The sequence below is a fragment of the Eubalaena glacialis genome, chromosome 2 (assembly GCF_028564815.1).
Source record: "Eubalaena glacialis isolate mEubGla1 chromosome 2, mEubGla1.1.hap2.+ XY, whole genome shotgun sequence".
Lineage (NCBI taxonomy): Eukaryota > Metazoa > Chordata > Mammalia > Artiodactyla > Balaenidae > Eubalaena > Eubalaena glacialis.
Genome location: NC_083717.1, coordinates 99,603,863 through 99,675,951, shown reverse-complemented (window position 1 = coordinate 99,675,951; position 72,089 = coordinate 99,603,863). Strand labels below are relative to the sequence as shown.

Genomic DNA, 72,089 nt, shown 5'->3' with positions numbered 1-72,089 from the left:
TCTGCATTCTTTTGTGTCTGGCTTCTTTCATTTAACATTCTGTTTGAGATTCATATTGAATGTAGTTGTAGTTTGTTCATCTCACTGCTGTATGAAAATGTAATTTATTTTCCAGTCTATGACTGATAGACATTTTGGTAGTTTCCAATTTATGATTCCAGCATACACCTTTTGGCTCACAGAGTTACTACTGCCATTATCTGGGAAAACAAGAACATCCAAAAATTGTTTTTTACTGAGCACACATACAGCATACACATTTATTCAGCCCCAGATAGAGCCTAAGGTAGGGCACCTGTGGTGAAGGACAAATTATTTTTCTTAATTTCAACCCATGATGGTCTGACACTTAAAAAATACAACAAAAATAAATTAGAAAATGAAATGAGAAACGCTCAAATCAGTCTCTGTCTCTTCACTGAGACAAGTCTTCTGCTCATGTACTTAAATAATGTGGCTGTGTCACATTGCTGTAAAATGTTTAAAAGCTGACTCTCCATATCTGTGTTTATCTCATCGTGAACTCCAGCTTGTAAATTCTTACTTCTGGATTCTATAGAGATAAAACTAATGTTCATAGTTACAATAGAGATTGGGCTTTTTAAGGAGTTTCTACAAGGTACAAAAGATGAAAATTCTTAGCACTTTATTTGTCAACATCACATTTACCAAAACACAGTCACAATAAATATGTTTGTTTATGCTGACAGCCAGGGAGCTCTGAGGAATGGTATTCAGCTCTCAGCATCACGAGAAGTATTGTTTTCCTACTTAAAGTAGAACATAGTTACAATATCAGAAAAATTGTCCAACTTTCTGTGTTCATGGCACACTTTGAACTATTAATGCTTTCGATGGCCCATCTAAAATAATCAAAGACTCCGAACACCACTAAGGATTTAAACACTGCTTAAGATTGTTACAATAAAATTACAAGGTACAGCAGTCTCGCCTTATCACAGGTTTTGCTTTCTGTAGGTTCAGGTACCTGCGGTCAGCCAGGGTCTGAAAATATTAAATGGACAATTCCAGAAGCAAACAATTCATAAGTTTTAAATTGAGTGTCATTCTGATTGCTTGATGAGATCTCGGGTTGTCTGGCTTGGTCCCTCCCGGCACATGAATCACCCCTTTGTCCAGCATATCCTGCCCCATTGATCACTTCACAGCTGCCTCAGTTTCCATCCACTGTCATGTTATCATGATACTTGTGTTAAAATCACCCTTATTTTAAAAGGGTTTAAAATCACCCTTAATAAAGTCCCCAAGTGCAAGAGTAGCAATGCTAGCAAATCGGATATACCAAAGAGAAGATGTAATGTGCTTCCTTCATATGAAAGTTTTCAAATTACGAAGTAAAGAAAAAAAAATGTATGCTGAAGTTTCTAAGATCTATGGTAAGAAAGAATCTTCTGTCTGTGAAATTGTGAGGAAGGAAAAAGAAATTCATGCTAGTTTTGCTGTCTGATCTCAAACTGCAAAAGTTACGGCCACAGGGCTTCCCTGGTGGGGCAGTGGTTAAGAATCCGCCTGCCAGTGCAGGGGACACGGGTTCGAGCCCTGGTCTGGGAAGATCCCACATGCCGCGGAGCAACTAAGCCCGTGCGCCACAACTACTGAGCCCATGTGCCACAACTACTAAAGCCCGTGTGCCTAGCCCATGCTCCGCAACAAGAGAAGCCACCGCAATGAGAAGCCCGCACACCACAACGAAGAGTAGCCCCCGCTCACTGCAACTAGAGAAAGCCCGTGCGCAGCAACAAAGACCCAACGCAGCCAAAAATAAAGAAACAAACAAAAAGTTACGGCCACAATGTGTGGTAAATGCTTATTAAATTGGAAAAGGCATAAAATTAGTGCAAGATATTTTGAGAGAGAGAGAAAAAGGCCACATTCACATAACTCATTACAGAATATTATCATATTTGTTCTATTTTATTATTAGTTACTGTTAATTTCTTACTGTGCCTGTGCCTAATTTATAAATTAATCTTTACCACACGTATGTATACATAAGAAAAAAGGATTGCACATATAGGGTTCAGTACTATCCGAGTTTTCAGGCATCCACTAGGGGGTGTGGATTGTTTCCCCAGGATAAGGGGGGAAGTAGTGTAGTGCACTGTAATTACAACTACATGGTGACGATGTTTCAGGAGGATTGTAAGTGCACGCTCAGTTGTGGCTTTGTTCACTTAGTCACCTGGGAAACATTTGAAAAGAATTTTTGATGCCCTGGTGGGGCTCATTTTTGTCAAAGAGGAAGTTTCCACACATCCCTGTGTCCTTGACACAGTCGCCCGGAGTTCCTGTCTTTTCCTCTCAGAAGTGATAGCCCCTTGGGCTACACTGAATCACACTCCTACTCAGCTCAGCATTCTGTCTGGCAAAATCACTGACATCATATGCAACAAAGACATTTCACACAAATGTGACTGCTCTGTGGTGAGGGATTTGAGGAACCAGAAGCTGCAGTACAGGATGGAGCAGCACTGGTCCCAGCATCCGTAGACGAGCCTCAGACAGGAACCTTCCTCAGCACAGCGTTAGGGGTACCTATTTCTTCATCATAAAGCACCAAATTCATAGATACCAGCCAAGTTTTAAAAGACTAACCACAATAGAGATATAATCTAGGTGCCACATCCAGCACCCTGGGAGGAAGTAATCAGCCTCCTGAAGGATGGAAGACCTGGTAGCTAGTGAGAACCCTTGGTCTTGATAGACATTAATAAATGTTTTCATTATATTGTCTAATAACTTGAGATTTAGGGAAATAATTCAAATGGAATCTTCTAGGAGAGCATTAACTGACAATATAATTTTAGGGTCACCCTCAGGCTATGTCAAATCAGGCAAAAGTAAGAGAATCACTTGAAAATTATATGGAACAAATAGTTGGAAAAATATATAAATTTTCAAAGTCTGTCCAAGGCTTCTGAGGATAACTGGGTTCCCAAATAATTCCATTTACTGTTTTATACTCGGTCAGTCCTGTGGTTTATGGTTTAACTTTCCTGTGCTTGTCCATTTCGTGCAGAAGTTGGGTCAGCACCAGGTCTCAGCACACTCTGCTTCTGAGGGTCCGGGATAACCACCTTTAGCCAGCACCTCCTGGTCCTTCCTCTTTCCCATCCCATCACCCACCCTGGTCCTCTCACCAGCCTCCCCATACTCAGTGTGTTCTCTAGGTTCTTCATCCCACACTCTCCATCTTCATAGGCTACTTTCTCCACTGTGGTCCTTCAACATCTTCTGCCCTGAGGCAAGTATTCAAATCAGACAGGTAAAGCCCTTACTAAGGAAGAAAAGCTGATGTTTTTGTTGGTTTTTCTTGAACTCTGTAGACCAGATACCAGCATTGAGAGAATTCCCCACCTGAGTCCCTTCTCTAGAAGGCCAAGTCTCTGAGCAGAGGCAGAAGAAGGAATCCAATAGAAGATTATGGATTAAAAGTGGAGTTTCAACCACCTCAGCTAATTAGAATGGCTACTATCAAAAAATGGGAATTAACAAGTGTTGATGAGGACATGTAGAAATTGGAACTTTGTACACTGCTGGTGGGAATGTAAGGTAGTGCAGCCACTATGGAAAATAGTATGGCTGTCCCTCCAAGAATTAAAAATAGAATTACCATATAATCCAGCTATTTCTCTTCTGCATATATAGCCAAAAAAATTGTAAGTAGGGACATGAAGAGACATTTAGACACCCACTTTTTTTTTATAAACATCTTTATTGGAGTATAATTGCTTTACAATGGTGTGTTATTTTCTGCTTTATAACAAAGTGAATCAGCTATACATATACATATATCCCCATATCTCCTCCCTCTTGCATCTCCCTCCCACCCTCCCTAGCCCACCCCTCTAGGTGGTCGCAAAGCACCGAGCTGATCTCCCTGTGCTATTACACCCACGTTTATAGCAACATATTCACGGTAGCCAAAAGGTGGAAGCAACCCAGGTGCCCATCAACAGATAAATGGATAAACAAAATATGGTATATTACAATGAAATATTATTGAACCTTAAAAAAGAAGGAAATGCTGACACATGCTGCAAAATGGATGAACATTGAAGACATTATGCCAAGTGAAATAAGCCAATCATAAAAGGACAAATACTGTATGATTCCACTAATATGAGGTATTAGATTCACAGGTACCAAAATCATTGAGACAGAAAGTAAAGCACCCAATCAAAAAATGGGCAGAAGACCTAAATAGACATTTCTCCAAAGAAGACATATAGATGGCCAAGAAGCACATGGAAAGATGCTCAACATCACTAATTATTAGTGAAATGCAAATCAAAACGACATTGAGGTATCACCTCACACCAGTCAGAATGACCATCATCAGAAAATCTACAAACAACAAATGCTGGAGAGTGTGTGGAGAAAAGCGAACCCTCTTGCACTGTTGGTGGGAATGTAAATTGATACAGCCACTATGGAGAACAGTATGGAGGTTCCTTAAAAAACTAAAAGTAGAATTACCATATGACCCAGCAATCCCACTACCGGGCACATACCCAGAGAAAACCATAATTCAAAAAGGCACATGCACCCCAGTGTTCATTGCAGCACTGTTTACAATAACCAGGTCATGGAAGCAATCTAAATGCCCATCGACAGACAAATGGATAAAGAAGATGTGGTAGATATATACAATAGAGTATTACTCAGCCATAAAAAGGAACGAAATTGGGTCATTTGTAGAGATGTGGATGAATCTAGAGACTGTCATACAGAGTGAAGTAAGTCAGAAGGAGAAAAACAAATATCGCATATTAACGCATATATGTGGAACCTAGAAAAATGGTACAGATGAACTGGTTTGCAGGGCAGAAATTGAGACACAGATGTAGAGAACAAATGTCTGGACACCAAGGGGGGAAAGTGGCAGGGGGTGGTGGTGGTGTGATGAATTGGGAGATTGGGACTGACACATATACACTAATATGTATAAAATGGTTAACTAATAAGAACCTGCTATATAAAAAAAAATAAAATTTTTAAAAAAAAGAAAAAAAAGAAAGTAAAGTAATGGCTGTCAGAGGCTGGGGGTGGTGGAGGAAATGGGAAGTCATTGTTAAATGAGTATGGAATTTCAGTTTTGTTAGATGAAAAGAGTTCAGGAGATAGATATTAGTGATGATTGCACTACAATGTGAATGTAATTAATATTTAATATCACTGAACTGTACAGTTAAAGATGATTAAGAATGTAAATTTTGTGTTAAGTGTATTTACCAGAGTAAAAAAATTTTTTTAAAGGAAAAGAAAAAAAAGGGAGGTTTAAGCTCGTGTCTCCACATCTGTGCATCTCATCAGTGTGTTATTACCACTAGCTTGATTCCAGTTCCTTAATAACACAAGGACGACTTGAAAACTTCATGTGCCAATTTATTTCCTCCAATTTCCCCTGTAATTAATAGAACCATAGTTCACGGGGAAAAGAATAACTAGAATATAGGCCAAGTAGACCAAGTCTGGCCCACATCCAGATGTTTTTGGAGTGAAGTGTTGAAGCAGTCAGCTGCATTCGTCAATGGGCAGAATGTCCTTTGCCATTTCTGCCTCACTTAGCACAGCCTTTCTGAGACACTGTCTTGCTTTACGCTTTAGAACCGGAGCACTGGGGTCAGGCTAGGAACAGAGGACAGGCAGATGACTCCAGGAAGTAAATGCAGTGCTGAACTGAAATTTAGACCCCCATCTCTGGGCTGGTAGTACCACCAGCGAACAGCGCGACATGCTGTGCAGAGTGTAGCCTGAGCTTTCTGGAGGGGAAAATGACAGTTGAGTGAGCATGTACTGGGCTGAGAACCAGGAGACTGAGTTCCTTCCTTGTCTTGGTGTCCATGAGTTGTGTGGCCTTAGGCAGAATTCTTAACCTCTAAGCCTTTAGGGTTTGTAGATGGTAGATCTTTTTGCTCCAGCAATAACATTCCTTAAGTCCATGAAAACAGTAAAAATCATGTAAAGAATTTCTCCTGAACCCCTGAGATATGATTAATTCCTGACAAGAAAACATGCAATTGTTTCATCCTAATGAACTTAAGTTACTTTTATTTCCATGGTCTATAATTGCAAGGTGTTTTGAAAGGGGTGGATTGATTAACTCTTTTTCTATTTCCTTTGTTTTCTTGTGATTAACAGAGGGAAGCTTCTTTGATTGCCTTTATGGCCACTTTTAAATTACCTGCATTTGTATCATTAACAGCTAGAAGCTTTGAGAAAGTATCAGCATTGAGGGTACATCTTCCTGAGACTGAGTAAAAAGCAGGTTGTTTTATAAGAGCTGTTTCTCCCCATGCTGTTGTTAAATGCTTTTAACCCAAGTGGCCTGACAGGGAACATGCTCATAAAGGCCTCAGAGAATGCCAATCAGAATGCATATCATTGGAAACATGAGTAGCCAACTGGAAAACCGAAAACGACTTGACAGGTTGTGATGAAGGGAATGTAAAAGCTGGGGCAGCATTGGACTCAGAAGGATTAAGGTGACCCTGTTTGTAGGTACCTGCATCCAGCAATTCTCTTGGAAATGTCCCATCTCTGGTCACGTAGACCAAGTCACAGATGATTCATCCAAGGAGGCAAACGAGGCCAAGAGGAGCAGGGCAAGGGCTGATCTATACAAAAGAAGCAGCCTAAGTTCAATCTTAGTGCTCTCCAGGGCAGGAGTAAGCAATGATAGTCCTAAGTTACAATTTTTTATTAATTTGCAGTTTGTAAAAGTTTCCTGCCATTGTCATTTATTATTGGTCTCACATGCAGTAAGAATAGCAGGACAGATTTCTGCATTCAGTGTCTCTCAGCCTTTCCATGTAGCAGAAACAACACTGGACAAGGAGCCAGCATCCCTTGTGCTCTTCCCCTACCCATCTGTCTATCATAGGGAAGCCATTAAGCTTCTTTAGGCCTCAGTTTCCACATTGAGTTTTGTTGGGGGTGGAGACAAGGCTTGAGCCATATGCTCTTGAAGGCCCTGGCTCTCCGAGGGTCTTTGAGGTTCCGATTCATTTGAGGGTCTCAATTGAGAAGCCTAACATTAATGGTCATATTTTATTGAAGTATAGTTGATTTATAATGTTGTGTTAGTTTCAGATGTATAGCAAAGTGTTTCAGTTACATATATGTTTTCAGATTATATCCCTTTTTAGGTTATTACAAGGTATTGAATATACTTACCCATGCTATACAGTAAATTCTTGTTGCTTATCTATTTTATGTCTAATAGTTTGTATCTGTTAATCCCATACTCCTAATTTGTCCCTCCTTCCCCCCCTCTCCCCTTTGGTAACCCTAAGTTTGTTTTCTATGTCTATGAGTCTGTTTCTGTTTTGTATATACATTCATTTGTATTATTTTTTAGAATCCACATATAAGTGATATCATATAGTATTTGTCTTTCTCTGTCTGATTTACTTCACTAAATATAATATTCTCTAGGTCCATTCATGTTACTGTAAATGTCAATATTTCATTCTTTTTTAATGGCTGAGTAATATTCCATTGTGTAGTCCATATTTTCTTAAGCCAATCTTCTGTTGATGGGCACTTGTTTGTTGCAATGTTTTGGCTATTATAAATAGTGCTGCTATGAACTATGGAGTGCATATACCTTCTTGAATTAGAGTTTTCGTTTTTCCAGATGTATACCCAGGAGTGGGATTGCTGGATCATATGGAAGCTCTATTTTTAGTTTTTAAAGGAAACTTGTAGTGTTCTCCATAGTGGCTGCACCAATTTACATTCTCAGCAACAGTGCAGGAGGGTTCTCTTTTCTCCACACCCTCTCCAGCATTTATTATTTGTAGACTTTTTGATGATGGCCATTCTGAGCAGTGTGAGGTGACACCACATTGTGGTTTTGATTTTTGCATTTATCTAATAATTACTGATGTTGAGTATCTTTTCATGTGTCTGTTGGCCATCTGTATGTCTTCTTTGGAAAAATGTCTGTTTGGGTCTTCTGCCCATTTTTTTGATTGGGTTGTTTGTTATTTTGATACTGAGTTGTATAAGCTGTTTGTATGTTTTGGATATTAACCCCTTTTTTTTATTTGCATCATTTGCAAATATTTTCTTCCATTCTATATGTTGTCTTTTCGTTTTGTTTATGGTTTCCTTTGCTGTGCAGAGGCTTTTTAGTTTGATTAGACTCATCTAAGAAAATACTGCTACAATTTATGTCAGAGAATGTTTTGCCTCTATTCTCTTCTAGGAGTTTTATGGTTTATATTTAGAGTTTTAATGTCTTATATTTAGGTCTTTAAGCCATTTTGAGTTTATTTTTGTATAAAGTGTGAGAGTGTTCTAATTTCATTGATTTACAAGTAGCTGTCCATCTTTCCTAACACCACTTGTTGAAGAGACTGTCTTTTCTCCATTGTATATTCATGCCTCCTTTGTCATAGATTAATTGACCTTAGGTGCATGGGTTTACTTCTGGGCTCTCTATCTGTTCCACTGATCTCTATATGTCTGTTTCTGTGCAAATACCACACTGTTTTGAATACTGTAGCTTTGTAATATAATCTGAAATCTGGAGGGGTTATGCTTCCAGCTTTGTTCTTTTTCCTCAGGATTGCTTTGGCAATTATTGGCCCTCTGTGGTTCTGTATAAATTTGAGAATCATTTGTTCTAATTCTGTGAAAAATATCATGGGTATTTTGATAGGGATCGCATTAAATCTGTAGATTGCTTTGGATGGTATGGCCATTTTAACAATATTAATTCTTTCAATCCAAGAGCAAGGGATATCTTTCCATTTCTTTTAATCATCTTTAGTTTCCTTTATCAATGTTTTATTGTTTTCAGCTTATTTGTCATTCATCTCCTTGGTTAAGTTTATTCCTAAGTATTTTGGGGGGGGGGCGTGATTTTAAATAGGATTTTTTTTTTTTAACTCTCTCTTTCTGACATTTCATCGTTAGTGTTAAAAAAATGGAACAGATTTCTGTATATAACCTTGTATCCTACTACCTTGCTGAATTCATTCATTAGTTCTAATTGTTTTTGTGTGAAGACTTTAGTTCTCTCTGTACAGTGTCATGTCATCTGCATACAGTGACAGTTTTACATTTTCCCTTCCTATTTGTGTACGTTTTATTTCTTTTTCTTGTCTGATTGCTGTGGCTAGGACATGTAACACTGTGTTAAATAGGACTGGTGAGAGTGGGCATACTTGTCTTGTTCCTGAATTTAGTAGGAATGCTTTCAGCTTTTCACTGTTGAGTATTATGTTGGCTGTGGGTTTATCATAAATAGCTTTTATTATGTTGAGGCATGTTTCCTCTGTTCCCACACTGTTGAGAGTTTTAATCATGAATGAGTGTTGAATTTTGTCAAATGCTTTTTCTGCATCTGTTGAGGTGATCATGTGGCTTTTGTCTTTTCTTTTGTTAATGCGGTGTGTCACATTGAGTTTTGTATGTTGAACCATAATTGCAACCCTAGAATGAATCCAACTTGATCATGGTCTATGATCCTTTTTATGTATTGTTGGATTCAGTTTGCTAATATTTCGTTGAGGATTTTTACATCTGTATTCATCAAAGATATTGGCCTGTAATTTTCTTTCTTTCCTTCTCCCTTCCTTTCTCCCTTCCTTTCTTTCTTTCTTTCTTTCTTTCTTCCTTCCTTCCTCCCTTCCTCCCTTCCTCCCTTCCTCCCTTTCTCCCTTTCTCCCTTTCTCCCTTTCTCCCTTTCTCCCTTTCTCCCTTTCTCTCTTTCTCTCTTTCTTGTTTTGGTATCAGGGTGATGGTGGCTTTATAGATGAATTTGGGAGTATTCCCTCCTCCTCAGGGTTTTGGAATATTTTGAGAAGGATTGGTACAAGTTCTTCTCTGTATGTTTGGTAGATTTCTCCAGTGAAGTCATCCAGTCCTGGCTTTTTGTTTGCAGGGAGTTGTTTTATTTTTTTTCTTTTTCTTTTTAAAGATTCCATTTCACTTCAGGTGATTGGCCTTATCAAATTATCTATTTCTTCTTGACTCAGTTTTGGCAGGCTGCATATCTCTAGAAACTTGTCCATTTCTTCTAGGTTGTCCAATTTGTTGGCATATAATTGTTCATAGTATTCTCTTATAATTATTTGTATTTCTGTGGTATCAGTTGTTATTTCTCCTCTTTCATTTCTTATTTTGTTTGTTTGGGTCCTCTCCCTTTTCTTCTTGGTGATCCTGGCTAGGGGTTTGTCAGTTTGTTTATCTTTTCAGAAAACTAGCTCTTATTTTTATTGATCTTTTCTATTTTTTAAATTTTAATTTTATTGGAGTATAGTTGATTTACAACATTGTGTTAGTTTCAAGTGTACAGCAAAGTGATTCAGTTATACATATACACATATTCATTCTTTTTTTAGATTCATTTCTCTTATAGGTTATCACAGAATATTAAGTAGAGTTCCCTGTGTAATACAGTATGTCCTTGTTGGTTATCTATCACATATATAATAGTGTGTGTATCTTCATCTCAAGCTCCTGATTTATCCCTCTCCCCATGTTTCCCTTTGGTAACCATAAGTTTGTTTTCTATATCTATAAGAATGTTTCTGTTTTGTAAATAAGTTCATTTGTATCATTTTAAAAATTAGATTCCACATATGAGTGATGTAATATTTGTCTTTCTCTGTCTGACTTATTTCACTGAGTATGATAATCTCTAGGTCCATTCATGTTGCTGCAAATGGCATTATTTCATTCTTTTTTTATGGCTAAGTAATATTCCATTGTATATATGTCCACATCTTCTTTATCCATTCCTCTGTTGATGGACATTTATTGGCTATTGTAAATAGTGCTGCAGTGAACATTGGTGGGCATGTATCTTTTCGAATTATGATTTTCTCCAGATATATGCCCAGGAATGGGATTGCTGGATCATATGGTAGTTCTATTTTTAGTTTTTTAAGGAACCTCCATACGGTTCTCCATAGTGACTGCACCAATTGACATTCCCACCAACAGCGCAGGAGGCTTCTCTTTTCTCCACACCATCTCCAGCATTTATCATTTGTAGACTTTTTGATGATGGTCATTCTGACTGTTATGAGGTGGTACCTCAGTGCAGTTTTGATTTGCATTTTCTAATAATTAGCAATGTTCAGCATCGTTTCATGTGCTTTTTGGTCATCTGTATGTCTTCTTTGGAGAAATACCTACTTAGATCTTCTGCCCAGTTTTTGATTGCATTGTTTATGTTTTTTAAGCTGCATGAGCTGTTTGTATATTTTGGAAATTAATCCCTTGTCAGTCACTTAGGTTGCAAATATTTCCTCCCATTCTGTGGGTTGCCTTTTTGTTTTGTTTATGGTTTCCTTTGCTGTGCAGAACTTTTAAGTTTACTTAGGTCCCATTTGTTTATTTTTGTTTTTATTTTCATTACTTTCGGAGGTGGATCGAAAAAGCTCTTGCTGCGATTTATGTCAAACAGTGTTCTGCCTATAATACTCTAAGAGTTCTATAGTGTCTGGCCTTACATTTAGGTCTTTAATCCATTTTGAGTTTATTTTTGTGTATGGTGTTAGGGAGTGTTCTAATTTCATTCTTTTACATGAAGCTGTCCCGTTTTCCCAGCACCACTTATTGAAGAGGCTGTCTTTTCTCCATTGTATATTCTTGCCTCCTTTGTCATAGATTAACTGACCATAGGTGTGTGTTTTATCTCTGGGCTTTCTATCCTGTTGCATTGATTTATATGTCTGTTTTTGTGCCGGTACCATACTGTTTTGATTACTTTAGCTTTGTAGTATAGTTTGAAGTTAGAAAGCCTGCTTCCTCCAGCTCTGTTTTTCTTTCTCAAGATTGCTTTGGCTAGAGTCTTTTGTGTTTCCACACAAATTTAAAAAATTTTTTGTTCTAGTTCTATGAAAAATGCCATTGGTAATTTGATAGAGATTGCATTGAATCTGTAGATTGTGGGTAGTACAGTCATTTTGACAATATTGATTTTTCCAATTCAAGAACATGCTATATCTTTCCATCTGTTTGTGTCATCTTCGATTTCTTTCATCAGTGTCTTATAGTTTTCAGAGTACAGGTCTTTTGCCTCCTTTCGTAGGTTTATTCCTAGGTATTTTATTCTTTTTGATGTGATGGTAAATGGGATTGTTTCCTTAATTTCTCTTTCTGATCTTTCATTGTTAGTATATAGAAATGCAACAGAGTTCTGTGTTTTAATTTTGTATCCTGTGACCGTACCGTATTCATAGATGAGCTCTAGTAGTTTTCTGGTAGCATCTTTAGGATTTTCTATGTCATGTCATCTGCAAACAGTGACAGTTTAACTTCCTTTCCAATTTGGATTCATTTTATTTCTTTTTTTTCTCTGATTGCTGGGTCTAGGACTTCCAAAACTATGTTTAATAAAAGTGGTAAGAGTGGACATCCTTGTCTTGCTCCTGATCTTAGAGGAAATGCTTTCAGCTTTTCACCATTGAGTATGATGTTAGCTGTGGGTTTGTCATAAATGGCCTTTATTATGTTGTGATATGTTCCCTTTTTGCCCACTTTCTGGAGAGTATTTATCATAAATTAGTGTTGAATTTTTGTTGAAAGATTTTTCTGCATCTATTGAGATGATCATATGGTTTTTATTCTTCAATTTGTTAATGTGGTGCGTAACACCGACTGAGTTGCAAATATTGAAAAATCTTGCATCCCTGGGTTAAATCCCACTTGATCATGATGTATGATCCTTTTAATGTATCGTTGGATTTGGATTGCTAGTATTTTCTTGAGGATTTTTGTGTCTGTTTATCAGTGATATTGGCCTCTAATTTTCTTTTTTTGTGATGTCTTTGTCTGGTTTTGGTAGCAGGGTGATGGTGGCTTCATACAATGAGTTTTGGACTATTCCTTCCTCTGCAATTTTTTGGAATAGTTTGAGAAGGATAAGTGTTAACTCTTCTCTAAATGTTTGATAGAATTCAGCTGTGAAGCCATCTGGTCCTGGACTTTTTGTTGTTGTTGTTGGAAGTTTTTAAATCACAGTTTCAGTTCAGCACTTGTGATTGGTCTGTTCGTATTTTCTGTTGCTTCCTGGTTAAGTCTTGGGAAACCGTACGTTTCTAAGAATTTGTCCATTTCTTCTAGGTTGTCCATTTTATTGGCATATTGTTGCTTTGTAGTAGTAGTAGTCTCTTATTGTAGTAGTCTCTTATGATCCTTTGTATTTCTGTGGTGTCTCCTGTAACTTCTCCTTTTTCATTTCTAATTTTATTGATTTGAGCCCTTTCCCTTTTTTTCTTGATGATCTTAATTATTTCCTTCCTTCTGCTGACTTTGGGTTTTGTTTGTTCTTTTTCTAAATCTTTTAGGTGACAGGGTTGTTGTTGTTGTTGTTTTTGAGATTTTTCATGTTTCTTGAGGAAGGCCTGTATTGCTATGAACTTCCCTCTTAGATCTGCTTTTGCTGTGTCCCATAGATTTTGTAAGTTTGGGTTTTCATTTTCATTTGTCTTGAGGTATTTTCTGAGTTCTTCTTTGATTTCACCATTGACCCACTGGTTTTTCACTGGCATGTTTAGTTTCCATGTGTTTGTTCTTTTCCCATTTTTCTTTTTGTGATTTATTTCTAGTTTCAGACTATTGTGGTCAGAAAAGATGCTTGAAATAATTTTTATCCTTTAAATTTGTTGAGGCTTGTTTTATGATCTAGTATGTTGTCTATCCTAGGGAACGTTCCATGTGCACTTGAAAAGAATATGTATTTTTTTGGATGTAGTGTCCTAGATAACAATTCAGTCCAACTGGTCTGTCGTGTCATTTAGGACCTCTGTTGCCTTATTAATATTCTGTCTGGATGATCTGTCCCTTGATGTCAATGGGTGTTAGTGTCTCCTACTATTATTGTATTCCTGTCAGTTTCTCCCATTGTCTCTGTTAGTATTTGTTTTACATATTTAGGTGCTCCTATACTGGGTGCATATATGTTAATGAGTGTAATATTCTCTACTTGTATTGATCCCTTTGTCATCATATAATGCCCTGCTTTCTCTTTCTTTATGGTCTTTGTTTTAAAGTCTATTTTGTCAGATATGAGTATTGCTTCCCCCTGCTTTCTTGTCATTTCCCTTTGAATGAAATATCTTTTTCTATCCCTTCACTTTCAGTCTGTGTGTGTCTTTCTCCCTCAAGTGAGTCTCTTGTAGGCAGCATATTATAGGTTCTTGGTGTGTTTTTTTTGAAAATCCAATCTGACACTTTAAGTCTTTTGATCAGAACATTTAGTCTATTGACCTTTAAAGTAATTATTGATAGGTATGTACTTTTAGCCATTTTAAATCTTGTTTTCCATTTGATTTTGTAGTTCTTCCTTGTTCATTTCTTTTTGTTTTTCCTTTTGTGGTTTGATGATTTTCTTTTGTAGTATGCTTGAGTTCCCTTCTTTTTTATTTTTGTGAGTCTGTTATATGTTTTTGATTTGTGGTTACCATGGAGTTCAAGTATGTTGACCCATAACTGTATCTGTTTGCTTTAAGCTGGTAGTCATTCAAGTTCAAACCCATTCTAAAAGAGGTACATTTTTATACTTCCCCTCCCATATTTTGTGATATTTATGTCCTATTTTACACATTTATGCTTATCCTTTTACTATTAATTGTAGTTATAATCGCTTTTACAATTTTTGTATTGTTCTTTAGTCTATGTATTGGCTTATTTAAGTGATTTTCCATCTTTTTATATGTTTACCTTTCCTATTGTGATTTTCCCTTTTCCATAGTTACTTGCTTCTTTTCTATTTAGAGAAGACCTTTAAATATTTCTTTTAGCATAGGTTTAATATTGCTGAATTGTTTCAGTGTTTATTTGTCTGAGAAATTCTTTATCTCTTTTTCTATTCTAGATGTTAATCTTACTGGGTAGTGTATTCTAGGTTCAGGTATTTCCCATTCAGGAGTTTTGAATACATCATGCCACTCCCTTCTGGCCTGCAAAGTTTCTGGAGAGAAATCAGCTGATAGCCTTATGGAGGTTCCCTTGTACCTGGCTTTGTTTTTCTCTTGCTGCCTTTAGAATCCTCTCTTTAACTTTTGCCATTTTACCTATGATATGTCTTGGTGTGGATCTGTTTGAGTCCATCTTGTTTGGGACCCTCTGTTTTTCCTGTACCTGGATATCTGTTTCCTCCTTTAGGTTTGTGAAGTTTTCACCCATAATTTCTTCAAATACATTTTTGATCCCCTTTTCTCTGTCTTCTCCTTCTGGAACCCCTATTATGTGTAGGTCAGCATGCTTTGTATTATCTCTTAAATCTCTTATGTTGCTTCTGTGAATGAAAAAATGTTTTCTGCCGTATCAGTAAACAAAGAATGTTGCAGCTATCAAGCTCCCCCACACCCCCACCCCTGACGGTGAGCCCTGAGGGAACTCAGGACGGAGACAAAAGGGATGCCCACTGCCAAGCCCTCAGCTACTGCAGCGACCCCCATCATTGCACCCTGAGGGGACTCAGGATTGGAAAGAACAGGATACTGGTCCTAGATAGCTAAGGAGCATATCAAAGAAATAGTTTCAATGAGCCCAGACTCTTGCATCTTCCCATACATAGAAAAGTCGTGAGTTTATTAACTTAAGGTATCTGTTTTTTTAAAAATTAATACTAATCTTTTGAAGTTCCGACTACCTGGTCTTTATTTCAAGAACTCCTATATATCCTGGCTCATCCCTTACTTCTTTGGAGCAGTCCCTTAGAGCTATCTGAGAGGCTGCATCCTGGGCCTAAGTCCTCAGTTTTGTCTGCCAAATAAAACACAAGTCTCAACTTTTAGGTTGCGCATCTTTTTTTCAGTTGACACTCATTTTCTTTCATCTGTCTTTCTGTCTGATGTTACAATTTGTGTGATTTTCATTATCCTATCTTTCAGATCACTTGTTCGTTCTTCTGTGTCATTTAGTCTGCTATTCATTGCTCCTAGATTGATTTTTAATCTTGGCAATTGAATCGCCTAATTTTCATTGGTTCATCTTTATAGTTTTTAGTTCCTTGTTACAGTGATCTACTTTTCTATTGATAATCTTTCTTAATTACTTTAACAATTTAATTACCTCTTTTTTGAACTCAGGGTCTAGTAGAATGGTGAGATCTGATTATTTGTTCTTCCAGGTGATTTCTCTTTTTCTTTTAATTGGGAGTAGTTCCTCTGTCTTTTCATTTTACTTAACTTTCTCTGTCTCTGTGAATTTAGGAGAAACAGTTATCTATTGTGGTCTTGAAGTGGTGTTTTTATGTGGGAGGATACCTGTGTAGACTGCGTGTATCTGATATTTTTGGTGTGAGGGCTGTTTTTGGTGCAGATGCCAGCCATGTCTTTCTTCAGAGTGTGCTGGCTGTTATCCCTTTGATAGGGTATGTGGTTGATATTGTAGTATCGAGAGGCTGTACGGGATGTGAGGTGGGTATTCCTCTTTGCTCCATGGTTGTCACCACCATGTCAGGAGCAGAGTCTGCTCAATAGTTGTTGGAGTAGAAGCCCTGAGGGTTGGGTTTGATCAGCCTCCATTGCCCTTGAGTGCTCCATTTGCCCTGCCCCAAACGAGATGATTGCTGAAGCAAGTGAGGCCCACGTGGTCACAGAGGACTTATGTGCCGCCTGTGTAGGCTTCTGTGGTTCCACTCAGAAGCTGCCCAAGGTCACGCCCCTTTTTGTTATGTTCATCCCAGATCTAGTACAAGGCTGTGGTGTGGAGTAAGCTGGGGTGTGGGGGTCAGGGCATTGTGGCTGCAGGAATTGAGATGGCTGCGCTGCCACTTGAGATCTGGGTTGCCTCTGTGGAAGACTTCTCCCATGACCTGTCTGTTCCAGATCTAACACTAAGCCATGTTGTGGAGTGGACAGGCACTCTGCCTGGAAATAACCACTGCATACTCCTTCCCAGTGCCTGTCTGCTGGAGATTTAGCACTCAGCTGCTGCACATTGTTGCAGTGCTACTCCGTGTGCACTGATGCTGTCCACTGCATACCCACCCACTGCCCCATACATGTGCTGACAGTGGGCTTTGCAGCTCCACCCGGATCACACCCTAGGCCCTCCAGGCTGTCTCTGCATAGCTGAACCTAATCTTTGCTCAAATCTCACATCAGGTTGTGGTGTGGAGTGAGTAGGGGCCAGGGTTTTTGCCTCTTCAGATTGGGAAGTACAGTGAGGCTGCAGCCGCCAGTGCAAGGCTCTCTCTACCCTGATTGTTAGCAAGCCAGCATGTGCACACTCCTCTTGAGTAGAGTCTAGGCTTCTCCAGCCTTTCTCTCTGTCTCAGTGGATTTCCCAGCAGGCAAGGGCACTTGTCTCCTCCATGCGGGATCCCAGAACTCAGATGCCCAGATTGTGGCTCAACCTGCTCACTCCCCTGGGTGCCAGTCCACCTGTGTGGACCTTCTGTTCCTTACAGATTCCTCCCAGGAGCACACGTCCCAATCCAAAGCCTTTTTTTTCCATCCTACTCGGTCACATGGAGATCTTTCTTACAGCTTTGGTTGATAGGAGTGCTTCTGCCAGGTTCCAGTTAGTCTTCCATGAGAATTGTTCTACATGTAGATGTGTTTTTGATATGTTTGTGGGGGGAGGTGAGCTCCACATCCTCCTACTCTGCCATCTTGATAATGCCCAATGGTAATTTTTTGGTGAAGAGGAGAGCTTTTTGCTGATTGAAGGTTTAGGGAATTGGACACTATAACAAAAGGCTAAAGGAGCCGAGTTTCTGTAGGCGCTGGAAGAGAATACTAAGTACAGACCTCAGTTGTGACAGTAAAATGAGCACTTGACTTGGGGTTAGAAGATCTGGATTCGAGTCCTTCTCATTGGGTCCCCTGGTTTCCACTCTTTTTTTTTCATTCTTTTTTAAATGTTTTAAACTTTTTATATAATTTTTAGAGGTTAATTTCTATTTGCAGTTATTACAAAATATTGGCTATATTCTCCGTGTTGTACAGTACATCCTTGAGCCTATCTTATACCCAACAGTTTGCACCTCCCACTGTCCCCACCCCTCCCCACTGGTAACCTCTAGTTTGTTCTCTATATCTGTATGTTTCTTTTTGTTGTATTCACTAGTTTGTTGTATTTTTTAGATCTCACATATACGTGATATACAGTATTTGTCTTTCTCTGTCTGACTTATTTCACTTAGCATAATGCCCTCCAAGTCCATCCATGTTGCTGCAAGTGGCAAAATTTCATCCTTTATTTATGGCTGAGTAGTATTCTGTTGTATATACATGTACCACATCTTCTTTATCCATTCATCTGTTGATGGACACTTAGGTTGCTTCCATATCTTGGCAATTGTAAATAATGCTGCTATGAACATTGTGGTGGGGGGGGTGTATGTATCTTTTTGACTTAGTGTTTTGGGGGATTTTTGGATATATACCCAGGAGTCAAATTGCTGGGTCCCTGGCTTCCACTCTTATCCCCCAGAAACCATTCTCCACACAGCAGCCAGAGTGATTATTTCAAAAAGTAAATTAGATCAACTTATCTTCCTCCCTAAACCCTCTGTTGACTTCCTATTGCACCTAAATTGCACATACTTCATTAGTAAGTATTTGATAACTGGTTTTCTTAGAAGGGGGTTTTGGGGGGAAAGGTAAGAGCCTTGATTTGTAGCATTTGCCAATTTCCATGGTGTAAATACTCCCATTATGGCCAATATAAAGATACCAACTTGATGGTTAATAGCTCACAAAATTCCTGAAACCAGAACAGTTCACTTTTATGAGCTGAAATGAGCTGGACTCAACATACCCCCTGCTTAAAACCCAGCTTCTTACTGTGGCCCTTGTGGCCCAGCATGGTCTGCTGTCTTAGCTCAATGTGCCGCAACCAAATACTACAGCCTGGGTAGCTTAAAAATCAGAAATTAATTTTATTATGGTTATGGAGGCTCAAAGTCCCACATCAGTGTCTGGTCAATTCAGTTCTTGGTGAGGAACCCCTTTGTGGCTTGCAGATGGCTGCCTTCTCACTGTGTCCTCACGTGGTGGAACGAGCTCTCTGGTATCTCTTCTTATAATGACAGTTATGACCTCACTTAACCTTAATTACTTTGGTAAATATCCTATTGTCACATATAGTCACATTGGTGTTTAGGGCTTCAACACATGAGTTTTGGAGGGACACAATCCCGTCTATAACATCTTCATTCCTCATCATTTTCACCTTGTTTCATGCTCCTCTCTGATCATGACAATGCAGTCATACCACCTGTGAGCCCTCAACTACTCTAAGCTTGATCCCACCCAAGGCCTTCTTACTTGCTGTTCCCTCTATCTAGAACTTTCTTCTCCTGAGCTTGACTGGTTACTCTTGTCAATCTGATCTTAACTTAAATATCTCAGATGACTTACCTGACCATCTAACACTAAAATAGAGCCCCCAAACCCATTATATCTCATCACCTGGTTTATTTCCTTCTCAGCTCTTACCACTATCTGAAATGGTCTTACTCATTATCTGTTAACTTATTTTCTGTTCAACATATAGGTAAAAGGAAATAGGCACTTAGAACAGGAACTGGCTACCTAGCGGGTGCTCAGTATAAGTTTATCAAAGAAAGAAATGAGTAAAAGGGCAAGAATAAATTATTTTTGTTGCAAGACGGTAGTTACTTAAGCATTAGGAAAAACTTATTTCAGTTCTGGACATCTATAAAATTGGTTTTGTTTTTAGTTGACATAGTTTAATTTTGATGTGGAAATGAGTGTAGATAGACCTCTTAGGACACGATTAGGACCCGTCTTTTCTTCAAAATGAACTATCTGAAAGACCACTGAGCCAGGAAGAGAGAAGTGGAGGAAGAAGAAGGAAAGATGCACCAGGCCCTCCATTTTCCTAAGGGCCGTGGGAAGAGAGGACCAAAGGAAGAGCAAAGAAGGAACATGGACACTCTCTGAGACCCTTCGCTGCCCCTTCCATGTGCGGTTCTATCCAGTACTCCAGTCTCTGTCTAATCAAAGGATCCTGGGGGACATATGTTATACTCACTTTTACAAATGGGTCAAACTAGGCTCTGGGAAGTTAAGCCACTTGCCCCACAACACACAGCTGATAAATAGCAGAGCTAGGATTTTAGTCTAGGTTCATCTAGGTTCAGCCTTTGCCTGACTGTGCACGTCCAGTGGAGGGAGCAGGCTCTTTTTCAGGGAAAACTCCCCTGAGCAAAGAAACCACAGAAGTGATGATGGAAGATGCCTGAGAGAAGATTTTTGTTGTGGGATCCTTTTTCTTAATATATTGGGAGGCACGAAGGGACATACCTGCATTGTCTGACTCCTTGTAAGAGTTTGCTGTGAGCATCAGAAGGGTGGAGAAAGCACATGGAATTGATCCCTATATCAGGAAGAAAGTCCAGGATTCCCAGGAGAGTTTTGTAGCACTTTCTCTGAGAAGGACAAGATGCCCTTTGGTAGCTTCTGTGAGCATCACAAGTGCTGTGGCTCTTTGGAATCATACAGTGTGATATTCACAGTCTTGGGGCAAGTGGCTGCTTGGCTTGGGGCTTCAGTGGACTGTTTGTGCAACAGAACTGAGTACAAGGGAGGACGGGGTGCATTTCCTTCCAAGGCCTTCCCCTCAGGGTCCGAGGGGAGTTACAGCCATGCAGGGAACTGAAGACCTGACCAAACAGGAATGAAGACTCTATAAGCACAGGTGCAGAGTATGCTGAGTGAGGTCTTGGGTGTGAAGTAGGAATATAAAAACCTTACCTGATCAGTGCTTCTGGAACTTTAACTTGCAACCAAAGTGCTTGGGGATCATGTTGCAATGCAGATTCAGGCTCGGCAGGTCTGGGTTGGGCCTGAGAGTCTCCATCCTAACAGGCTCCCAGGTGCTGCTACTGCTTCTCTATGAACCTCACTACTATACTCTTTGCTCACCTTGGACCACCTAGGTCTGCATCAGCATGACCTGGGAGCCTGTTAGAGATGCAGAATCTCAGGCTCCACCCACATCTACTGAGTCAGGATCCCACACGTACTTAGTAACAAAATCCCCAGGGGACTCAGATGTTCAAGTTTAGGAAACATTTCTCTAGAAACTGAGAAGTGCCAGTCATGTGCTGGGGAGTGGGGCATAGTGGGTTGAAAAATGACACCCAAAATATGTTCACATCCAAATCTCTGGAACCTGTGAATCTGACCTTATTTGGAAAAAGCGTTTTTTCATATGTAATTAAGTTAAGGATCTTGAGATGAGATCATCTTGGATTACCTTGGTTAACCCATATTTACAGATAGGTCTACTGAGGTTCATATTGCTGAGAAGACACCCAAATAATCTTCAGAATATGCACAGCTATGAAGGGAAGTTTGGCCAGGTGATATCAAACAGCTGCTGGATTTGGAGCTGGAATCCCTGGGGGGCAATCCTAGCTGTGGCACTTATGATGTGACATTGGACAAACCATGCAACCTCCATGTGGTTCAGTTTCCTCATCAGAAAAATGCTGACTTCTCTGCCTTCCTTACTTAGTGTTTGGGTGAATGGGTGCATAGGGGTACAAATGAAATGATGGATGTGAAAGGGATTAATGTTAGAGACCGTAAATGTCATGGTCCATGGTAAGCCCTTGGAGATGGAGAGCTATTAGTTGTGGCACATTAACCATTTATAACAATTCTTTCCCCTTCACACTTGCCTCAAGGACAACACACAAAGAAATATCACCCGCACCTGCATCATCATGGGCAGGGATTTCTCCAAAGTGACAGTTGATTTCTATTTGCCTGTTTTTGGTTGTTTCTAGAGCACTATGAGTAGTGAAAGCAGCAAGCTGTGTTTGGGGAAGGTGGTAAGCTTGCCTGAGGGAAAGTGTTGGTGTCTAGGGAAAGTGTTAATTTCCACTGGGAAGGGAGGTACTAGTGAGCCCAATCTAGCTAATGGATGACTTTGGTTTGGGTGGCACTGTATTTTAGAACATTGAACTTCAAAGCCTTTGGGTTAGACGTGCTCCTTTTCTCCCACAAGCTCTGTTTACAGTTGGCCTGATCATAGGTGTCTCACTCCTCTAGACATTCTGATTGTGGAACCCTTACTACCTAGACACCACTCCATAGGTAGGACCAGCTTCATGTGTAGGTAAAGTAGGTGCTATTATTTTAGGGGTATCTGGAAGGCAGCACCTCCTTTCCTCCCTCCTCTCCTTCCACAAGCCCTGCTTGCTGGTGCTTATAATTCTTTCAGGCAATGCCTTGGAAAAACAAAAACCTATGTTGGAAGGGAGGAAAACATTTTGAATATTAGCTATGCTTTATAACATGGGTAGATAAGTTTAGCAGATCAAGAAAAAAATCGGGGGGGGGCAGGTTTTGATAAGAGAACTTGAGACACTGAGCCTGTGTGTTGGGGTTTGTGTGGGTAGGTTTGAGAAACTCTATGAAGCAGGTAGCAAAGGAATATAAATGGATGGAAGGGCAGAATTTATGTGTAAAATGGGGATGTACCTGCCTCACAGTATTGTTGGGAGAATTAAATGAAATGATTATGTGAAGGACTTAATATAATAAGAAAGTAAGTACAGTTACTATTGTTTTTCTTGGTCTGAAAGAATGAACACCTGTCACAATAAACTGGAATGGGAAAGAGGCAGAAGAGTGAAGTGTTCTCAGCTCCTCATGCATCCAAGCTGCACTAGGCTAGAAGAGGAAGCCTCCGTGCCTGTGTCTGGCTGGGTCTCCTCCATGCCAAACACCTGGCCATTTGGAAATAACCAGATGAGTGACTGTTTCATTCATAGCTAATATCCTTGCCAAAAGAAGAGATTGCCTAACAGCTGTCTCCATCATAATGGGCTTCTTAGCACTTGTCAGTTTGGCCTAAATGGAGAGAATTTTATGGCCATCATGAGGTCTGGTTTGCCTCCTGTGTGTTTATAGTAAATTACTACTTTTTTCTCCACTGTCTATTTTTTTCATGTAGTACCACATCTGAAATGAATTGAAATTGTGCAAAACTAGAAGTGTTCCTAGTGGTTAGGTAATAGCTTAATGGAATCTGATAATTTCCAGTTGAGGCAGCTGATGGAATCCACACGTTAATACTACCACCTTATACTAAGTGAAGTTTTACAGCACTTTCCCATGCACTACCTCTCTTGAGAAAGAGCCTCCAAACACGCATGGAAGTGGGTAAGGCAGGTGGAATCATCCAGATTTTCTGGATGAAGAAACTAAAGTATTTCCTGACTTAGATTCCTTGGGTAATGAGGCAGGGAATGAGCAAGGCTTGAAAGGGGTTTACCCAACACCACATGGGGGAGAGCCAGGAACCTGGGACTCCTCAGCCTTCCAGCAGTGAGTCCTGCTGCAAAGAGGTGGCATGATGGAGGGGCCAAGACTTTGGGATGAGAAATGGACTAGAATCCAACTCCTTTACTGGCTGGGTCCTTGAGGGCAAGTCTCCCCAGATCCCTGGGCCTCTGTCTTGTCATCAATAACGTGGGGCTTCCCGGGGCGATCATACTAATGTGAGAGTTGTCATGAAGCTTAAAGTGAGATCGTAATGTTGAAGCATCTGGCACATCTTCTGCCCCCTCCACTGCATGAAAAGAGGTTTCAGGGTGTCATGATCAGCCTAATTACTGAGCATCATCATTATCAGGCCCAAGGCTTACTGAGATGTTGCCCTATACCATACACTGTGCTGACAGCGTCACATAAATTATCCTGTGTAATCACCACATCAACCTTATGAGGAATTTATTATCCTCACTGGATTGATGAGAAAACTAAGGTATGGGAAGATTAAACAGTTTGACCAAAGCATGCATTTAAGAAAAGGCTGAGCCCAGATTCAAGTCTTCACCACCTCCTTATTTACAGAGTCGTTGAGCTGAAAGGAACTTTAAAAATCACCTGGGCCACAGGCTCAACTTCCATGTCTCATAACTTAAGAACTTTGTTACAAGAAATGTTTTATTAATAAATTAAAATACTAAGGTTTGTGAAACATTTGCTTTGGGTTATAATTAGAGTAGGTTTAAGGTTATTTTTGCAGTAATTCTTATACTTATATTCTTATAATAATTTTGACTTGTACTTTGAAATGCTTTCTTGGTGGAAGAGAAAGAGGCAGGTATACCTAATGGGCGGGGCTTGATGACCAGGTTGCCTTATCTAAATGTACTCCTTTTGTCTGTTGACCTGGTGGAAACAGGGTATGGCAGCGACTCCCTAAATGTAGGCCAAAACCTGCTAAAAGCTGCAGTAAGGGAATGAGTGAGATCTTGTTTGAGTTGAGCCATGGAGCGTTCAGCTCTTGACTTTGCTTTTTGAGCTAAGTCCAACTGAAAGTACTGCAAATTACATTCAACTCCTTACTTTGACAAAGTTTAATTTAGCAAGTCTTTTTGCAAATACAGGTGAGAGATTCAGTCCCAGAGACCAACTAATACAGGAGATTGAGGAGGGCCCAGCTAGCATTCTTTCCAGTGGGTCAGTGCCACACACTTCTATGGAATATTAACACCATGAATGGTGAGGGGTGCTGCTTAGAAATAAAAAGTGACAACTTCCAACTGACATTTCCCATTATGTGGGATCTTTCTGAATGAGATGATTTTCCACTTGTGGGAGGGAGGAGTAAGATGTCAATGAAGGCAGAAGGGGGTTTCTAGAACACCCAAAGACAGAAGACTACAATTGTTCTCACAATTTGAAAATGATAGAGCCCTCATATGCATTCATTTCACTAATAATTTATACATCCTAGTTCTTTGAGAGCTGGTGAAAACAGAATCCACAGCACATTCAGAGTGACAATTAAGTATTTAACAATGAGGCACAATTCTGAAGAGAAAACAGAATTTTCAAATGTATGTTCATCAGCCCACTGAAAAGTCAATGATATTCCAAATTCCTTAAGCCTGTACAAACATATGAGGTTTGTCAATACAGGACAAACAGAGTGACAAGTTGAACAATTACTCAGATAATTTGTTTCTGGGAGAGTTTGCTTAGATCATGCAAACTAGTACTTTCCCTCTCCCCTTCCCCCCCCACCCCGTTTTCCCCTAGCATATTTTGGTATCTGCATTTATCTATATACAACTATATCCACCTTCCATTTCACTCTGACTGTATAGACAGACTATGGCCTTGGCTACATATATGCGCATTAAATACAGTAGATGTTCAAGGGAATTAGATGGATGAAGTACACTGATCCAAAGACTGTTTTTCTCTACTGTGCAGCTCCAGCCAAGGACAAAGTAAACTGTTTGTTAATAATCACCAAGTGAATTAATGAGGACACACTATGTCTAAAATCCTTCCTTTTCTTTCAGGGATCTGAATTGTTTGGATACTCATCTAGACCTGACTACAGACATATCCAGATACACAGATATATTTCCACATATGTTTACATCATATAGATGATCCAGATAATTCCAATTTCAAATATTTGCTTCTTTACTAATGCCCATCCTTGAATTCTTAGGATACCTGCTTCCCCTTTACTTAGTTTCTGGGTCAGTTAGAATATCTCTGAGCCAGAGTGTCAATTCAGTGTTGATCTTGAAAGTAAATATGGGGAGAAAGAATGGGGGATGGGCGTGGATTCCAAAAGAAAGAAAAGACCTCCCACTCTCAGGAGTTTACACTCTCATGTTATACTCAGCTGTTGCCCTATTGCAAAGCAGCAGGATAAGAAGAATATTCAGGTTGACTCAATGGAAAACATTTACATATTTGTAAATGAGTTTAGTTTTTTAGTTTTTAAGTGACATTCAGCAGATACACTCTTATAGCGATATCAATATAACACAAGGAAAGTAGTATTTGGAAATTTCACTCATCTACTTGATTCGCCCTGGAGAGAAAATTCCAAGGTGTGCATTTTTCCAAGGCTATATAGTGATCCAATAAACTAGATAAATGTTAGATCTCTAAGGTAACTGTTAAATCTGAGGTAGGATAAAATGTGATTGTAGGGGTTCTACCCTAGCCATGTTCTCTACTGATCTGTTGCTCTTGGCTTTTGGGGTCATAGAAAGAAAGAGAGGGGGAGAAATGTTGAGGGAGAAGGATTATGGTATATGAGGAGCACTCCTTAGAAGTTTGAACTCACTGGGTTGTAGAATTAGATACAGATTCAGAGACTTCCCCTCCCCCAAATCACTGAAGCTGTGGTAAGAATTAATAGATGCCATTACCTGAAGTTATTTCTTGGTGACTGTACTCCTGGAGCTAAGCAACAATGCAAACATGAAAAAAGGAATTTTATTTTAATTTGAAATGCATTGTGTGAATTTTTTTCCCTACAGCAGATAAATGGTACTAATTATATATTTTACTCAGGCTATTAATAAGTTACTTTGTATTACCTGACTCTACACCTATTGTATCAGAGGTAAGTGGCTGAGGAATAAATTGAGAGACTGGGAAAAGGTAGTCTTCAATTTAACTTTTGCCACAGACAAATCACATGTGGATAAACAAGAGTTAATTGAATATAATTCATAGGAAAAGTCAAATGCTAAATTTGTAAGCATTTCTCCAAGGGTATGGATACTGTAGTCCCCAACCCCCTGAAAACCAAATGAAAGCCCCTTTTGAACCTAGGTACCCAGATGTCGGCCTGGCCTTTGTAATCAAATTGATTGCTTCTGCCCCAGTCATTACAAAGCTCCCATCTCAGGGCAGGACAGTGAGGAGTCGGGCATGAGTCTTGCTGATGGCTTGTCTTTTCCAAAGCATGTCTTGTGGAATTGGGCCTTTAGGGCTGCAGTTTCCTGCACAAACCTTGGCCTCCGCATTTTCTCCTGCAGTCTGGTTTCTGGTTTGGATGCGCCCAGATGACCGGCGTCTCCCGGCTCGCTGACACCCCACAGGAGGTAAGTGTATAAAAGGCCAGAGACCACGGTTGTTCATGAGAGGAGGACTACCTGGCAAAGTGGGTGGTTTCCATGTGGAATACTGTTGAGAAGTGCTCCAGGGCAGGGACTGACCAAACTTTTTTAGTGGTCGAGGCACTTGTCTGAATTTCTTGGGATGAAAATCATTCCCAGCAGGTCGCTGGTCTCATCTGGGTGCAAGGATAAGTCATTTTTCTTCTGCATCTTTTCAACACATCGACCTTGCAATGTGTGCACGTGGAAGCGTCTCAGAAGTGTGACCAGGGTGACCTTCATCATCACCATGGCAATGTATTTTCCCGCACAGGCCCGGGGCCCAAAGCCAAATGGCTGAAAGTACCTGTAAGGAACCTAGGAAAATGATCAGACAATTAGCCAGAGAAGTAAAGGCTAGAGTCATGCATATCTGTTTGATTCATCCTGAAAACACTGTGAGTCAGAATGCTCGGTTTCGGCGACTTGGCCATACTGCTCCTTCGTGGAGAGGAATGACTGTAACTCAGATAAGCCTCCTTCTCCCTCCAGTTTGATTCACCCTTTGTGATATGGACACAACTTCAAACAATCCCCAGTTTTGCTTTTCATGTAAATACTCAACTAGCTCTGTGGGAAGACCACGGCTTTACTGCTGTTCTGCCAGTCATTGAGGCAAAGATTGTTTTTGTGCCAGGCCATATAACATGATGACAAGGACAAATTTAGGCAAAAATGTGGATTCCCTGTCTATTAGTGCCAAGGATCTAAATATTTTTAGTTATACAAATATTTAATGGGACACCTCTGCCTGTCTTGTCCACATTTGTAATCACATAGTGCCTGACACTTAATACACGCTCAGTAAGTTATTTTTGACCAATTGCCAACATGGCGTGGGTTGCTTATATAGAAATGGAATGAATTAGACAACTGGTTTAACTGAGATCATATTTCCATATGCAAATGGAAAAAGGGCGCACAGAGGGAACTATCTGGATAATTCAGGTTAAAAAAATCATTGCCTAGAATTGACATAATGGAGGCAGAATCTCCAGTACACCTCAATTACAGAAAAAGAACAAGCTGAGGCTCTTCTAATTACAAAGTCTTATATAGAATAAGGCCTAGTGCTTGTGGAGCCATTTGGGAGACCAAAGGCCCACTGCAAAAACCAAATCTTTTCTTCTCATTTGATTTCCATCTGAAGCAGAAGTGGATTTCCTTGACTTAGATGATGCTACAGCTGAATCTACATGGTGACAAGGTGATAAGTTTAAATGGAAAAGTTAAGTTTAAATGGGTTGGTTAAAGAAAATTTGCCTCATTTTAAGCAAATTAAGGGCCTGAATTATTCATCTCTTGACCTATTGTGTGGCCTCCATGAAGACATTTCTGAGAGCTGGAGAGCCAGCCTCCTTGGCTTGAGGACAGACATGGTGGCCATGTTCCAAGCTAGGGGAAATGTGTTTTCCTAGTGAGGTGTGAAGAGAATGAGTAAATAGAATGAAATATACACGGTGCAAAGACAGAAACAGAGAGGATTTAACAGTTGACATTTTCAAGAGTGGCACACTCAGTTTTAAGGAAGGGCTCTTACATTCCTGGCAAAGTTTTCAAGAGTAAATTCATTGGGCTTGGGGAAAAACTCAAGTCTATGCATTCTTCCAATATTCAGGATAATGTTAGTCCCCTTTTTCACTGGGTAGCCATCGATGACATCATCCTCTAAGGCTTTGCGCATGACCAGGTCCACGACAGGCTGGTACCGCATGCTCTCATAAATAAAGTTTTCTACCACTTTTAGTTTTTGCATATCATCAATCCTTATGTCTCTTTCACCTGTAGAAGAAGATAAAATAGTCAAAGCTCATGTTAGTTTCAATATATGATCGGTATTAAAAATACTGTACTTTCCATAGAACAGTTTGCTCTTGGTTGAAAAAAAATTTATATCTATAATTCTAATATAAACCAGCAACCTGCGTAAAATATGTTTGGTCCACAGAGTGCCTTATGAAAATTCAGATTTGAAGTCAATTATCTTAACACCTGGGCTTTTCATATTAAACTCTAAATTTCTAGAAAAATAAAAAAGGTAAAATGGGACCCACATTTCCACATGGCTCTGCAGTATCATGTAGACCTACCCAAACTGCTTCAAACATTTATTTATCTGCCGCCTCTGTGGTTCTTGAGTTTTGTCCCCTACTCTAAATTCTAGAAGACATTCATTCCTTCTCTAGTCAAAGTGAGATGGTGAGTTTAATCAGGTTCAAAGAAATTTTCTCTTCTGGTATCCTGTGCAGTCATTTGTCAGAAAATATCACTGATAGTCCCTCCTCCTCATCTCATCAAGAACAACCTGGTGTGGCAGTGTGGCGAGAACCCTCTCTCCCCACCACAACAAAAGGGGTGCCTCAGATCAGCCCTGGGTGAACTGGGGATTGACGGATCCCCCCGATGTCTCAGCTTGGCCTCACACTCGTCAGAGAGGTTCAGATTGGCAAACTCTCAGAATTGGCAAAACTTCAAAGCATCCTCAAATGGGGCAAAACTTCAAAGCAGAATTGGCAAAACTTCAAAGCATCCTCAAATGGGGTACCACTTCTGCAGAATCAAAATCAACCCAGGGTCCTGAGGCAGCTCTGTCTCCTGTGCAACTATGTTATTCAGGAGTGGTCTCACTTAGTCAGAGAGCTCTAACCACCCAGCCCCTCACATACTGCTCTCTGTACACTTAAGAGTTTAATGGGGTGTGTTTATCTGGGGTGGGGAGGTAGAGGGTAGAAGATGGAGTAGGTAACCAAAGGTGTACCCTTGGAATTAATTACCAGGCATGCAGGTCTCGAGGGAACACGTACACATGTGCTAGTGGTTGTTTGGGCTTTCCATCTGTGCAGAGGTCTGTTGAAGCATCAAGGGAACATCATGGGGCACAAGCACTTTTCACCTCTCAAGGAAATTGTATTAAAGGTTTATGATCTCAAGAGCAATTTCCCCTGTGTTGCCTGTACCCCCATCATTCTGTGACTCTCTCTCTCACTCCACGGAGCTTGTTTCTTGAATTCTCTTTTTCTCATGAGACTGAGAGCCCCAGGACTGCAGGGATGGCACTGGCTTGTTCACCGCAGTGCCCTTGCACCTGGCACAGAACCCATAACCTGAAAAGGGTGCTTGAGAAAATGTTCCAAAATTTGAAACCCAGATGTCATTCTGGCTCCTCGCTATCTACCTTCCCAGGCAGTGGCCCTCCTATGGCAACGCGTCTGCAGAACCCTTTCACATATTTAATCCGTGTATGAAATTTCCCCTTGTCATCTATTTCAAGGAGCACTCAAATGGTTTTAAAGATAAATAAGATAAAAAGTTTTTAATAATATGATGCCTTTCTACAACAAAATAGGTTGTGTCACAGGGATTCTGTAAAGTCAAGAAAGAAAAATCTATATCATTACTGATACCTCTTCGCATATGTCTGAAATGTGTTCCTAAAGAGATTACTTATGTGAAGCACATTCCAAATAATGCATTCTGTTTTCTCCAGAAAGTAATTCTGACTTCTTCTGAACGTGGCAGTGTCTCCAGGGAAGGGTGGGGATATCAGAAGCAGTGGCAGAGTGATGCTGAAGCAGAGGCAGAGGAGGGAGGGGGCAGAGTTGGGAAGAGCTGAGCAGGGACCTGGAGGCTCTCCTGCAGAGGAGGAGGAGAGGGTGGAGGAGGGAAACTGATCGCTCCCCTGCCTCTGCTATCATCACCCTTTCCTCCTCCCTCTGCCACCACCTGGAAGAACGGGCTGCTTGAAACCCAGCAACACTGCAATAAATGATAGCCATTTCCCTGGGTGAAAAAAGCCTTTTGTCACTGATAAGGTAGCAAATCCCTGTGGATGATCCCATGTTTTTTAAAACACAGACAAATAAAACCGCGTATATGTGTTTATGTGCCCATCAGAAAAGACCTTGAAGAATACACATCAAAATATTAATAGTGATTCCCCCTGGGGAATGGGAAGGAGAGTGGAAGGGATCAGGAGATACTACTTTCTGCCTTATACATCTCTCTATTACTTGAATTTTTTCCAATGAGCGTGTATTTTTTTATATCAGAAGAACACAGAAACCTGTCTGGCATAATGAAAATATGACACATTGACTTGCTCTATTGTTCTCTGGGTGGATTCTAATAAAGATTTTGACATAAGATTCTTAGGACCTAGAAGCTGATATTCAGAAGGAATTGTTTTCTAATCTCTATTGTTTGCTTGATAAATTCTTACCAACAACAGTCTGGATTTCCTTCATTATTGCCTCTTCAACTTGGGGGTGCTTTGCAATGAGAAACAGCATGAAGAACACGGAGACAGACATGGTGTCCGGCGCTGCGATCAGCATTTCCAATATGCACTGGTTCACATTCTCTCTTGTCAGGTCACCACGTTTCTGAACAATTGAAACGAGGAGAAACATTGGAAAAGTGAAAGGTTCAAAACAGGAAGGAGGGTGGCACTCAAGGATCAACAGACCTCAACAATATGAAATTACAGAAATTACAAGTCTCTGGATTTGACAATGGACATTTTCATTAATAATCTTCAGCTCAAAGCTGAATAATTTAGACATTTATCTATGTATTTAGTGTCTTTTCACTCCTCGGTTTTCATATTTTATATTGTGCAGACACAGAGAAGTTTAAATCTTAAAGTTCAGTCTAATCTGATTGTCTAATAGTGCGCAGTTTGGGTTGGGCATTACAGAAATACTAAACCAAATATTTAAAAACAGAAACATGCAACAATTAACAAGAGGAAATTTTAAGACACCTATACACAGTCATACATATATGTTGTGTGGGAATTACGGTTAGTGCAGGTCTGTACCTCGGCAAAAATCAACTCAGTGGCAAAATCCATACAGTCTTCCAGTTTCTCTGCTGTTGAAATCCTCTGTCTTTTTTCTTCTGTCAGAATTTCCATGGCATCCTTCAAATCCTTGCTGGAAATAAAAGTAAAACTATAATCTACTTGTACTCAGTTAAGACACCTAAAAAAATGGATTCATTTGCCATTTGTTTAAATAAAACAATCTGTTTAAGTTGAAGCCATTAGTTCTCATGAATAATTGAATTTATACTTAATTCTTTGCAAATATCCATAAATTACATATACATTACACTTCATATTAAGGAACCGGAGTTAGCCAAGATGTCTAGGAACTGGTAGCAAAATCAAGGCTGTAACCTATAGTTAAAGGTTAAAAACTGTTACCGAAAGGCTAAATCCAATATATTTTTTAAAGTATTGGCATGATAGAGAAAGATGCATACTGTCTTTCTCACTTGTATGTGGAATCTTTCTCACTTACATGTGGAATCTTTAAAAAAGTGCAAGATTATAGATACATGGAACAGATTGTTGTTTACCAAGGCAAGAAGTTGGGCGTGGGAGCAAAATTGGTGATAGGGATTATCAAAAGGTACAAACTTCTGGTTTTAATAATAAGTCATGGGGATGTAATGTACAGTATGGTGACTATAGTTCATAATATTGTGTTGCATATTTGAAGGTTGCTAAGAGAGATCTTAAAAGTTCTCATCACAAGAAAAAATTTTGTAACTATGTATGGTGACAGATGTTAACTAGACTTTTGTGATGATCATTTTGCAGAATATATTGATACAAATATTGAATCATTATGTTGTACAACCAAAACTAGTATAATTTTAAATGTCATTCATACCTTAACAAAAAACAAGTATTGGCACACTGCAAGGGTATTGCAAAAGAATTTCTCTAGGTCTTTACTGCTCTAGGTCATAGGACATATTACCTAGTTCACTAACCATTGGCAAATGTTACACAGAGAGGAAAGTTGCTAAGCTAATTTTAAAGAAACCAAAGAGAAACTGTTATACAGTCTCATGCAATAAGTTTGTATGGGCCTGCTGACCATACTGAAGCTAAACTAATGACCAAGTTTAACTGCAGACCAATAAGACTCTTAAAACCACCACAAATTCTGACCACAGTGAAGAGATGAATTGTTTATCTTGTTGATTCAAGTCACAATAAGCTCTGGTAGAAACAAAGAGAAATGTTTGAAGGACCAAGTGTCCAAATCATCCACCTGATACTCATCATCCACTTGAGAATATATAAAGCAACATCAAGCTGACTTCCTGGAGACTAATATTACTGAATTTCAAAACACACAAACAGGATGAAGTTAGCTCTTCAAACAAGTTTGGGAACTTTTAGGGAGAATTTAAGATAGTCAGGGACATCTGGGAAAGATATGAACAGAGGGATGGGGAAAGCTAACATGTTTACTGCCTACTATGTGTCATGCTCTGTGCTGATTGCCCTACATAGAGGATCTCATTAACCTATATTGCCACCACGGAGGGTATGTTATATTTTACTTCAAAGAACTTCCCAAGGACATTTGGTTACTAAGTGGTAGAGATAGGATACAAACCAGGTCTGTCTACCTTTAGACCCCCTGGGCTTTCCACTGGTGGTTAGAGGTGGCAAGTATAGTGGCTGGCAACTTACACTCTAAAAACCCACTGATTATCCAATAGGCCATTGGGCATTTGTCTAGTCTTCTGCTAGACTAGTCTGACACCAAAGCAAAGCCATTTAATGACAATTTTAGTATCCCCCAAGATATAAGATGCATAACTAAACAAACAACATATCTTACAAAAGTTCATCATGAAAAAATTCTCTTGCATCTACTGTCAATTCTGACAAATTGAATTAAGTTAAATTCATTCAGAAGCAACACAACAATAAAATGATTTATGTTTCCATTTTTCCAGACATGCAAAGAGAATTTTGACTAATGATAAGGATAGGTTTGGCCAACCCTTCTCTTCAACTCAAAATGCACAGCAGTGTCCTAGTTCCAGAGATGGAGCTCTCAGCCTCCTAGGGGAAAATTGCCCTGGGCCAAAGTCTTCCTTTCCTCTGTGGTCTGGCCACATGCTGCCAAATTGCTGTAAGAAGTGCTTCACCAGCAGCTTAACAGCTCCCTGTGGTTCTGGAGAGGAGAAAGCTCGCCGAAGAGGCCAGCAATAACTAAGACACAACACAGATCAATCCAATCTCAGCAATAAATATTCCAAAATATGTTACTTACACAGACTTTTCATACTTTCTGCATAGCCAAGAAATCTTAAAGAAGATGTCTGGTTTGAGAAGGAGAGCTTGCCATGCATCAAAATAACCCTGGATTTTAACCACGATGGCTCTTTCTGGAAAAACAGAAAAAGATCAGAGCAGATGAGCAAAACTGTGAGCCCAAGAATGGTACATTGCTCAGAGAAGATCCCCTGTAGACTCTCCTACCATCTGGGACTCTAAGCAGGGCAAGGTTCCAACTCCAATGGGTGTTTCAGCCACATGAATGCCACTAAACAAATCAACAGTAATTTATTCTGCTTGGCATCTAAATTGGCTACGTTAACCAGAGATTTGCCGGTTTTCATGTTTGCGTCAGAGACACAGCCTAGAATGTCACATCCTTCTCCTTGGCTGAGCCACCAGCACCTTCTGTTTTCCTGACCGTGGGAAATGAGAAGTAATTAATGCTGTTATGGCCTCAATTCTGGCACCTGGAAAGGCAAAAGGCCTCCCCACTCTGTTGTTTATATTTCGGTTCAGAGTGTGGAATTCATCTTGGGATCTTCAATGCCTTGTCCTGAGTCTTGTGCACAGTCAGATCTTAACGGATGTTCTTGAATTAAATTGAATACTAGAGAAAAGAAAACCCCTGCTTTTTTTCAAATTATACACAACAGAAGGGAAGAGACATATGCACATGCAGAAACTGCAGTTCATAGAAATGAAGAAGCTTGCCCAACAAAGCAGAACCAGTGTGGCAAGAAGTCCCTAGGCTGGAGCCTGGTTCTATCTAACCTCAGGGCCATGTCCTTTCCTCTTTGGTGCACTGGGTCCCTCAGGCCAATTGAGAGTTTAATAAGGACCCGGTGAGCAGAGGGAAATACACATGAGTCTGTATGGGTTATGCAGGTTCTTAGACCACAGTCTGCATCCATAAGTTAACAGAGAGCTGTACAATTCCCTTTACTTGATCCCTCCTAAGAATCAAGGCTAGTGGGGAACCAAGGAGCCGGGACTTCTAAAATAGGTACCTATCATACCTTAGGAGAGATGTGCGTGGAACAGGCAAACAGGACTTTCAGAGTCCCCGTGTGAAAGGGGATGAGGCAAGAGGCTGTGACTAATGTCCTCAGAGTGAATGGGGCTCCCATCCTAATGTCAATCAGATGGGGTTCCTATGACTCTGGTAAGGAATCATTAAAGAGCCGGGGAGATGAGGTGGGGAGAGTGGAGCAGAGAAAGGGAGGGCTTATCACTTGTCTGCTTGTCCAAATGTGGTCAGTCAGGGAGCAGGTGTGATAGCTGGTTTGGGCAAGTGTGAAAATCGTGTCTTGTTCCTATGCCTGTGATGGTCTTCCCTCAGATCTGCACGTGGCTTATGGTCACACTTCATTTGGAATTATGTTCAGATGCCCCTCCACAGAGGCCTTCCTGACCACTCTTTCTCTCCACAACAGCTTCAGCCTCACACTGACCTCCCCCTTCACTTTCTAGCCCTTTGCCCTGCTTTGTTTTTTTTTTTAAGGCACTTATTATAGCCTAATATATTACTAGATAGATAGTTGTTTACTGTCCATATACCCACTGGGATGTAAACTCTTTGAAGGCAAGGACTTCGTCTTGTCCACTGGTCTATCCCCAGAACCTAAGCCTGGCATGAAATAGGCAATCAGTAAATATTAGTTGAATGAATGTATGAATCAATGAACACTGCTAGAAATCAAGTCAGGAGAAATTACATTAAGCTGACAGCAGCAGAATTTAATGCATCCACATGATTAATGTTTGTTCTTTTGTTGGCGGTAGAGTTGCATGTATGTGTTTAATATTTGTTTCTGTAATATAGTGAGGAAAGCAGTTTCTTGAGTGAGACATCTTGCCAGGATTGTTGTAAATGGTAAGTGACAAAGTTTATGTGAAGCAATTTTTTATACTGCTTGGCACATAGTAGACACTAAATTAATGTTAGTTATCATCATCATTTCCAGCAGCCTCAGTACCCTTATCACCGTATAGATAGAGTCAAAGTTTTCATACCTAGTGGCTTTGAGGGAGAGGTATGTATGTGCATTTATATGTATGTGTAGATAGATAGATAGATAGATAGAATGTGTATATGTGTTTGTGTGTGTGTGTATATATATATATACACACACATACATACATATATACATGTATATATGTATATATCATGCCCAAAAGAATGGTTGGTAATGGTTAAATACATAGGTTTGGTGGTACGATATATTTATGACCAAATCAAATGATCACATCTGTTAAGTTTTAGCTGTGGGTAGAATCCTATTTCCTAGAGCAATGAGGCGAGATAGATACAAATGAAATAGAAGATGGCCCCTGCTATGGATATTTATGATCGTATAAGTGAACAAGGCAGACATACCAGGAACAATTTTTAGGAATACTTAGAATGGTTTAAAGAAGAGCAGTGTACAAAAGAGCACATCTTTACTTGAGTCTGTTATCCTTCTCATGCCCTGTTTAATAAAGGGCCCAATGTCAAGTCACAAGAATGAAAATTTCAGTACCGTCCAAGGGGATCCCCAGGAAGAGCTTGTTAGAGGTGTCCAGCATGATGCGCCGCATGAGGGTCAACACGTCCACATAGCCCAACTCGTTGCGGACCTCCTCCAGCCTGTCCAGATGCTTGGTGATGGAATCAGCACAGACGGTCACCATGCGCACCAGGCCGGGGCCAGACAAAGCTGAAGGGTACACGTCAGAGTGAGCCGCCTCCAACTCCAGGGCACACAAACTATCAGGCAATTTTGGTATTTTGTGTTTGAAGCCTAATTGTCCACATTTTTATTATGGGTGGAGATTTTCATATCCTTCTTTATACTTTTTCTGTATTCTCTTAATTTTCTCCATAGCAGGTTATCACATTTATGGTTAAAAATGAATGAATAAATAAATAAATATATTTAAAACAAACTATTCAAAATTAAACTTTTCTTCATATGATGACATATCATTTGTGAGATTGCAAATGAAATATTTAGTACTTATGATCATAAATCACCAATCAGCGATTTTCCATATTTATTATATACCTTTCCCTCTAAAGACAGTTTGGATTTGGTCAGGGTAATATTTTTTGTTTCAGTGGGTGGCAGAATATTGCTATAGAACTATTCAAATTGGATCTTACCTTTTTGATCTAAGGTGCTTCCTGTTTAATTATAGGTCATATGTGTAAAATGCTAGTCTTCTAAATTACCAAACATACCCTTCTCTTAATATCAGTTTCTCTTCAATCTACATCCAGATTTATTGTACTTAGTCAATGTCATAACAGCAAAACAAATCTTTGTTGTTTGAGCAGTCTTCCTCACAGGACTGGGAACTCTTTTAGAGCAGTGACAACCTGTTAGCGTTGTACTTCGAGTCTGTAGTACGTGGTGGCTCTCGATATATTATGTATTTGTCAAATAGAGGAATGAATGAATGAAACCCGGTACAGTGAACTGGCTCTGATCTCTTACTTTGCTCTGCTCCTGACCATCTTAGCACTAGTGAGTCATGATGGTAGGTGGTCTAACATGAGTTTAACTCTTAGAATCCTTTCTCTCCTTGTTCTAAGTTTAAGTTTTCTTTAGGAGTAATTGGTTTTTTTATGTCTTTTATTATTCAGACTTGCTGTTAAAGTCAGAGTCCTCCAACAAAACAAATCAACTGTGCTGCAGAAGCCCCTGATGTCACACTTTGCAAATAAGAAAGGAGACCTGGTGAGTGGTCCTAGAGTCTAAGCATTTCCACCCATATATAAAAAGGAAGTTTGGGTTGGCAGCATACTTTCTGACTTTAGGAAGGACTTGGAGATATGAAAGGTGGGGATGCTGTTTCCTGGGTGACTGTTACATCCAGAAGTGGGACAAATGATTCCTTCATGAATCAATCCTTTGCAAGGAAGGGATGGCTTTGATTATCACTCCCAGGCTGATGTATGATTTGCCTCTACATTCAAGAGCTTGAAGCCACATTTCAAACATATAAACAGAATGTAATATCACTGAAAGGGTCACAGGCCAAGGAATGTGGGCAGCCTCTAGAAGCTGGAAAAGCCAAGGAAACACTTTCTCCCTAGAGCCTCCAGAAAGGAACACAGCTATATCAGTGCCTTGATTTTCGCCCCATGAGACCCATGTCAGACTTTTGACCCATCAGACTGTAAGGTAATGAATGTGTGGTTTGAAGCCACTAAGTCTGTATCAATTTGTTAAGCAGCAATAGGAAACGAAGATAGTGGAATCTGTGCTAGAGTTGTGCTGAGTCTTGGTGATGGGCAGCTCTGTGGAGGGGGATCACCACTAGACTAGGACAGGCATAGTTTTTCCCTGTCTCGGCAGCCACACAGGAGGCATCTAGGTTCACTACAGAGGCTGGCTGGAGGGAAGAATATCCATGGTCCCTGGTCAGACCTACAACCCATCTAGCACCAGAGTCCATCAATGATAAGGTTTCTAGTACATGACCATCTTCTCTGATGTTAATGTCAAAGGTTGGTCATGTTTATTTCCCAAAGCCTTCCATTCCAGCAGCATATAGTAAAGAGGGAAATCACTAGATAAGGAGGTTTGGGGTCCAGTTTCTGTTCATCCATATCTGGCTATGTTGCCTGGGGGAAAAATCACAAGCTCTCTAGAAATGTACTTGCTTAAGTATAAAACTCAGAGGCTGGAAGAGATGACATATACAGCCCTTCTAGTTCTAAAATTCTCTAATTTATTTGCAAATTGCTTTCTGTTAAAACATCTGGGAAGTCAGCCAGTGATTCAGCAAACATGTTGGCTATGTTAAATCAAGGATATGACTGACACACTAATTGACATACACACTAATTGAAGTGACCTTAAGTATGTAGGGTGCTAATTCTTTTTTACATCCATGAAATGGATGTAAAAACAGAAAGAACAAAATGGAAGTGGTTAAATATGTGGGCTCTGGGGTCGTCTTCTTTGCTACCATTTACTAATGGTGGAAATTGGGTAAGGTACTTAACCTCTTTATCCCTCAGTTTTCTCATTTGTAAAATGTAAGTGATAAGAGTATTCACCACACGGGGTTGCTGTGGGATTAAAGTATCAAGTGTTTAAAACAGTGCCTACTATGTAGTACATGTATAACGAATGTTAGCTCCTATTATTTCAAAACTGTGAAGGAGCAGAAGTTAAAAATGATTTTAAGACAGGCATATTCATAGACAGACGAGCAGACTATACCCAGCACCTGAATACCTTTTGTAAAGAAAGGTCGAACGGCTTTCCAGAGTGCTGGATTATTGTTAAATATGATGCCTTTCTCATGCATGCCGATGCACTGCAACCCAAGTTTGCTGCCGAATCGGGATGTGTAGTGACTGTGCTTCATTATGTGGAACATACTCGAAGACCTGCAGAGAAAGCAAACCTTGGTGTTGATTTTTAAGGGTCCAGAGAACTCACGGTAATGAGTTTGACTACCAGTTGGCTCTCATAGCAAATGCATGTTGATCTTGACAAAATGCATAAATTCTAGCGTTCAGATTAAATAAGCACTTGTGTTAGCACAAGAACCTCCTTCGACAGTTGAAACATTTCTACCTACTAGCTCCCTGTTTGAGCATCACTAAAGATCAATACACACACACACACACACACACACGCGCGCGCGCGCACAGTTATTCGTTATTTCCCCTTCTTTTTAACTCCTAGTCTCTAAAATATTACCCACTACTGTGGTCAGAGCTGCAAGGCTGTAAGAAACTGAACCCTCCACACCACCATATTCCTGAGAGCCTCCAGCCCCCAAGCAGCCCCACTCCAGACAGTGCTCCCCATGTAGAAGTGAGCCTCATAATCGGAAGTTGCTGGAATGATTGAAGTCTTATCTCTTTAGTTTTGGAAGCAGCAGTCCTACCTTGTACCACCCATCCCACAGAGGCTCTAATCAGGCCTGGCCCTTCCAGGGGAGTATCATTCTAGGATTGAAGGGCATCTCCTGGGCACCTCTGGCCCTGGGCTTGGCTGGCTGGGCTGGGCTGGGCCTGGAAGGCTCTCTGTGGTGGTGACAGCAGCTGTCTTGGGGCTCTGCATCCATCATGATTCATCAAGGTCTCCAGGGTCACAGAGTTCTCCCAGGACATAGGACGCGCTGAGCCATTAGATAGCCCTTGCTCTGGCAACCCTGGGACCTTGCCAGGAACCCAGGCTTCCTTGAACTTCCTGGTTCCTCTTCCACTGCTCTGCCCTCTATTCCCACCCCCAGGCCCGGCTTTTAAGGCCTGAGCTGGGCCTTCAGAGCAGCTAGGAAGGAGCAGGCAGCCCCTCCCCACCCATGTCATCCTTCAGGACTTGCTTCCTGCCCCAAATTCCAGTCTAATTGGGGCATGATAAGGCAATGAGCATTATAACATGTTGTAAAATCCTAGCTGAAGACGTCATGGGGCCTCCATGTGTGAAGAGAATATTGTCTTCTTAGGACAGTGGTACAGAATTCTTCTGCAGAGGAGCTCACTTTGGTGCGAAGATGTTTTATTAAGACTGCTTATAAGTAAGGCTATGGCATTTGAAGGAAGAGCGGATAATTTGAATAATTGAAAGGATAGGGTTTTCTATGTATAGTATCATGTCATCTGCAAACAGTAACGGTTTTACTTCTTTCCAGTTTGTATTCCTTTTATTTCTTTTCCTTCTTTGATTGCTGTGGCTAGGATTTCCACAACTTTGTGGAATAAAAGTGGTGAGTGGGCATCCTTGTCTTATTCCTGATCTTAGAGGAAATGCTTTCAGCTTTTCACCATTGAGTATGATGTTAGCTTTGTGTTTGTCATATATAGCCTTTATGATGTTGAGGTAGGTTCCCTTTATGCCCACTTTCTGATGAGTTTTTTTCATAAATGGATGTTAATTTTTATCAAAAACTTTTTCTGCATCTATTGAGATGATCATATGATTTTTTTTTAATTAATAGTAATCTTTTATTTATTTATTTATTTTTATATTTATTTTTGGCTGTGTTGGGTCTTCGTGTCTGTGTGAGGGCTTTCTCTAGTTCCGGCAAATGGGGGCCACTCTTCATCGCGGTGCGTGGGCCTCTTCACTATCACGGCCTCTCTTGTTGCGGAGCACAGGCTCCAGACGCGCAGGCTCAGTAGTTGTGGCTCACGGGCCTAGTTGCTCCGCGGCATGTGGGATCTTCCCAGACCAGGGCTCGAACCCATGTCCCCTGCATTAGCAGGCAGATTCTCAACCACTGTGCCACCAGGGAAGCCCAATCATATGATTTTTTTAATACTTTTTTTAATGTTTTATTTATTTTATTTTATTTTTATTTATTTTTGGTTGTGTTGGGTCTTCATTGCTGTGCGCAGGCTTTCTCTAGTTGCGGTGAGCGGGGGCTACTCTTTGTTTTGGTGCGCGGGCTTCTCAGTGCGGTGGTTTCCCTTGTCGTGGAGCACGGGGTCTAGTTGTGCAGGCTTCAGGAGTTGTGGCTCTCGGGCTATAGAGCGCAGGCTCAGTAGTTGTGGCCTATGAGCTTAGTTGCTCCGCGGCATGTGGGATCTTCCCAGACCAGGGCTCAGACCCGTGTCCCCTGCATTGACAGGCGGATTCTTAACCACTGCACCACCAGGGAAGCCCATCATATGATTTTTATTCTTCAGGTTGTTAATGTGGTGTGTCACACTGATTGATTTGTAGTTATTGCAAAAATACACAAACAACGAAAGATCAGAAAAAGAAATTAAGGAAAAAAATCATTTACCATCACATCAATAAGAATAAAATACCTTGGAATAAACCTACCTAAGGAGGCAGAAAATCTGTACTCTGAAAACTATAAGACACTGACACTGATGAAAGAAATTGAAGACGACACAAATGGATGGAAAGATATACTGTGTTCTTGGACTGGAAGAATCAATATTGTTGAAATGACTGTACTGCCCAAGGCAATCTACAGATTCATTGCAATGGCATTTTTCACAGAACTAGAACGAAAACAATTTAAATTTGTGTGGAAACACAAAAGACCCTGAATAGCCAAAGCAATCTTAAGAAAGAAAAATGGAGCTGGAGGAATCAGGCTCCCTGACTTCAGTTTATACTACAGAGTTAACAGTAATCAAAATAGTATGGTACTGGCACAAAAACAATAATATAGATCAATTGAACAGGATAGAAACCCCAGAAATAAACCCACGCACCTATGGTCAATTAATCTATGAGAAAGGAGGCAAGAATATACAATGGAGAAAAGACAGTGTCTTCAATAAGTGGTGCTGGGAAAACTGGACAGCTATATGTAGAAGAATGAAATTAAAAGTTCTCTAACACCATATGCAAAAATAAACTCAAAATGGATTAAAGACCTAAATGTATGACCAGATACTATAAAACTCCTAGAGGGAAACACAGGGAGGTCACTCTTTGACGTAAATTGCAGCAATATCTTTTTAGATATGTCTCCTAGATTAATGGAAATAAAAACAAAAATAAACGGGACCGGACTTCCCTGGTGGCACAGTGGTTAAGAATCTGCCTGCCAATGCAAGGGACACGGGTTCGAGCCCTGGTCCAGGAAGACCCCACATGCCACAGAGCAACTAAGCCCGTGCGCCACAACTACTGAGCTTGCGTGCCTAGAGCCTGCATGCGACAACTACTGAGCTCACGTGCTGCAACTACGGAAGCCCACGCACTTAGAGCCTGTGCTCCACAACAAGAGAAGCCACCGCAATGAGAAGCCCGCGCACAGCAATGAAGAGTAGCCCCTGCTCACCCCAACTAGAGAAAGCCCACGTGCAGCAACAAAGACCCAAAGCAGCCAAAAATTTTAAAAAGTAAATAAATTAAAAAAAATAAAAAATAAACGGGACCTAATTGAACTTAAAAGCTTTTGCACAGGAAAGGAAACCATAAACAAAACAAAAAGACAACCTACAGAATGGGAGATAATATTTGCAAATGATGCGACTGACGAAGGATTAATTTCCAAAATATACAAACAGCTCATACAATTCAATTAAAAACACCCAATCAAAAAATGGGCAGATGACCTAAATAGACATTTCTCCAAAGAAGACATACAGATGGCCAACAGGCACATGAAAAAATGCTCAACATTGCTAATTATTAGAGAACTGCAAATCAAAACTGCAATGAGGTATCACCTCACACCAGTCAGAATGGCCATCATGAAAAAGTCTGCAAATAACAAATGCTGGAGAAGGTGTGGAGAAAAAGGAACCCTCCTACACTGTTGGTGGGAATGTAAATTGGTGCAGCCACTATGGAAACAGTATGGAGTTTCCTTTCAAACCTAAAAATCGAGTTACCATATGATCCAACAATCCCACTCCTGGACATTTGTCCAGAGAAAACTATAATTTGAAAAGATACACGCACCCCAGTTTTCACAGCAGCACTATTTACAATAGCCAAGACATGGAAGCAACCTAAATGTCCATCGTCAGATGAATGGTTAAAGAAGATGTGGTACATATATGCAATGGAATATTACTCAGCCATTAAAAAGAATGAAATAATGCCATTTGCAGCAACATGGATGGAGCTAGAGATTATCATAGTAAGTGAAGTAAGTCAGACAAAGAAAAATATATGATATCGCTTATATGTGGAATCTAAAAAAAACAGATACAAATGAACTTATTTACAAAACAGAAAGATACAGACATAGAAAACAAACATACAGTTACCAAAGGCGAAAGGGGGTTGAGATTAACATATACACACTACTGTATATGAGATAGATAGCCATCAAGGACTTACTGTATAGCACGGGGAACTATACTCAATATTTTGTAATAACCTTTAAGGAAAAAGAATCTGAAAACATATATATATATATAACTGAATCACTGTGCTGTACACCTGAAACTAACAAAACATTGTAAATCAATTCTACTTCAATAAAAAATTTTAAAAAGACTAAAGTCAAAAAAAACCCCAAAAGGTATGAGTCTGCATCCTGGCCTCAATAGTTACCATATATATGACATTGGGGAAAACATTTATTCCCTTTATTTTCAATACTGACACAAATAATAACACCTATATTATAAGCTATTATAAAATGTAAAAATGCTAATAATTATAAAAGCCCCTGATTTCACATTGTTTATTTTGCTTACTTTTATTAGATCTGCCAATGTATATACGTGATAAATATGCCTTGAATAAAATTAATGAATAATATTTAAAAATAATTGAAAGCATAAATGGATAGTTATTCTCTTCAGGATAAAAGGTGAGGTGGGTTTATTAGATAGTGGATGCAAGCAGCACAGGGAAGGCTTGAGAGGAAACAGCTGAGGTGAACCTATGTTTATGAGGATTTGGGGAGGAGAGGGACTCCTCGTTCACTGCTCAGTAAAAGAGGGACTTTAGAAGAAAAGAATGTCTGTTGGGAACTCATGAAGTTAAGAATCAGGTGTGGGTGGTATAAACTAATTTTCATCTACCAAGAGAAAAATTAAGAAATTCTGCAGGTGACTGCATTTCCTGTGGAAAGGGGCTGAGGTTGGAAAAGGTTCATGCAGGGCTTAGACAGAAGCAGGCTACCTGGGTGAGGGCTAAGTGGTGTCTGTGACCATGATGAGCACGGCTCAGGAAGCTGTAAGTCCAAAATGTCCTCGTTAATAAGCTATGTGGTTGACCGTCCTTATGGTGAGTGAGATGGAGGGGGTATGAACACAGACGGGATGGAGTTTATCAGAGCATAGGAAGATATAAGCAGGACATGTGGTGTTTGTATGTCCATTGTTTTCTAAGTGCCAGTGTTTGTATTATAGGCGAAGACTGAACACCAAACACCCCTTGGAGAAATCAAACGAGATTATCTAAAGGTACAGAGGAAAGTCAGTTCAGTGAGGATACACGGCAGACAGACCAGGGCAGAAGGAGGTGCAGACAGCCACCCCAAAATCCTTACCCACAGGGGCACCTAGATATGGTGAGGGAGGGAGGAAAGAGAAGTCATGTCTCAGCCACCTCCCTCCAAGTTCAGCGTTTTTACCTATGACCCTGGTAATGCCACCTCTGAGGTGTGGGGCCCTCGACTGACTCTGCTGCTGAGTAGACAGTAGGACCACAGGGTTTGTGCTCAGGCACAGACAAGGTCTCATGTATCACCCTCCACCTCCCCGTGCTAGCAAAGCTGTTCCAAGCACATTATCCAGACTCCTCTGTGGGGCAGGACAACAGGCTCTTCAGATTACAGGGTTTATGTCACAGTGTTTATACATGGACCACACGGCCAAGTGCAAATTCCCCTTAGTAACATGTAAGCATGGCAGTTCTGCAACTTCAAAAAATTTCCACTCGAGTAGCTTTAAATTGATAGCCATTTTTCTTGGAGATAATCAGAAAAAGGAAGTGGAGTTTGGGAATTAAAAAGAGTGGAGAGCAGAGAAGGAGTAGAGGTTTTCTGCAGTGCAGCTATGGGAGACATGAAGAAAGCCAATGCATTAGTCTGTGTTTTGGCCGTGTTTACAGGGCAGGAGCCAGAACGTATATAAAAGTTGCCCATCCTGTGTGCTCTGGTGAGGAGCTGCCATAGGCAGAGCTAAAGTGATAGAACCCTTAACTTCGGGGCTCGAGAGCTAACCTGCTCAGGTCCGCTAGGGAAGTTAAAATAGATCTTCCAGAGCTTTCCCACATGAGGATTACCCATTATCCCATGTCTCCAAGGCCAGAGTGGAGTTCAGAGACACAGATCATGACATCAGAAAGGAACCAAACATTTGGGCAGAGGAATAAACAGAAAATATGTACATTATAGCAGGAAAGTAAAATATATTTATAAACATCTTTTTGATAACTGCAAATGAGGGAGAATCTGGTGTGCAGGGGATAGAAGATGGAAGGAATTGAACAGTGCTCAATTGTGCAAATTCAAGATGCATAACATATTTCTGGTGTTAGCTTTATTTTAGTTGTTATTTTTTCCCTTAGTTTGGTGAAGTAAATATTGTACACGTTTTCGTGTGTTTACTACAACTTTGGTTCTTCCTCGCCACTTCTGTACTAAAATTCTGTTTCTCAACTGCAAATTGTCCTACTATGGGTGTCTTCTGAACACATAACCCTCAAAGATGGGGAGTGGCTACTATAACCTACATAACTGTTCTTGCCCTGGGCTACGGTGGCCATCTTCTCACTAGCTCCTCTCTATCCAAGTTGCAGCTGGCTCCTAAACGGATGACTTTGCCTTAATGAGGTTGTTCAGTAAATGCCTGTGAGGACATATTGCCATAGGAGACCCTGGGCTAAAAGAGCTCAGCTCTGGCTGAGTAGATAATGCTGTGGGCTAAGCACTAGCCAAACCCACACATTTGTGACGGATTCCAAGGTCCCATTTAAACTTTAAAAGAAAGGCCCTGAAATAATGGCAGTTCTGTGAAATGAAGACAGAATTATTATATGAATAAATTATTTACTTGATATATATTTCAGGAAGAAAATCTTATTTTCAAATCAAAATACTCTCTACTAAGTCAAATATACTTTTGATATAATTCAAGATAATATTCAAATTACCCTAAGTTTTGGACAAGTTTTTCTCTTCCTAGCAACTATAAAAGCAAAAAACAGGGCTTCCCTGGTAGCGCAGTGGTTGAGAATCTGCCTGCCAATGCAGGGGACATGGGTTCGAGCCCTGGTCTGGGAAGATCGCACATGCTGCGGAGCAACTGGGCCCATGAGCTACAACTACTGAGCCTGCGCGTCTGGAGCCTGTGCTCCACAACAAGAGAGGCCGCGATAGTGAGAGGCCCACGCACCGCGATGAAGAGTGACCACCGCTTGCCGCAACTAGAGAAAGCCCTCGCACAGAAACGAAGACCCAACACAGCCAAAAATAAATATTAAAAAAAAAAAATCAAAAAACAAAAATCCAGATGCTTCTATTTCTATTCCAGGGAATTAATTTGACCAACTAGCCAAAATTTTGTCCTGTATGGAAACATCATGCTATACAAAGGACTGAAATTCTTATTAATTAATAGATTTCAGGCCTCTAGCTTTCTTACCTTCCACTACCTCATTCTATAATTAAAGCAGAAAGTAAGTAATTTGTATACTCTTTATTCACAAACTCGGATCTACAAATTTTAAGTGCTTAGAGGACAAGCAGAATACTATTTTTCTGCTCTGACCTTTAGAGCTTTTGTGTGTATCATAAAGCACATTGGTCTGTCCATATGTTTTGAGGAATTACTGGTCAATTAAAAACTTGAACCCAAACTTCAACTCAGTTAAATGTTAGTTAATAAAGAGCTACCATTTAAAATCAATGTGTTCTTTAGGGGGCGCCAACATCTCAGTTATCCTGAGACAGAGGCTCTGACTTGGCAAAGAACAAAATAGGCAAGACAGAAGTGATACACACAGCAAGCCAAGTGTGACTAAGGACAAGCAATTTAAAACAAGATCACTTACGAAAATTAGGCTTTATCTAACTGGAGTAAATCAGGAAAGTGAAGAAGGGAAGGTTGGTGATGAACTAGGGATGCCAGCCCAGAAGTCTCCTGACATTAAGGAGAACAGTAGAGACCTCCTTCCCACAATGCGGGCCGGCCTGTAACACCAGGTAAGGGAGATGTTACATTGACTGACTGACTGACTGACTGACTGACTGAGAGAGGGAGGATTTCTCACCACTGAGGAGAGACCAAGTGAGTTCCCAGGCTCAGAAGGGACAGTGGGTAGTATAAGATGCCTGATCCCTGGGAGTCATTATTCTTCTTGAAATGTGACTGAGGTCAAAAGACATCTCCAACGATGGCAAACATATTGTCTCTTCAAAATGGAAAGTAGCCAGGAAATAAGTCCTTAGGTGGTAAAGAAGAAGCCACCCTCCCATTCTGAGTTTAAAGAACTCACACACCTGTGGTCAGGTTCAAGATTGATGAGTACTAGGAATACAGGGGAGACAATCGATGGAATATTTGGTACCAAAATTTTATAAACACTTGCCTTGTGCAGACCTGTTCTGCGCCTGTGACTTACACTCCATCAATTCTACCACGTTTTCCCTGTCCTTTGCCCTCTAATATCCTTACCCAGGTTTGATACTGAGGTCACTGCAAGAGAAAAAGAATCTTTGTAACAAAGAGATCTGACTGTAACCACCCTAAGCTGATCAAATTTAGTATCACTGATATGGGACCACCTTCCCTGGTCTCTTGATGTGATGCAATGTGAAGTGCCTAGGACTAACAGGGAAGTATTATTACAAAACAATTAACCTGAATCGAATAGAGCCTATAGACCTAGTGTTCAGTTTATAAGCAATACCGGGAATAGAAGAATATGTTCAATGACACCATAATGAGACACTGAGAGAGATTTGGAATGTGGGACATCCTGTAAGACAACTGATGTGGTCTCTTCAGAAGGTCAAGGTCATGGGGAAAAAGGGGGGACGACTGCTCTTCTAACTTTCTTGTTCATTTGAACTTTTCTTACTAGAAAGTTGGAAAAATATTTTCTTGTCGATCATTAGAGTCTCTCCCTTCCATGCATCCTCAACTCCCTTGACCCTCTGCTTACTTTGTCCTAATTGCCTGGTAAAACCTCAACCCTGGCTAAATCCAACTCTCAGCTTAGCTTACTCTGTGCTTGCACCTGGCAGCTGAATGGGGCCAGGGGAGAAACTATACATGCACATGGACACACACACACACACACACACACACACACACACACACTGGCAGGCCTCAGTTAAATTCAAGTGGGCCCTTAATGTAGCTGGCAATTCTACTACATTTCCCAAGTCCAGTCACTCTCTCGCTTTCCTGGATAACTGTTATATCCTGTCTCCTCTGTCCCCCAGTGTTGTACTTCTCACCTTTATTTCAACTACAGACTTCATTTCCTATTTTATTGAGAAAACAGAAGCAACTGGAACCTCTGCAAGTCCAACCACCAGGATCAGTGCCCATATATTCAACCTTCCCTCCTGTTACTGTGGATGAACTTCCAGGTCCCTTTTCAAGGCCACGTCCACTTGTTACCTGGACCCCCTTGTCATCTCACCTGGCACACTCCTCCTGTCTGCTGCATCAACACTTTCCTCTGTAACTCATCATTTCCATCAAAACACATATGTCGTAATATCTCGTATCTTAACAAATAAAAACTCCTTGAACCAAACATCCCTTTCAGCTCTGTTCCATTTCTCTGCCTCCTTTATGGCAAACTCCTGGAAAGAGTGTCTATACCTGCTGCCTCCAATTCTTCTCTCCCCATTCTCTACAGTGGTCAGACTTTTGCCCCCAGCACTCCATTGAAGCTGCTCTTGTCAAGGTCACCCATGACCTCCCTGGTGCTAAATGCAATGCTCACATCTCTGTCCAGTCATGTGGCACTATCTGGAGAGTTGACAATTCCATCCTCACTGACATGCATTCTCACCTGGCTTTCAGACCACCACACTCTCCTGGTTTTCCCTTCTCTGTGTGGCTGTCCTTCTCAGCTTCCTTTGCTAGTTTCTGACCTTCCTTCTTAACTTCCTGTTCAGCGGTAATAGGCAAGTCAAGTCAAAATATCTGAAATGGAATCTTGATTTCTCCCCATCCCAAAGTTGCTCCACCCACCTTATCTTCTGTATAGCCCATGTCTACCTGCTAATAGTGTGGACAGCCATCCTGGTCTATCTGAGTTTTAGCTTAAAAATCCCACAACATGGGAAATCCTCTGGTCCCAAGTAAGCCAAGACAGTCATTCACCCTACTGCTATACTATGTTTTTCCCTTTTATTATCCGTGTATTGACACTGTAACAATATATTCCTCTACAAGGGTAGGGATTTGGGGCTGATTTGTTCATGATACCTGTTGTACATAATAAGTTCTTAATAAATATTTATTTAATGAATGAATGGAGAGCCAATAATGACTATGATAGATTAGGATCGTCCAGTGCTTAGTATAAATTCTCAATAGTGGATGCTTACAAAATAAATGAATGAATTCCCTGTAAATTTATACATGATTAAAACAGGTATACAAATACTATAACAATAATTAGTATTTAAATGGCTAACTGATGCGCAAATTTGACCCCAATTAGCATGTTAAGTTCTATCTCCCCTTTATGGATGCTACCCACATTCTCCTTTTTGATACTATTACAAACACTAATACATACACACAACATAAAGTGTCATGCGTAACGTCTGTAGACCCTCAGTAATTTAGAGCATCCCTGCCTGGGAATCGTGCACACTTTACGCACTTTAAGATGATCAGATGGAGCTCCCCCCAGAGCCCCCAGTTGCTCAGGCAGAATCCTGGCAGCACTCGTGCCTGACTTCCCCCCCCACCGAAGTTCTGCAGCCCCCCCCCCGACTTCAGAACTCAGCTGACTTGAAAGTTGGGGCATAATCTCAGCACAGTTGTAATGACTACAGATGTCAAACTTTTCAAAAGAGAAAAAATCTGGCAAACTATTCAAAGAAAAAGAAAAAGCTTTCTGAGGTCCAATGGGGTCTTTTCAAGAGGTACGGGTAGTTCTGGAAGGACCTGAAGAGCAGGCAAGGGAAGGAGATGGGGACAAACCTGTCCTATTCCCGTGGGGAGCTCAGGCCTTAACAACAAAATTGAATGGCTCAGAGGCAATTATAGAGAACACAGAGACTCCAACCAGAGAAAAGCCTATGAGGACAGAACAGGGAAAGAACTGGGAGAGCTGGGGGAAGGGCAGAGTGGGATGTTGTCCAGGTCCTCAGCGTGAATCAGCACCTGACCCTGTCAGGGTGGCTAAGGTCACTTTCCTAACTAAGATAGCAGAGTGATCAGATGCCACCTGTGCTGTAACGAGGGTCCTATTTCAGGAATTGCCTTTGGGGTTCCTGGGAATTTGTCTGGTGATCTAAGTATCTAGTGGCTAAGAGCAAGTTCTGTCCTGGTCCTCTGGTCCTTTCTCACGTGCTTCATTCTTCCCTCCAGGTCTAGTCTTGCACTCCCACCACCTGAGCTACACTTAAGGGTAAGAAAATTAGACAGAACCCCTCCAACCTGCTTAGGTGTTTCCCCAACCCCAGGGAAAGGCCCCCTGCCCCAGAAGCTTCTTACCTTCTCTCCTCCCTCAAGCTCTGCAGCACATTGGAATCACCTGGGGCTCTAAACACTACCGATGCCTGGGTCCACCCCATCAAGAGACTGTAACAGTTGGGTTGTGGCCTGGGCAGTGGGGTTTTGAACAGCTCCCTGGGTGACTTTAATGTGCAGCCCGGGTGAGAAGCACTGCTCTAGATCCTGAGCTGCAGGCGTCATCCTTTTGGATGAATATCCTGCAGGTCCCTTTGCCTGTATCTGAGGGAAAGGGGTGACAGGGAAGGCAGACACTGACTTGAGGAGGGCTGGAAGGCAACTTGCTGTGCTGGGGGATCCAAGAGCAGAAGGCAGTGTCCCAGTCCTCCAAGCCCAATCGCCATCTGTTCCAGGACATTTTTGAGGCTCTAGTCAGTTGTACAAGTGAGTAAAGTGTTGATTTTGAAAATGAGAGCATATCAAATTCACTTAAATTTGTCTAGGCAGAGTTCCATAGACCAAGAGAAGTAAAATCCAAGAGTAACTCTGGCCTCGCCATTAGAGCAGTGGATCTGAAACTGGAGTGTGCCTCAGAATCACCTGGAGGGCTCGTGGAAACAGATCGCTGGGCCCCGCCCCCAGATTTTCTTATTTAGTGGGTCAGGGTGGGACCCAAGGATGGGCATTTCTCACAAGTTCCCAGATAAGTGGATGCTGCTGGTTGGGGGCCACCGTCTGAGAACCACTGCACTGGGGTGTTTCACTGTGAACCCAATGAAATGACATTTTCACCTGAAGCTATTTATGGTTAGATGTGTAACATGGTCTGCCTTAGCTACTCTTCAAACTTTTACAACACCAAACTGAGTGAAATGAAAAAAAAAGACAAACAGGCAAAACCCGAGTTATTAGTTTGGTTGAAAATAACATTCTTGGATAGGTAGTAATATTTGGAAGGATAAGATGTTTTTTCTCCCCTGCTCCCTTCTTTCAAGTATTTGGTTCAGAGAATTGGGCTTTGAGTTCACCATGGTATTTTCAGAAATGATGTATATCATCATGGCCTTAAAAAAAAAATCAAGGCAGTTTCCAGAAATGCTTCACTTACTTCTGTGCAATAGTGTGTGTATCTGAAGAAACAATTCTAATAAATCAGTAAAACACCCTGGTCAGTCTTAGTTTGTGGGTAAATCTCTGTCAGGGATTATAAATATAAAAACTCATTAATGAGACATTTTGGCAGATAGCTTTGCTAAAAATCTAGCAAAGATAGCTGAACATCTATGATATGTGCTCTCTTTTAAACTCTTCATTTTCCATGATCAATCAGTAAGAAAACTAATATTTCACAAAGCTAGTTCTTCAGTCAATGCATATTTTGTTAACCCTGGAGTAAATTCAGTCTGCTAAAGTTATCTGGAAAATATTAAGTGCATGGGCAGCAGGAGAATACCATTTCTTTTAATAGGCAATATTGTTCCTAATTTATATAAAATCACTCAGCAAGGACACTGGCACACAGTCACCAATAGGAGAGCAGAGTATGAATGGCTTCTTCATCTGCTGTCTATCCTCCCAGAGTTTCTCAGTAGCCTGGCATTAGAAACACATCAGCGAATTGATACAGTCAGAATTTTTTTCCTCAGGTGTTTTTTGTTGTTGTTGTTATTATTGCTTGTTTGTTTGTTTTGATGCTTACTTGTACAGCTAAGACCAAAATCTTAGGAAATAGGAAAGCCTAAAAGGTAATACCTCTCCCTCAAGTGTGTTTTGTCAAAACCAAATCACCTGTATTCTAAGTTTCCACATTCACTGCTCAGAGAGATTTTGAGTATTTTTCAGTCTTCCCAGAGTTCTTTATATGTACCTCTGGCTTCAAGTAAGACCCAATTATTCTACTTGTCTCAAATGTTAGATTTTTACCTGGGAATCACTCATCTTTATTTAAGTAATGAAAACATAACTTTGGAAACAAAGATGGCAAAATATCAAAATAAGTTTGTTTTTTAATAGGAAATATCCCAGCCTTGATTTTTAAAATATGTCACTGATTATTAACAGACTTACTTGCTAATAATGAGGGTTTCCTCTCCACATATCCAGACTCTCATGAATTCTCCATACGTCTTATTGTAGTAATTGCAGGCACTGCCGATCCCCATCCAGAGGAACCTGCAGTGGGAAATGAGGGGCCCAATTCCCAGAAAATAGCCAGGACCTAGGAAAGTCATCAGATTACAATCAATATTTCCGTAACACCAAAAAGACAAAGTACTTTAAATTACTGTTGTTCTTATTCCTTTATATCTACATGTCCTTTTACATCTTCTGATGTATATAGGTGAATCACATACACAAAATGATTAAAACAACAACACAAGTTAACATGAGGCTCTTCACAGCTCTATGAGTAAAAAGGTGTCCAGTTGACACCACACCAGTTCCATTTGGTCTCAATCACTTCTGTCTGAACAAACTGGAATAGGTGTCTAGTCTATTCTTGCTTTGTTAAACGGTGTCTATGGGTTTCAAATACAAGTCAATCAGTCCCTCTGGTAACAGGCATGAAAACCAGGACAAGTGACAAGTTGACAGATCTGTCTGGCTGCTAGTTTTGTCTGAAAACTGCGTTTGAAAGCACCAGTCAACGGAGTGGGTGGATTTGAATTAATTTGTGGTTTTGTTGTCATCTTTTTAACTGTGAGAAACATGGCCTGCAAAGACAATGTCCAAACAAAAAGCATGCATTCCTTTTTTATTTCCTTCAAAAAGGATTTGGTTTAAGAAGAGAATATTAAGCTAAATCTCATTAGGCAAAATAAAGCTAAGCATTGAGGAATGAGGCAGTGTGTCTGATCTGTGTCTAGACTGGTCTTGAGTCCAGTGATGTGGTTTTAGTGAAGAGCCGTGGCCCTTACACCCTTGCTGACGCAGGCGATGACAGAATTGTGAAGACTGTGAATCTGGTGAGCAGCCAGGGGAGTTGCTGTTGCTTGTATCAGAGAACAAACTTGGTAGCTTGATTTTAGTGGTGGTGGTGGTGAAAAGTTCATCAAAAGCTTGTTGGAATGGTTTTAGGACTTTCATTGTAAAGTTATACCATTTCTGTATCTTACTCCTTTAATTCCATTCTGTCAGTGAAATAGTCCTGGAGCCAAAACTCACACAACTGTCTGAGACAGTACAGTGCTATAATAATTTAGATAATCTAAGTTTTTGTTTTGTTTTGTTTTGTTTTCTTTGGCTGTGCAGCATGGCTTGCAGGATCCCAGTTCCCTGATTGAACGTGGGCCATGGCAGTGAAAGCTAGGGATCCTAACCATTAGGCTACCAGTGAACTCCTTAGATAATCTGACTTTTTGCATGACTCATGTAAAGTGGAAGTTCAGTCCCAAATTTGGCAAACAGGGTTTACTCCTTAACTTTGCATTAGCAGGATTAATGTAGCAAATACTACCAGGTTCTTTTGTCTTTAAAGTTCTTTGTTAATGTCTACAGAACCAATATAAGAATTTGAGTTCTTTGGATCAAGGGTTCTTAATCTTAAGATGTTCTCATAACACTACATTATACAGTTATATAGTCAGATGACTGACTTTATATTAAACTAATTTCATTGAGTTCTCAAAAAGAATTAAGCTGATTTGATTGTGTACATATTTCCTTAAAATGTAATCAGACATACTGACCTTTTATCAATACAAATATGCATAATAACAAAATACTTTGTATTTACAGCTTGAAACATTGTAGATCCTCAATAAATGTTTCCTGAATGAATTTTTACCATTTATTAGACATGTGTAAAGAATGAAGTTTTAAATGTCATCCTTATTTAGAATACTTTAGGTGTATTTACATTTTGATAAAAATGGGAAAATATCTTATATCTCATACATTTAATCCATGTGAAGTCAAACACCAGTCTATTTGGGAATACACTTTTTCAACAAACATTTACTTCATATACTACGGCCATGAGGAACAAAGACATACAAATGAAAGGCTGCACTTTCCATGTTTTATCTAAATGTTTGTTGCTCTGTGGAAAGTCTTAGTATTTGGAAACCGCCAATCAAATTTAAAACATGACAGTGAAGAGCTGTATCTGTTGAAAAAGGGAGATTGTGATGAACTCTGCTAAGGCTGAGAACCAGAGTTTTTTTAACCATAAGAGAATCAGAGTTTGAGTCTTTAGCAGTCAATCGTATTTCAACTTAATTCATCCAACAAACCCTGAAACCCTACTAGGTATAGACACTAGCTCCAAGTTAGGGACCCATGATGGTATGGTAAGTATAACTAGGTCCCCATCAGATCCTGGGCAGGGAAAAGAAATGTGAAAAAAAGCACAAAATCAAATAATTATCACACAATATGATCCTTTCAGTTAACGTGTATATCTTATACCTTCCGGTTGGAGAGAAGAATGCTCTAGGGGGGGAGAAATTTTGGTAGAATATTAGGGAAATACTCTGGTTGTGTCCACATTACACTGCTCTCTGCTTCTCAGATTTGGGAATGCTCATCTAGGCATGTGTGAGTGCAGGAGTCTCTTGCACACCCTCCGGGGAGCAGTAAATACGTCACTGCATTTTTGTGCAGAGATGGCCTCCATGAAGCCAGCAGCTGGGGCCTCCCACCCTCTGTCCTAATCACGAAGCTGTTACGTTCCATGCTGGGTGTATACCCTAGAGAATCCAGTGCACACGAATGTTCATAGCAGCACTGTTCACAATAGCCCCAAGCTGGAGACACCCTAAATGTCCATCAACAGTAGAATGGGAGATTAAACCATGGGGTGTTCATATAACTGCATACCATATGAACTGCAGCTGCATGCCACAACCTGGATGAAACCCACAGGCAAAAAAGTGAGCAAAAAAGCAAGATAGAAGAATAATGTAGGATTCTATTGCTAAAGCATGTAAAACCAGGCAAAACTAAAGTACATTGTTTGGAATATGAAATTAGGTGAAAAATCTATAAAAAAGCAGGGGAGCGATCGTTAAGAAATAGAAGGTTGTTTACTTCTGGGGATGAGAGACGGTATGATTGAAAAGGCACAAGAGGAGTTTCTAGGATGCTAACATGCTACTTCTTGTCCTGGTCTGTGATGACATGTTTATTTGTGCATTTTCTGTAAAACAGATTTTTAATGGGCAAAGGAGACTATTGCCATGTCCTTTTTTTCCAGTGCTCCCATAAAGAATGTGGTGCCCAGGGCAGAGAGGGCCTCTGGGGGAGAGGACCCACGTGCAAGGTTGGGCATCGCCCTGTATCCTTGGGGAAGGGAGAGCTGCCAGGTGCCAGGTAACTATAATCCTGGCAGAGATCAGTGAACTGGGGCGGTTTCCCCAAATTGAAGCTTACAAAACCCCCAAATAGGAATGATTCGTTCCTCTCCGAACCCTCACGGCCCTCGCTGGCACTAAGTCCTCTGCCTGTGTGTGTCACCTTTGCACACTCCTCGAGCCCCCTGTCCCCATCACCTGATAATGCAGGACCTCTCAGTAAGTGTGGGTTTAAGAAGCTTAGATTTGAGTCCCAGTTTCATCACTTACTAGTTATGGACACCTAGCCTCTTTAAGTCTCAGTTTCTTCATCTGTAAAATAGGCATCAACACACTCAACTCACCAGAGTGCCCAGAGGTTCACAAGAGAAAGTGGGTGTGAAACTGCTTTGAAAACTGTAACTTACTAGAGGGCTTTGGCTCGTTGTACCCTCTCAACTGTTTGGCTTCACTGACCCTGAGATTCCCCATATGTATAAAGCTAAGAACCCAGAGAGCCAGTGCTTGGAGGGATCTGGCAAAAGGAGTTCAGAAGTATTGGTCAGCAAGACCCATCCAACAAGGCCAGTGTCCTCACCTTCCCTTCCCCAACCAGGAGTCGCGGAATCTCAGCCTGGGCCAGAGGTTTCTAGAACTAGAAGGTTCTGACCAGACCTCACATTTTCCCAAGGAAAGCATGGAACTAGAAGCTCGCTGGTAGCAAAATGATCATCTACCTGGGATTTAGGTCTTCCTGGTGGTTCCCCTATTGCCACTCTCCTTCCAGTTGAGATGCTGGCAAGCCATCTCCCTTCTGTGGCTTTAACCCCTCCCCCGTGAAATGAGGAGTTTGAACTCCATAGTTACTCATACTTGTTACAACGGTTTGCCTGGACAAGGCAGAGCCCTTCTCTGAGGCTCAGTTTCCCCTTCTGTCAAATGAACGGGTTGGGCTCCATTCCGTGGCTCTCAACCACCTGGGAAGCTGTTAAAAAAACAAAAACTGCTCGGGAAAGCCACCTGGGAAGATGTTAAAAAAACAAAAACCCACATGGGGACCCTCCTCAGGCAGGGCTGAGAACCACAGGACTATGTGATAGTGTCATAGACTGTCAGTGTATGACAGCATGATGTCCCCAGCCCAGAGGTGGTGGACAGAGTGAGCTACCAGCTAGGCTCCTGGTCCAGGGCTTCAAGGATGCCAGTTCTTGTGTTTGCCCCTCCCCAAAGGTCCAGGGGAGTTTTACCATCACCTGCAACATAAACATCTGGGGGGACTTGTTAAAAAATACCTCCTCCCTCACCTTCACCATTCACGGACCCTGACTTGGGTGCCCACTGGGGGAGGAGAAATCCAGTGAGGAAGGAGCAGTGGTGGGGAAGGGCTTCAAGTTAAAAGACTGTGGAACAGTCTTCCTTCAGACCCCCATCAGGAGTAGAGAACAAAACAAACTAAACATTCCATTCCATTGGGCCTTAAAGTAAATTAAAATACCAGGCTGAATTGGGCAGAGAGACAATCAGTTCTCTGGAAAACGATGGAGAATCCAGACCCAGGGCACTTTGCAGCAGCGCCACACTCCCACTCGACATCACTCTGTGAAGAGGTCCACAACGCTTGAAAGTGTGTAAGGACTCTGCTCTTGAAATAAAGCCTTATCGGATATCTTATGGAACTGGGGACAGATGCCTGCTATGAGGAGTTTTCCCTGAAAACTAAAAAACCGCCTGATATTTCTGAGTTAATCTGGTAGTGTGGAGTGATGGGGTTTCTACTGGAATTATCTGGATAATTATATTATACTCTACTTTTGATTGATCCACAGAGCTTGTGGAAGTTTTTTTTAGGTTTTCAAGGGAACTATAGTGATCCCCATTTTTCTTCCACTGTCCAGGTCCCATCCAGCCCTTGTGGTGGCAGCAACATCACCACCATGCCCCAAAATAAAAGAAAATAAAGAATGGGATAAAGAGAAGGAATAGGTTCAAGAAAGGGAGAGGGTAGAGGACATGGATGAGGCAAAGTGGGAGGGAGACAGAAAGGAGTACAGAAGGCATTCCAGAGACATTTTCACCTTTAGAGCAAAACTGGAATGAATTTGAATGAAAAAAAAAAACCTGGAATTTTACCTTGCTCCACTCCATCGCAAACTTACTTTAAAGCATACTAGTGCCAAGTCTATTCTACCAAAGCAAAGTGGATACTGGAAGGGATTATGTAAGATATTGTTTTAATGTTTTCATTAAACATGTGCAGATAATTGGCTAAAATTTTTTCACCTGAGTCCTCATTTGCTTATGTGCCGTGGCCTTCAGCCATCTTCCCAGGTTTACTCTTCGTCGTTTTGCAAAATTTCCTTTACCCTCATGGATCAGAAGCCCAAGAAAACAATCTTCTTAGGTACAGAAATAAATGACTGACTTACCTGGTATTGAGGATGTGTCCTCATAATTCCAAACCAAGAGAAGAAAGCCAGTGAGCAGCAGGATTGCAATGCTGGCAACAGACGCAACTTCGGTCACCATGCTGGTGACGTTATAATGCACTGAGTTCAGCACTTCCAAAACCATCTCGTGTTGCTTGATCTCAGGGGAAGCAACTTAAAGTCCTGTGGAAATCAGAGGGTCAGAAAAATTAGAGAATCCCCCAAAATGTACATTTACGACTCCTCTTGCTTCAGAGGATGCTGTACTGTAGAGATGGGTGTTCTGTTTTATAATGTGATTGGACACTTAGACAAGACAAATTTGTAGTTACAAGTCAAAACAAGCAAGCCCAAGAGAGATCTTTTGGCTTGAAGTGCAGCATTTCTGACCTTGGTAGAGTCTCAGGTTCGTTTAGACGCTTGGTCTGATAGAACCTTATCATCTTGCCCTTGAGTGGGTAGAGTGACTGAATTCCCAATTGAGAGCCAGATTTCTTACCAAAACACATGAAAATGAAGCTCATTCCAGAGATGGGGTCATTCCCTGACTTCATCAGCAGATTTTGTTTAGGCAATCTTTTTCCCTTCAAGCCAAATAAATTTTTTAAAAAAGCATTCCCCAATATTCTTCCTTGCTCAAAATTACTTCCCCAAAGGGTAAGCTTCTTCAGTAAGAAGGTGTTTCATGGGCATCACTGAGGCATTCTCAGGTTATCTATTGAATTCAACATGATCCACTCAGGACTATCTTTTCCTATTGGCTTTGACAAAGCTTAAAATCTCTTGCACCATGGACTTGATGAAGCAGTACACATGGGCCTATGACAGAGGTAGTAGGAAAGAAGAATAGAAGAGGAAGAATAAAAGGAGAGGAGGAAAAAAGAAGTGGGGAAGCAGGAAGAAAAGAGAGGACGTAGTTGATGCCACCAGCAGTAGGCTCAGGTGCCACTCAGCAACCGAGTCCCCACAGCAGCTGGTCTCCTGTGCGGGACAATTTTCAGTTTGATTTGCTGATTCTGATGTGGTTTTCTCTTCTTTTTTTTTTTTTTTCCCTCTTGGAAAGCATATTTTTTTCTGCTTTATTTAGATGTAATTGACATACAACAGTACATAAGTTTAAGGTATACACCATAATGATTTGACTTACATCCTGAAATGATTATCAAAATAGATTTAGTGAGCATCCATAATCTCATACAGATATAACATTAAAGAAATAGAAAAAAATATTTTTTTCTTGTAATGAGAACACTTAGGATTTACTCTCTTAACAATTATCATATATAAGATGCAGCAGTATTAATTATCTTTTTTTAAACATCTTTATTGGCGTATAATTGCTTTACAATGGTGTGTTAATTTCTGCTTTATAACAAAGTGAATCAGCTATACATATACATATATCCCCATATCTCCTCCCTCTTGCGTCTCCCTCCCAGTTATCTTTATCATATTGTACTTTATCATCCCTAGTACTTATTTATCTTATAACCGGAAGTTTGTACCTTTTGACCACCTTCATTTAATTCCCCATCCCTCCACCCCCTGCCTCTGGTAGCCACAAGTTTGATTTCCTTTTCTATGAGTTTGTTTGTTTTTGAGGTATAATTGACCTACAACACTATGTTGGTTCCTGGTACACAACATAGTGATTCGATATTTTTATACATTTCAAAATAATCACCATGGTAAATCTAGTTGTTATTTGTCACCATAGAAAGATGTTACATAATTATTGACTATATTCCCACACTGTACATTTCATACCCATAATTCACTTACTTTGTGACTAAAAGTTTGTACCTCTTAATCTCCTTCACCTATTTTTTTCCTCCCGCAGACCCCTCCCCTCTGTCAATCACCTGTTTTTTCTCTGTACCTATGACTTTCTGTTTAGTTATATTTGTTTTGGTTTTTAAATTCCACATATAAGTGAAATCATAAAGTATTTGTGTTTCTCTGTCAAACTTATTTCACTTAGCATAATACCCTCTAGGTCCGTCTATGTTGTCACCAATGGTAATAGTTCATTATTCTTTATGGCTGAGTAATATTCCATTTTATAAACACACACACACACACACACACACACACACACACACACACACCCCACATCTTCTTTATCCATTCATCTGTTGATGAGCCCTTAGGTTGCTTCCATATCTTGGCTATTGTAAGTAATTCAGCAATAAACATATGGGTGCATATATCTTTTTGAATTAGTGTTTTCATTTACTTCCATAAATAAAGAAGTGGAATTGCTGGGTCACAGGTATTTCTATTTTTAATTTTTTGAGGAACCCTCATACTTTTGTCCATAGTGGCTGCAACAGTTTACATTCCCACCAACAGTGCACAAGGGTTCCTTTTTCTCCACATCCCCACCAATACTTATTTGTTCTCTTTTTGATGATAGCCATTCTGACTGGTGTGAGGTGATATCTCATTGTGATTTTGATTTGCATTTCCTGGATGATTACAGATGTTGAGCATCTTTTCATGTGCCTGTTGGCCATCTGTATGTTTTCTTTGGAAAAATGTCTATTCAGGTCCTCTGTCCATTTTTAAATTGGGTTGTTTGTGTTTTTGATGTTGAATTGTATGTGTTCTTTGTATATTTTGAAGATTAACCTTTGTTGGATATGTCATTTGAAAATATCTTCTCCCATTCAGTAGGTGGTCATTTTGCTGATAGTTTCCTTAGCTGTACTAAAGATTTTTTGCCGTAGTCCCATTTTTATGTTTGCTCTTGTTTTCCTTGCCTGAGGAGACATATCCCCCAACATACTGCTAAAACTGATGTCAAAGAGTTTATTGTCTGTGTTTTCTTCTAAAAGTTTTATGGTTTCAGGTCTTACTTTGAAGTCTTTAATCCATTTTAATTTATTTTTGTATATGGTGTGAGAAAGTAGTCCAGTTTGATTCTTTTGCATGTAGCTGTCTGATTTTCTCAATACCATTTATTGAAGGGGCTGTCTTTTTCCCCATTGTATATTCTTTGCTCTTTTTTATAGCTTAATTGCCCATATGAGTGTGAGTCATTTCTGCACTCTCCATTCTGTTCCATTGATCTATGTGTCTGTTTTTTTGTGCCAATACCATATGAGTTTGATGACTATAGCTTTGTAGTATAGTTTCAAATCAGGGAGTGGGATACCTCCTGTTTTGTTCTTCTTTCTTAAGATAGTCTTGGCTATTCTGGGTCTTTTTTGTTTCCATACAAATTTTAGAATTACTTGTTCTTGTTCTTTGAAGAATGTTATGGGTGGTTTTTTTTGTTTTTTAATTTATTTTTTATTATTTTATTTTTAACAATTTATTGGAGTATAATTGCTTTACAATGGTGTGTTAGTTTCTGCTTTATAACAAAGTGAATCAGTTATACATATACATATATCCCCACATCTCTTCCCTCTTGCGTCTCCCTCCCTCCCACCCTCCCTATCCCACCCTTCTAGCTGATATTGAATCTGTAGATTGCCTTGGGTAGTATGATCATTTTAACATTATTAGTTCTTCCAATCCATGAGCACAATATAGCTTTCCATCTGTTTGTGTCATCTTCAATTCCTTTCATCAGTGTCTTATACTTTTCCAAGTATAGGTCTTTTACCTCCTTAGTTAGATTTATTCCCAGGTATTTTATTCTTTTTGATGTGATTGTGAATGGGATTGCTTTTTAAATTTTCTCTTTCTGTTAGTTTCTTTTTAGTGTATAGATGTGCAACAGATTTCTGCAGATTTCTTGCAGAAGTCTTCTGCAACTTCACTGAATTCATTGATGAGCCCTAGTTTGGGTTTTTTTTTCTGGTTTTTTTTTGGGGGGTTTTTTGGTGGTGTCTTTAGGATTTTCTGTGTGTAGTGTCAAGTCATCAGCAAACGGTGACAGTCTTACTTCTCCCATTCTAATGTGGATTCCTTTTATATCTTTTTCTTCTCTGATTGCTGTGGCTAGGACTTCCAAAACTATATTGAATAAAAGTGGTAAGAGTGGGCATCCTTGTCTTGTTCCTGATCTTAGAGAAGAATATTTCAGCTTTTCAACATTGAGTATGTTGTTAGCTGTGGGCTTGTCATATATGGCCTATTATGTTGAGTTATGGTTCCTCTATTCTCACTTTGTTGAGAGCTTTTATTATAAATGGATGTCGAATTTTGTCAGAAGATTTTCTGCTTGTATGGAGATGATCTTATGATTTTTTTTTTAGAAACTTCCAGTGTTGTAAGAGTTTTTTGTTGTTGTTGTTGTTATTTTTGTTTTTTTTTAATTTTTATTTATTATTTATGGCTGTGTTGGGTCTTTGTTTCTGTGCAAGGGCTTTCTCTAGTTGTGGCAAGCGGGGGCCACTCTTCATCGCAGTGCGCGGGCCTCTCACTATCGCAGCCTCTCTTGTTGCGGAGCACAGGCTCCAGATGCGCAGGCTCAGTAATTGTGGCTCACGGGCCCAGCTGCTCCGTGGCATGTGGGATCTTCCCAGACCAGGGCTCGAACCCGTGTCCCCTGCATTGGCAGGCAGATTCTCAACCACTGCGCCACCAGGGAAGCCCTCTTATGATTTTTTATTCTTCAGTTTGGTAAGGTGGTGAATCAAATGGATTGATCTGCAGATATGGAACCATCTTTACATCCCTGGGATAAATCCCACTTGATCATGATGTACAATCCTTTTAATGTATTGTTGAATTTGGTTTGCCACTATTTTGTTGATGATTTTTACATCTATGTTCATCAGTGATATTGGCCTGTAATATTCTTTTTGTGTGTTATCTTTATCTGGTTTTGATATCAGGGTGATGCTGGCCTTGTAGAATGAGTTTGGAAGTGTTTCTTCCTTTGAAAAGTTTTGGAATAATTTGAGAAGAATGAGTGTTAACTATCTTCTAACTCTTTGGTAGAATTCACCTATGAAGCCATCTGGTCCTGGACTTTTGTTTGTTGGGAGTTTTTTTTTCTGATTCAATTTCATTAATGGTAATTGGTCTGCTCATATTTTCTATTTCTTCCTGATTCACTCTTGGGAGATTGTACATTTCTAGGAATTTGTTCATTTCTTCTAGGTTGTGTATCTTACTGACATATAATTGTTGGTAGTAATCTCTTATGTTCCTGTGTATTTCTGTGGTGTCGGATGTAACTTCTTTTTATGATTTTATTGATTTGGGCCCTCTTTTTTCTTGATGAGTCTGGCTAAAGGTTTTCCAATTTTGTTTATCTTTTCAAAGAACCAGCTCTTAGTTTTATTGATATTTTCTTTTCTTTTTTTTAGTCTCTATTTCTTTCATTTCTGCTCTGTTTTCATGATTTCTGTCTGTTTTCATTTTCCTTTGTTTCCAGGTATTTTTTAAATTTCCTCTTTGATTTCTTCAGTGACCCATTGGTTGTTTAGTAGCATATTGTTTAGCCTCTATATTGTTTGTGTTTTTTATAGTTTTTTCTTTGTAGTTGATTTCTATTCTCATAGCTTTGTGGTGGAAAAAGATACATGATTTGATTTCAATCTTCTTAAATTTACTGAGACTTTGTTTTGTAGCCTAGGATGTGATCTATCCTGGAGAATGATTCACATGAACTAGAAAAGAATGTGTATTCTGCTGCTTTTTGATGGACTGTTCTATATATCTGTTAAGTTATTCTGGTGTAATGTGTCATTTAAGGCCAGTGTTTCCTTATTGATTTTCTGTCTAGATGATCTGTCCATTGATGTAAGTGGGGTGTTAAAGTCCACTACTATTATTGTATAACTGTCAATTTCTCCCTTTATGTCTGTTAATATTTCACTTTATGTATTTAGGTGCTCCCATGTTGGGTACATATACATCTATCATTGTTATGACTTATTGTTGGATTGATTCCTTGATCATTATGTAATGTCCTTCTTTGTCTCTTGTAACAGTCTTTAAAGTCTGTTTTGTCTGATATAAGCACTGGCTTTCTTTTTCTTTCCCATTTGCATGAAATATCTTTTTCCATCCCCTCACTTTCAGTCTGTGTGTTTCTTTAGATCTGAAATGAGTTTCTTGTAGGCAGCATATATATGGGTCTTGTTTTCATATCCACTCAGCCATTCTATGTCTTTTGATTGGAGCAGTTAGTCCACTTACATTTAAAGTAATTATTTTTTAAAAAAAAAGGGGGGGACTTCCCTGGCAGGCCAGTGGTTAAGACTCCATGCTTCCACTGCTGGGGGCAAGGGTTCGATCCCTGGTCGGAGAACTAAGATCCCACATACCGCGCGGCATAGCCAAAAAAAAGATAAAAAAAATAATTGTTCATTGGTATGTACTTATTGCTATTTTGTTAATTCTCTTTGGCTTGTTTTGTGAGGTTTTTTTATTTTGTTTTGGTTTTTTTGGTTTTTTTTTTTTTTTTGGTTCCTTTCTTCTTTTGCTCTTTTCCCTTGTGATTTAATGGCTATTTTTAGTGTTATGTGTGGATTCCTTCCTCTTTTTTCTGTGTGTATCTGTTATAGATTTTTAGTTTGTGGTTACGAAAAGGTTTGTATATACTAATATATATATATATATACATAGTCATTTTAAGTTGCTGATTTTTTTAAGGTTTGAATGCCTTTTAACAACTCTGCATTTTCTCCCTCTCCTCAACATTTATTGTTTTTGACATCATATTTTATAGCCAAATCCTGACAGGGCTCGCTGAGAGGCTCAGGGTGACCTGGAGCTGCTGTAGGTCTGCTGTTGGCCAGGGCCAGGGCCCGGGGCATCCCGAGGTGGTGCCTGCCTGCTGGTGGGTAGGCTGGGTCTTGACATGGCTGGCTGTGGGTCTGCTGTGATCCTGGAGTTGTTGTCTTGCCAGCTGGTGGGTAGGGCTCAGGCACAAGGTTTCCCAGGGCTGGTGCCCACCCACTAGTGAGGCCAGGTCCTGGAGCTACTGCCATCCCACTGATGGGCAGAGCCAGGTCCTGGGTTCTCTGGCTATAGGCTCAGGGGTCCCGTAGCTTGTGTTGGCCCCTTGGTGAGTACACTGGATCCTGACACAGCTGGCTTCAAGGCCTTGGTGGTCCCAGGACTGTGGCCCAGGGGGTCCTAAGGCTGGTGTCCACCCACTGGTGGGTGAAGCCAGGTCCTGAGTTGCTGCCAGCTCACTGGTGGGCAGAGATGGGTTCTGGGGTCTCTAGCTGCAGGACACCAGGGGTCCCAGAGTTGATGTTGGCCTGTAGATGGGCAGGGCTGGGGCCCAAGGGATCCCAGGGCTCGTGCCTCCCTGATGAGTAAAGCTGGGTCCAGGGCTCGTGCCAGCCCATTTGTGGGTAGGGCCAGATCCCAGGGTGGCTAGAGGCTCAGGGGTTCCTAGGGCTGCTGGCCTGCTGGTAGGTGGGGCTGTGTCCCCACCCAGCTAGCTTCCTGGCCTGGGAGGTTCCAGGACTAGTGCCAGTGCGCTAGTGGGGATGGGCCAGGTCCTGGTGCTAATAAGCTAGAGGGAGGATTCCAAAATGGTGCTTACCAGCACTAGTGTCCTTGTGGTGGGATGCGCTCCCCAAAATGGCTGCTGCTGGTGTCTTCATCCCCAGGTTGAGGTTCAGTTGCCTCCTGCCTTTCTAGGAGGCTCTCCAAGATCAGCCAGTGGGTCTGACCCAAGTTCCTTTCAAATTACTGCTTCTGCCCTTGGTCCTAGAGCATGTGAGGCTTTGTGTGCACTCTTTAAGAGTGGAGTCTCTATTTCCCACAGCCCTCTGGGTCTCCTGAAAGCAAGCCCTACTTGCCTTCAAAGCCAAATGTTCTGGAGGCTTGTCTTCCCACCGTAGGACCCCCACCCCCACCCCAGGCTGGGGAGTCCATTGTGAGCCCCAGACCACTGGTTTATTGGGGGGCACCTCTGCAATTGTAATTATCCTCCTGGTGGTGGGTCACTTACCTGGTGGTATGGGTCTTGACTATACTCCATATATGCCCCTCTTACCTGTCCTATTATAGTTCCTTCTTTATATCTTTAGCTGTAGAGATCTTTTCTACTAGCCTTCAGATCACTTTCATGGATAGTTGCTCTGTAAATAATTGCAATTTTGGAGTGCCCATGGAAGGAGGTGAGCTCAGGGTCTTCCTACTCTGTCATCTTGGCCACTCCCCTCTGTGTTTTTCCACAACGGAATGTTGAGTCTTTACTTTCAGTAAGGTTTTCCAATACCTATCCTCTTAGAAGAGAGTTTCAGGGATGGTGGTTTGTTGAAGAGACTTAGATTGAATAGCCTTGTGTAACAAGGAAAGAGCAACCATTCCATTCAGTTCCTGGTGCCAGGTGACCACTCCAAGGATTACCTTCTCTTGGAAAGTGCACTAAGTTCCCAAGACTTGCAATGTCTCTGAAGCAGACTTTGGCTGGGTTTTACCTAGTAATAGAGTTCTAGATTCTTAACCAGGACTTCTAAGTGGATTTCAGGGGCTCTGTGAACTCCCTGAAATGCTGCGTAAAATGTTGTATGTGCTCAGCTGCACTTTTATGGGGCAAAGAAGCCATAACTTTCATCAGGTTCCTGAAGAATATATAATTACATTTCTCTCCTGATTTATATGAGATCTTAGATACACAATCAAAGATCCATTTCCGGCAAGTACAGAAATTTCATGACATAGTTGAATTCATTCAGTTGCTTGATTCATTCTATTGATTCATCCTATTATTCTACCATGTAAATAATCATTAACAGTTAAGTGCAAGGCACTAAAACTGCCTACACATATGTTGGGCAGTTTTTTTCTTTTTTTAAATATATATAAGTTGAGACTGAAACGTCAGCAATGTGTCTGCTATCATCTGGTTCCTTTGTTAATGAACAGCTTCTTTGAACAGGTTGAGTTTTTAGGTTTTTAATTTCCAGAGTGGAATTTTACATCATTCTGAGTAAGCTCCTTGTGACTTTCTGCCAGTCAGGACCCTCACTGTTTCTGTTTATATTGATGAAACCTGAAACCAGTGTTAAAAGCGTAAGTGAAGAAAGTGGTTGTGACAAAAAGGAGGAAGATGTCCTAGAGGAAGTGATGCGGGCAAAAACTTCACGTTTAACAAACTCTCAGAGAGATGTTACAGTGTTGAAAGCACAAAGTATAAAATGTTGGAAGCTGATGCAACTTTATAAAGGAGTATGACAGTTCACCAAGACATAGAAAAGATGTTCCCTCAGTGTTCTAAGTTCTACAAAAAGAAGGCAGCAAGAACTGTTCAAATACTCTTGTTGAGTTTTTTTTTACAAAGAAAAAAAAAAACAAAACACTAAGAATTGCAGTGTTTCTAATGTTTTAAATTACAGTGTATTAAAATATTGGTTTTACTATTTTTTTCACTTCCATATACACTTAAAACCTATACTAAGAGAGTTTTTCGTGTTTCAACAAAATTTTTAAAGCTCACAGTACAGTGGTATTTTTTTTTCCTTGATTTTTAAGATTACCTTGCATAGTTTCAGTTTGCATGGTCATTTTTACTGTCCTGCACTACTGTGCAAAGTTAGCACTGCTTGTATTTCTAAAAGTTTGATGGGGCGAGGAAGCCTGGTTCCTCATCTTCCTCAAAAGTATGTCATAAAGATGCCTAAAAGAGCACTATTTAAAGACCCAAAAGAACGAGAATTTTTTTTTTAATGCTTACATAGCATTTGCTGTGTGTCAGACATTGTTCCCAGCACTTTACAAATATTAAGTCATTCATCCTCACAACAACCCTGTGAGCTAAGTATGATGGTACCCATTTTACAAATGAGGAAACTGGAGTGTGGGTACGAATTTTGCCCTTGGGCACCCAGTTTGTTTGTCGTGGAGATGGGATTGGAATCCACGGAGTCTGTCTCCAGAGCCCATGCTCTGAATCATGCCATTTGGTGCCTGTTATGGGATTCATTTGGTCTCAACATTCAGGGACCTTTCAGTCATTTATGTTCATTTCCAGGCTATTCAGAATGACTCCCTTTAAAGGAGTTAGCTTTTCAGATCTCTGAATGCACAGCTGGAAAGATCCTTAAAGATTCTCTCCTCCTTGCACATTGGTTTTCCTGTCCAGTAGAACATTCCAATGGGCCACACAGACAGGTTGAACATAGGCCTTTGAGGTGTGGTACAGGAATGGAGGAAGGTCCTAGAACTTCAGAGAGGTTACTTATATGTCCCCTGTGCCAGGAATACCCTCCCCTCACCCCCAAACATACGTATACACACATGTGGCCCTAAAGTGCCACAGGCCTTCAAAAGCCATCTCAAATACCTGGCTTTCCAGGCATTTGTTTGCAAACTGGTCTCATTCACTGGGGCATCCCACGCTAGGTGCCTGGCACTAAGCAGGGGCTTTGGCCTCCTGATGAACCAGGCCTGTGCCCACATGCTACATGGACCACAGATATCCTGACACCTTAATGCCCCACAACCTCAGGGTAAGGAAATGCCAGGCCAGAGTCCCCAGTCTGAGCCAGGGCGAAGTCCGCTGGGGGCACAGCAGAACCCGGGTATCCCAGTGCTTTGGGGTCAGGATGTACTCTGGGCCTTGCAATACAAAAAGGGGCTCCCAGATGCCCTGATACAGCCCTGACCCTCTGCCAGGGTGGGAAGGCAGGCCCTCACCTTGCAGAAGTGCTGCCCGGCTTGGCCAGACCCTACCAAATCCTACCTTGCAGCATGGGGGCGACCTGTCCAGCAGGGTCTGAGGGCCGGGTGCCAAGCCTACCCTCCTTCTCATTCTCTCCAGTACACCTGGTCCGTCTCTCTTTCTTGCCCCCACTTCCAGAGGAACGTGACCCAGCCACCTTGGTTCTCCCTGCCACACCTTCTGAATTGGGTCCCTATAGACAGGGGGCTGCCTACTGGGGCTCTTGCAAGGAACAAGACAGATGTGATCAGCCCCCAGGGGCTAACAGACAGGGTCTTGGAGGAGGAGTTACAGATCTTTACTGAATGGTTCCCCAAGTGAGTGAGAACATCCAGTTGGGGGCAGGGAAGCCTGTGGCTGCAGAGTGTCCTGTCCCAGGGAGGGGCTGTGGAATGGAACTGGTGGCCTGGGACGGATGGGAGCAGGGGGAGGGTGAGCATGATGCGAAGCAGAAAGAAGGATCAGCAAGGAACAGGAAGAAAGCTGGTGACCTGGGCCCCAGAGAGCAGAGGCAGTTTGGGGTGTATTGGGGCTTGCAATGGCGATAGGGGACACTTGTGCAGAGCTTTGCAGGTGCATTAGAAAGGTTAGAATTTATCTTAAGAGAAATGAGAAGCCAGTGAAGGGCTTTAAGCAAGGGATCAGCAAAGTCATATCTGCATTTTAAAAATCTGAATCACTTTGGCTGCAGTGGGAAGAATACGATGGAGGGAGGGGTATTGGAGTGTGTGAAGGAGAGCAGCCTGGAGGCTTCCGTAGTTTTTCAGGTAAGAGAGGGAGGTACCGTGGTCTTAAGAGGTCGAAATAGAGACAAATAGACAGGTTCACTAAGTTGGCATGACTCTCATGATTTAAATCTAATGATATAAGGAGAGAGGAAAGTGTTAAGTATGTCTCCTAGGTTTCCAGACTGTGTACCTAGAGGGGTGGTGTGCCGTTCTCTGAGCCTGGACCAGTTTTGAGGTGTGGAGAATTCTTTTAGATTTTGGAAATTTTGAGTTGGAGGAGTTGTTGGAACATCCAAGTGGTGATATACGGTCTATAACTCAGGGGGGTGTCTGAGCTGACATATGAGCTATGGAGACTGTATAGACTGAGAAGGGTGTCTTAAGGGACACCAAAATTTGATGACAGAATAGAGGAGGATAAATCTTGTAAGAAAAGGTGAGTTTACAAAGAAAGCTTGGGAGGGTTGGCCCAAGAGCTATCAGGAGACCAGAAGAGGCTGATCATGGCTAAGTGCCAGCATCTCTAATGAACAAGGAGGCGTGGCTGGGATGCTACAATAATAGAGACAGAGAGGAAGGTAGAAGCTGGAGAATGTCCAAAAGGCATGAATCTCCAAAAATTAATTTTTTCTTTTTTAAAAAATATTATGACAACCGTTACTGCTGTTTTACAAGGGGAACAAACAACCTGGATGTGGTGTCAACAGTCCCTTGAAGAGTGTGGCCAAGACCTGATGCCTGTAGCATCAGTTTTACTCTCACCTGGAACGTTTCACCAAGTGCTCTACATGCATTAGGGCTCAATCATCACAACGACCTTCTGGAATGAGTTCAATACATTATACCTCCATTGTACAGATGAGGAAACTGAGCCTCAGCATGTCAAAGCAAGTGGTAAAGTGGGAGGCGAGCACCAATTTCTGGGAGCTGAAAGCCCATTCTTTTAACCCAAACCACTTTCTGCTTCCCCTCACTACATGCCTGGTTCCTTTTCTGGCTGCCATGATACAGGCCTCTCCTCGTTTTCCTTATGTATCTCTGGCTTCCTCCTCTCCTCTTTGCAGGTTAACTTCTTTTTCTTCCAAATAAATAACCCATGCCTACTGTTACCATTTCCTTTATACCCATTGCCTCTTAACTTCTGGCTTCTGCTTTAACTACACTCATGATACCAGTCCCTCAGAGGTTACATACAACCTTCCCACCTCTTAATCCATACCTTTTCCCCCTCCATCTTTGTTCTTCTGATCTCAGTCTGTGGCTTTGGACCCATTTGGCCGTTTCTCCTTCTTGTATCGGTTTGCCCATGGCTGATGTGATAGGCTTTTCCTTTTCTCCCATTGCTCCTTCTTATTCCTCTGTACCTGTTCCTAGCTCCCCTGCAGTCCCTGAACCCTGAGCATTTCCCAGCCTAAGAGCTTAGCCCTCTGCTTCATACTCCTTTTGAGAACTCATTTCTTTTCCTGACTTCAGCTCTTGCTGCTGTGTGGGTGCCCCACCCCCAGTTCCCTTCTTGGCCCAGTCCTCTTTCTTTAACTCCATATCTGAAGCCTCCAGTGCCTAGTGAACATCAGCACTTAGATGCCTCACCATCACTCCACACTTATGGTTAAAACCAAAACCATTGACTTCCTCCTAACCTCCTCCTCCCACCCCAACCTTCTCATACATCATTTTCCCAGTCATTCAACTTCAAAATTTTGGGGTTTTGTTGTTGTTGTTGTTGTTTTACTTACCCCTTCCCCTTACTTTCCTACCCCCTAGGAATATTCACCCCCTGTCCCAGCCTAAATATGTCATCACAGGGCTTCCCTGGTGGTGCAGTGGTTAAGAATCCGCCTGCCAATGCAGGGGACACGGGTTCGAGCCCTGGTCCAGGAAGATCCCACATGCCGCGGAGCAACTAAGCCCGTGCGCCACAACTACTGAGCCCGTGTGCCACAACTACTAAAGCCCGTGCACCTAGAGCCCATGCTCCACAACAAGAGAAGCCACCACAATGAGAAACCCGCTCACCACAACAAAGAGTAGCCCCCACTCGCCACAACTA

The 72,089-nt window shown here is 40.9% G+C and overlaps 1 protein-coding gene across 1 annotated transcript; it reads right to left on the bottom strand.

Moving 5' to 3' along the window:
* Window positions 1-26,974: 26,974 nt before the first annotated feature.
* On the bottom strand, window positions 26,975-58,868 carry LOC133085201 (aromatase). The gene is made up of 9 exons (XM_061182133.1): window positions 58,724-58,868; window positions 53,092-53,242; window positions 39,227-39,381; window positions 36,518-36,694; window positions 33,988-34,102; window positions 31,725-31,839; window positions 31,125-31,287; window positions 28,446-28,687; window positions 26,975-27,223 (listed from the first exon to the last, which is right to left on the bottom strand). The coding sequence occupies exons 1-9, from the start codon at window positions 58,866-58,868 to the stop codon at window positions 26,975-26,977; spliced, it is 1,512 nt and encodes a 503-aa protein (XP_061038116.1).
* Window positions 58,869-72,089: the final 13,221 nt, after the last annotated feature.

Bases quoted from the DNA above. Each gene is read 5' to 3' on its own strand.
- LOC133085201 (XM_061182133.1), bottom strand. From the start codon at position 58,868: ATGGTTTTGGAAGTGCTGAACTCAGTGCATTATAACGTCACCAGCATG. The intron at 39,382-53,091 runs GTAAGTCTGTTA...CTTTCTCTGCAG, and splicing joins GAAACCCTCATTATTAGCAA to GTCTTCGAGTATGTTCCACA. The intron at 31,840-33,987 runs GTAAGTAACATA...TTTTATTTCCAG, and splicing joins AGAAAGTATGAAAAGTCTGT to CAAGGATTTGAAGGATGCCA.